At 40.6% G+C, this 64,083-nt stretch overlaps 1 long non-coding RNA gene and 1 pseudogene across 1 annotated transcript; both read right to left on the bottom strand.

Moving 5' to 3' along the window:
• Positions 1 to 24,364: 24,364 nt before the first annotated feature.
• On the bottom strand, positions 24,365 to 24,694 carry LOC143676240 (transcription initiation factor IIA subunit 2 pseudogene; annotated as a pseudogene).
• A 1,617-nt stretch (positions 24,695 to 26,311) lies between these two features.
• LOC143676239 (uncharacterized) lies at positions 26,312 to 49,783 on the bottom strand. The gene is made up of 3 exons (XR_013171945.1): positions 49,498 to 49,783; positions 49,278 to 49,400; positions 26,312 to 26,420 (listed from the first exon to the last, which is right to left on the bottom strand). It is a non-coding gene; the product is annotated as an uncharacterized LOC143676239 (long non-coding RNA).
• Between the last annotated feature and the right edge of the window lie 14,300 nt (positions 49,784 to 64,083).

Below are 64,083 nucleotides of genomic sequence, written 5' to 3'. Positions count from 1 at the left end.
ACAGAAAAGGTTAAAAGGAGAGCACTGAAAGTAAGGAAGTAAAGGCAGCTGGCCACCTAAAGGACAGTGAGAGATAACAGAAACTGCAGGGATTTCCAACACAGAAGGGAAATCCCCCAAGCAAGGGTCTTGCTCACTTTAGATGGTGCCACTTTCCCTGCCTTGTCAGCTCTGCTCTGAGAGTGTGCCAGAACCATTTGTGGGGACATCAGGGCTTGTTGTGAAACCTGGTGCCACCCTTCCTGGAGGAAGAATAAGTGGACAGAAATGTGGAGTCATTTCAGCTCTGGCTGTGGACCCAGCCGTTCTGGGTAAATATCCATAACTCTCATTAACTTACTGTGTGACCTTGGGTGATTGACATACCTTCTCTGAACTTCACTATCCTCCTCTGCAACATGGTGATTAAAATGCCTTCTTAGGAATGGGCTGGGCCTGCTTTGGGTTGTGCCTCAGAGTCACTCCCAGAAAAAAACTCTATTGTTGCTTGGATGTGGCCCCTCTCTCTGGACCAACTCGGCAGTAGAGCTTGCTGTCTCCCCCACTGCATGAGACATGACTCCAAGGGGAAAAGGGAATGGTAATGTGGGACAGAGCTCCCTGGTGTCATGGGATTGAGAGAGTCTTCTTGACCTGGGGGAGTGGAGAGAAGAGAAATGAGGCAAGGTGAAGTTTCAGTGGTTGGGAGATTTCGAGCAGAGAGAGGTAGTCCTGGGGGTTGTTTTTGGCAATTATATAGATGACCTTTGTGGTGTATTAGAGCGGCTGGAGGAAAGTGCCTGTGGCTATTGAGCTGTGTTTCGGTGGCCTGGATTCTTGGAGACAATTGTATAATGATATAACTTTTACAGTGTGACTGTGTGATTATGAGAACCTTGTGTCTGGTGCTCCTTTTATCCAGGATACGGACAGATGAGTAAAAAGGTATGGATGGGAAATAGATGAATGATAGGGAGGTGGTTGGGTGGATGGGGATTCTGGTGATCGATGGGAGAGAGGAGTAGGGGGTGTGGGATGTATGAGTTTTTTCTTTTTATTTCTTTTTCTGGAGTGATGCAAATATTTTAGAGATGGTCATGGTGATGAATGCACAGCTGTGTGGTGACGCTGTGGGCCCTTAATTGTGCATCATGTGTGGACTGTGTGTGTGTGAAGATTTGTCAATAAAAACATTTTTTTAAAAAAATTGCAAGTCTTGAAAGACAAATAGAAGTTGGGTTTGCAGCTTACAGCATTTTAGTCAGGACACCAAAAGTTTTGCTGCAGCAAGGAAACTTGATCATGTCTAGAAACTGAAGTAGCTTCAATCTTCTAGGGATGGTAAATGATTTTTTTTTTTTGTACGCTGTATGGTGGGGTCACATTTCATTACTTTTCCGTGTGAGTATCCCTTTATTGCAGCACCATTTGTTGAATTTTTGTTTGCTTGGTTTTTGTTTGTTTGCTTGTTTGTTTTTTGGGAAGTGCATGGGGCAAATGATTTTTATACCCATAAAAAAGGATGTCAGTTTCTTTGGATGGATTATATGGTGTGTGAATATATCTCAATAAAATTTGCAATTAGCAAAAAGGACATGAGTTTGACTTCTGTTGATTGGACAAGGGTTTGTCCACATTATAGGGGTGGATTTAGGGCAACAATGGGCTTGATTTTGTATTGGGTCAAATGAACTAGGGTCTTGCTGTCTGCCTGGGTGAGCTGCCTTGGTAGGAATTTGAAATTGCAAAAGATATCAAGAAGAAAAAGATATCAAAGAGAAAGTAGGGCAGGGGTTTTTTTTGTTTCTCAGGGGCCTCGAGGGCTCTTTCTATATAATCTCATCACAGGATTAAACCTGATCATGTGCAGGACAAAGTAAATGTTCAGTAAATGATATTGCATAGAAGCATTAACTGTCATCTCAAAGTTTACATATCTAACAACCTGTAACTTGCCTCAGATCCTGTGGGTAGAAAGAGATGGCATCAGAATTTGAATCCAGAACTCCCTGTCTCTACCGCCCACTTTAACCCAGGTTTCCTCCAGGGATTGGCATGAGAGGAGTTTTTTTTAAAAAAAAACGCACATACCTGGCCCTGAACCCCAGCCTGAGGCTCTGGTTTAAATGTAAAAGCACTTCCCTCCCACCCCCTGTGGTTCTGATGTGAAGCCAGCCTGAGCACACTGAGCAATAAATAAATGTGAATAAAAAATAAATAAAATGAACCTTTCACAAAAGCAGGGGGATTGAAGTGAGCCTTCATAACTCCTCTGTGCTGGTTTGAAAGGATGTATGTTCCCTAGAACAGCCATGTTTTAACCTAAATCCCATTTCATAAAGGCAGAGTAATCCCTATTCAATACTATATGTTTGAAACTGTAATCAGATCATCTCCCTGGAGATTTGATTTAATCAACAGTGGTTGTTAAGATGGGTTAGGTGACGACACGTCTCCACCCATTTGGGTAGGTCTTGATAAGTTTCTGAAGTCCTATAAAAGAGAAAACATTTTGGAGAATGAAAGGGATTCGGAGAGAGCAGAGAATGCTGCAGCACCACGAAGCAGAGAGTCCATCAGCCAGTGCTTTGGAGATGAAGAAGGAAAATGCCTCCTGGGGAATTCATGAAACAGGAAGCCAGGAGAAGAAGCTAGCAGATGACTCCGTGTTCACCATGTGCCCTTTCAGATGAGAAAGGAACCCTGACTGTGTTCACCATATGCCTTCTCACTTGAGAGAGAAACCCTGAACTTCATTGGCCTTCTTGAACCAAGGTATCTTTCCCTGGATGCCTTAGATTGGACATTTCTATAGACTTGTTTTAATTGGGACATTTTCTCAGCCTTAGAACTGTAAACGAGCAACTTATTAAATTCCCCTTTTTAAAAGCCATTCTGTTTCTGGTATATTGCATTCTGGCAGCTAACAAACCAGAACACCATCCTAGAAGGATCCATTAGGTTGAGCCACATGAAATTGCTACTATTCACCTCTTCCTGCTATACAAAGAAATGAATATTTCCTACGAGTCAAGTTAATACATCTGTCCTGCAGAGCTACCTTGGGACTGGGTTAGGATGAGGCAAGCAACGTACTCGCCTTGGTTGCAAAATATTCAATAATCAAGAAGAGTCATATTTCAATGCAGTATTAAAAAAAAATCAATAACAATGCAAAAATCCATCATGAACAAAATGTCAAAACTGCATGAAGACAGTACCCTACTCTACAGTTGCCTGGCTCTCCTCTCTCACTCACTCCAGGACTGGCCCTGCCCATTAGCTCCGGGTTTCAGTGCTCGTTTTTTGTGGAATGGGATGCCAAGAGTTACCCTGTTTGCCAGTAGGGTGGTGTGAGGATCAAATAAAATAATAAAAGTGTAATCACCTTCTCTAGGGCCTAGTCTCTCCAGAACTTCAGCTGGTTCCATCTCCCTAGCCCATAATGTTAATAGTTCCTTCCAACCTGAAAAAGTTAGAATAGCCATAGCCCAAACACCCCTAAAGAGAGGGATAGAAAGATCAAAGGATCTTTGAGTTATACAGAGAAGGTTGGGTTTAACAAACAAGTATGATTGCTGAATCATAAAATTGATATCTCTTTTAGTCATCAGTATCTTAGAGCAGCTAGAAGCAAAAACATAAAATTGTGGACTTGTAACCCATACCAAACTCTGAAATCTGTTCCACAACTAACTGTGCTGTGCTTTGAAATTTATTGCTGTTTTATATATGTTATTTTTCACAAAAAAAGAAAATAAAAAGTCAGTTGTGATGATTAAAAAATATTTATTCCTTCTAGCCTCCTTCTAGCAGCTAGAAGGAAAAATCTGAAAGGATGGTATGGTAGCCCATGACAAACTCTGGGATCTGTCCTGTAACTACTTGTTGAAGAGTGCTCTGAAAACTACTTCTTTCTTTGCTTTGTATACATGCTAAATTATACAATAAAATGGTTAAAAAAAAAAAAAAAGCGTGATCACCTTCTATAAACTAAAGGGCTGCTAAGTCAGCACATAATGTAAAACTCTTGCATTACTAATGTTATCTTTGAAAATTTCTTAAATCTCCTATAAAATATGAAACACACAATTTGAAGAATATTGTACCATCTTTTACTAAGTCCCACTCAGACCCTTTTCTCACTGAGAAGACAGATCTGGCTGTTTCTTTCTTTGAGCACTGGATGAAGTGGTCGCCTTGCATTCGGGGACTGTGTTGATCAAGAAATGCAGGCTTCAGCTTTATTTTTCTGGCAGAGCATATAATTGGCTTGGAATATTTAAGTGTGTTCAGAGTGGCTCTGATGTAGTCATACCAAACTCTGTTGTTTTCTAAAGTGACAACCAAGTGGCTCAAGAGGTTTTATTGGACAGAGATAATGGAGCTGGGGTCCCAGGCAAGTATGACCCCACTCTGATAGCTTCTGCAAGGGCTACATTTTCTACCAACTAGTGGATTCCAAATTAGTTGAGTCAGCAGACCACTAAGAAGAAATCTTGTTCAACCCCATTCCAGCTTAAAACTGGGCAACTTTAGTGATATGTGATGTGAAAATCACAAACCCAAATACTTAAACCAGGCAAGCAAAAACCCCAGCACACAAGCAAGCCAGACTTCATGGCCATCCCAGAGACTCCCTGCTGCATCTCACCAGCTCTCTGTTTATCTGCTCTGTTGTCTACCTGAGCTCAGAGCAGAGACCAAGGAAAGAAGAAGTTGTATTAAAGAAAAATGTTAAGAGAGATAAATGTTAAAAGATCCTGTCTATTGACTACATTTTTTTCCACCAGTTGTGAGTGACAGTGATGGTCACTTGGTATCTCCAGGCTGAGATCTGTGCCTGGCTTAGTGAAGCTCCATTAGAACTTTTTAATGGAAAAATCAACAACATAAATCATCACCAACAGATGAGTAGTAAATTGTGTAGTATCCAAGCAATGGATTACAATCAGCAGTAAAAATGGATACGTGACAACATAGATGAATCTCAAAGGCCATTATGTTGAGTAAAAGAATTCAGGCACCAACTGTACCCCATACTGCATGATTCCAATTGCATGAAATTCTAAAACAAGCAAAACTCATCTACAGTGTCAGATGGCAGAGTCGTGGTTCTCTAGGGTGGGGGCAGGGGCTCAAGGGAGTTTTCTGGGGTGACAGAAATGTTCAGTGTCTTGATTGGGGTGTTAGTTACAAGGATGTGTTCATTTGCCAAAACTCTGAACTTCACACTTGAAATGTATGCATGTCATATACCTCAATAAAGTGAATCAAAAAAAGTTATTGACATCATATGACCCAGTGATCCCACCAGGTCCCACCCAGGACAAAAGCTGGGAAGGCAGCTGACGACCTCATCTGATGACATGGACACAGGTTCTCCTAAGGGCAGATGCCCCTCCTTGCCTTCCTGAAACCTACAGAGCTTTCACAGGGGAGCAAGCTTCTGTGTCCCCACTGGGATGTAAGAATGCAGCTCCTCCTGGAGAGGAAGGAGTGGATTATTCACACTGTAGGGGAAGTGAGCATTATTATTCCTTTCTGAGGGCAGGTTTGGGGAATGTGGAAGAGATCCCCAAGCAGGAGATAGTGGGAACACAAAGGAGCAGTGGAGGTCCATGGGTCAGAAACTGGTGAAAAGAAAACAAAAGTCACTAGAAGAAATTTTGCAGATTTCACAGTTGTTTCAAGGTTCAACTGTGTTAATTTTCATCTGTCTAAAAACAATTGTTGCCCAATCAATCCTAGGTTGAGAAAGGAGGGGATGGAACAGAGAAACCAAGAAATCAGTCACTAATGGTGGCTTATGAGCTCCATACGCCTTGATGCAGAGCTGCTGCCCAGCTAGCTGTAAAATCCCATTCCTTTAACTGATATTTACTGAGTGCCTAAATGACCCAGGCTCTGTGCTCATAAAGAAAAGAAAGAAAGAAGAAACAGACCCTCACCCTCTCCAATGAGTTTGACATTCATCCTCCTTCAATTTCTCACCCCCAGGGTCATACCCCACCTTGTCATTTTAGTAACTATAAGCCCTTCATAATCTCAATTTTATCCATTGTCTTTCTCTGGCCATGCATCCTATTTTTCCAGCTCCTTCCCTTTAGTAAAGTAACTAAAACTATCTTTCGACGCAAAGATCTTGATCCATTATTCTGCCACCCTTCCTCTATCCATCACCCCATCATTATGATTAACCCCTCCCCTGTTTTTGCTTTGTTGTACTCACTTGACAAAACCATGGTCCTAGTTAGATCCAACCCTCCTCACTGCTGAATGTAGCTGAAAAAACTATGCCACCATACTGGTGGTCTTATTCTAATTTTATGACATGAAATGCACATGAGCCTTCATTCCAGCCTGGCAATCACACTAACCATCTTTTCTCAATTCACTCTTTCACTCTCCTAAAAAGCTCTTTCATATCTCTCCTATCTCCTCAAATCCCCAATACCTCCTCTACTATCCTCACTCTCAGCTAATGACCTTTTTTCCTCTTTACCAAGAAGATTAAAGCAAACAGGAGTGAAATTCCCCCAGAATCCCACCACCATATATAGCTACTTTTTACCAGCATCTACACTCATGACTCTGCCTGCCCTCCTGTGACACAGATAAGCTTCCCAACCTCCTATCAGAACCCAATTCCTTGGACCCCTACTACACACCATATACAAAAATTAACTGAAAATGTATTGTAATATGAGAACTAAAACCATAAAACTGTTAGAAGAAAACAGGAGAAAATCTTCAAGACCTTGTATGTGACAATGGATTCTTAGATATGGCACCAAATATACAAGTGATAAAAAAAATAGACAAATTGGACTTCAGCATTAAAAACTTTTGCGCCTCAAAAGATACTATCAAGAAAGTGAAATGACAACCCACTAAATGGGAGAAAATATTTGGGAAACATATATCCAACAAAGATTTAACATCCTGAGTGCATAAAGAATTCCTATAACACACCAACAAAAAGACAAACAACCCAATTAAAAATGGGCAAAAGTCTTGAATAGGCATTTCTCCAAAGAAAATATAAATTGAACAATAAAATCATGAACAGACACTCAACATCATTGGTCATCGGAGAAGTGCAAATCAAAACCACAGTCACATACAATTACTACACATTTAATAAGATGACCATTTTAAAAAAGTAAAATTAAAAAATTACAAGTATTGACAAGGATTGTGGAAAAATTGGAACCTTTGTGCATTGTTGGTGGGAACGTAAAATGATGCAGCCTTGGCGGAAAATATTTTGGCAGTTCCACAAAAAAGTTAAAATAAAATGACTACTAACAGATACAAAAAGACAGAAGAGAGAGGTGTGGATAAGAGTGTAGAAAGTAAGACTATCAGTAAAGGTAAAAAGAAGGAAAATTAGATATGACATATAAAATCCAGAAGGCAAAATAGCAGGAGAAAGTACTACCCATGTAGTAATAACACTAAATTTTAATGGATTAGACTCCCCAATCAAAAGGCATAGACTGGCAGAATGGATTAAAAAACAGGACCCATCTATATGCTGCATCTACTCAAAGGACATGAAGGCAAGGACACAAATGGACATTTGCACACCAATGTTTATAGCAGCATTATTTACAATTACCAAGAGATGGAAACAGCCAAAATATCCATCAACAGACGGGTAGCTAAACAAACTGTGGCATATACGTACAATGGAATATTATGCAGCTGTAAGACAGAATAAAGTTATGAAGTATGTAACAACATGGATAGACCTTAAGGACATTATGTCGAGTGAGATTAGCCAAAAACAAAAGGACAAATACTATGGTCTCACTGATATGAACTGACATTAGTGAATAAACTTGGAATATTTCGTGGTAACAGAGACCATCAGGAGATAGAAATAGGGTAAGATATTGGGTAATTGGAGCTGAAGGGATACAGATTGTGCAACAGGACTGAATATAAAAACTCAGAAATGGACAGCACAATACTACCTAACTGTAATACAATTATGTTAAAACACTGAATGAAGACGAATGTGAGAATGATAGAGGGAGGAGGGCTGGGGGCATAAATGAAATCACAAAGAAAGACAATAAAAACTGAGATGGTGTAATCTAGGAATGCCTAGAGTGTATAACGATAGTGACTAAATGTACAAATTTAAAAAATGTTTTTGCATGAGGAAGAACAAAGGAATGTCATTACTGCAGGGTGCTGAAAATAGGTGGTAATTAATATTTTAAAATTTCAACTTATGTGTGAGACTAAAGCAAAAAATGTTTATTTGGTACAAAATTTATATTTTGACTAGTGCATCTCCTAATATAACTTATGTAGATAGTTGGTTGAACAACATAAGTACATGGAACCTTGGGTAGGACATGAGATTTTGTTGGTTTGTCCAGAGTGATGCCCCAATGAATCCCAGACGGATTTGATCAGTGAGCGGAAAAGTATTTGCAAAGTCCCCTTCGGGGAACGGTGATAATGGGGGAAAATTCAACCTCCCCAAGTTGAATTCTTGATATTCTCACAAGCAGTGTGGACAACCAAAGCTATAGGCTGAGCCCCTAGTCTTGGGGTTTGTTTATATGAAACTTAACCCCACAAAGGATAAGTCAAACCTACTTAAAATTAGGCCTAAGAGTCACCCTCAAAAGAACCTCTTTTGTGCTCAGATGTGGCCTCTCTCTCCAGTCAACACAACAAGCAAACTCACCACCCTCCCCCTGTCTATGTGGGGCATGACTCCCAGGGATGTGGACCTTCCTGGCAATGTGGGACAGAAATTCTAGAAAGAGCTGAGACTCAGCATCAAGGGTTGAGAAAAACTCTAGAATGAGCTGAGACCCAGCATCAAGGGATTGAGAAAAACCTTCTCGACCAAAAGGGGGAAGAGTGAAATGAGACAAAATGTCAACGGCTGAGAGATTCCAAACAGAGTCGGGAGGTTATCCTGGAGGTTATTCTTATGCATTAAGTAGCTATCACCTTGTTATCCAAGATATAATGAAGAGTCTGGAGGGAACTGCCTGAAAATGTAGAGCTGTGGTCCAGTAGCCATGTTTCTTGAAGATGACTGTATAATGATATAGCTTTCACAATGTGACTGTGTGATTGTGAAAACCTGTGTCTGATGCTCCTTTTATCTACCTTGTCAACAGATGAGTAGAACATATGGGATAAAAATAAATAATAGGGGGAACAAATGTTAAAATAAATTTAGTTTGAAATACTAGTGATCAATGAAAGGGAGGGTTAAGGGGTATGGTATGTATAATTTTTTTCTTTCTTTTCTGTTTTCATTTTATTTTTCTGTTGTCTTTTTATTTCTTTTTCTGAATTGATGCAAATGTTCCAAGAAATGATCATGATGATGAATATGCAACTATGTGATGATATTGTGAACTACTGATTATATATGTAGAACAGAATGAGCAAATGTTAAGAATGTTTGTGTTTCTTTCTTGTAATTTTTTAAAAATTAATAAAAAATTAAAAATAATTTAAAAATAAAATAACCACATGACAAAGAAATTCTACTCTTTAGGTATATATCTTAAAGAATTGAAAGCAGAGACCTAAATACATACTTGTATACTTAATGGTCACAGAGGTATTTAAGTAGCCAAAAGATGGAAGCAAACCAAATGTCACTGACAGATGAATGGATAAATAAAATGTAGTGCGTTCATACAATGAAATATCATTCAGCCAAAGAAAAGAACAAAGTTCAGATACAAGCTACGGCATGAATGAAACTTTAAAGCATTACACTAAGTGAAATAAGCCAGATACAAAAGAATAAATATTTTATGATTCTGCTTATATGAAGTATCTAGGATAAGCACATTGATAGAAATAGAAAGGAGATTAGAGGTTACCAGGGGCTGGCAGGGAGAGGAGTAGGAAGTTACTACTTAATGAGTATGAGTTTCTATTTTGGATAGTGAAAATGCTTTGGTAATGGATGGTGCCGATGGTACTATAACATCATAAATGTAATTATTGCCACTGAACTGTACACTTAAGAAATATTGAAATGACAGATTTATGGTGTACATACATATATCCACAATTTTAAAATCCCACCCTCTCTCACCTTCTCAAAGGCATTGATCCAGCAGTTCTTCCTTCTCTCTCCTCCACATAAGTTTTACAGTCTACTGGTTTATTCTCGGTTGCCAGATAAACATACTGTGATTGTTAAGTCTGGTGTCAACTTGGCCAAATGAATATGCCCAGTTGCCTGGTCATTTTGGTTGATTAAATCATCAGCCAGTTGATTGCATCTGTGGCTGATTACATCTGTGATTAACTAAGGTGTGTTTCCCACAATGAGATAACCCAGTCAACTGAATATTTTTAAGGGAGAAAACTCTTTCACTACCTCTTCAGCCAGTGAGCCTCTCCTCTGGTGTTCATCCAGACCCTTCATTGGAGCCACCAACTTCACAGTCTGCCCTACTGAATTTGGACTCTTCCATTCCCATGTGCATGAGACATTATTACAAATCTCATATTTAAAGATACCTTCTATTGGTTCTGATTCTCTGGAGAACCCTGACTAACACAGTTTGGTGCCAGGAGTGGTTCTTAAGAAACAGAATCTTAAAAATGGGTTTTTACAATTGGTTTTCTACTCTGACTAGACTGAGAGGCACTAATAACTGTTTCCAATAATCAAGATGGCACTGACAGTCCACTGGGTGAGTTGGCAAAAGAAATAATCAAAATATTACCATTAGATTCTGCTAATTTTACACATATCCCAGGCAAGACTCTGGGTGATAATGTTTTTGACACCTTTACAGATTTTTGTGGAATTAAGAGATATAATGATGTTGGGTAATTGTTCTTAGATAGGTTGGATACAGTGTTGAGAGAAAGGGCTAAGCTGAAGGCTTCAAATCTGAAACTTCAGCACTGTATGAAAAATGTGAAAGTTTCCATGTGTGCCCTGAAATGAAATTTTTATTTCCTTTGGTTGCGGACTTGAGATCTCTGAAAACCAGACACAAAATCTCATTGTGCAAGTAGATTTACAATGTAAATGGAAATCTCAATCTTGCGGGATGTCTGCTATTAAAGTAAGGGCTTTGATTGGAAAATAATGGGATCCTGAAACGTGGGGTGGTGATATACACCTTGATAATGATGGGGATGGGGAGATGGGATCTCTGGAATCTGCTTAGCTTTTGCTAGATAGGCCTGTAATGGACTGCTCTGAGGAAAGAGCTTCTTGACCTCTAGCATGCTTTGAAGAAACGGCCTCTCAGCCTCCAGTCTCCTCAGAGGAGCCTGCCATCCAACCTCGATCTAACAAGATTTACCCTTCACTGCCTGCTAACCCTGTAACCCCCTCCCCTAGGGAAACAGTCCTCACTGCTCTATCTGGAGTAATTAATCCTGTTTCACCAGATGAAACGGCAAATGGAATGTCCTGAGGTAATTGGCTTGAAAGACACTTCTATTTCTTTTCATGACCCAACCCCACCATTCCTCTTTTCTTCAAGGCCTATAACTAGATTAATGTCCCAAAAGGCCCCAAAAGGTGTGGTAAAAAGTGTGACCCATGAGGATGTATACTATACTCCAAAAGAACTGCACGAGTTTTCCAAACTCCATAGATAGAAGTCAGGGGCAATATGTGTGGAATGGATATTAAGGGTGTGGGATAATGGCGGAAGGAATATAAAGTTGGATCAAGCTGAATTTATTGATATGGGCCCATTAAACAGAGACTGTGCATTCACTGTTGTAGCACGATGGTTTAGAAAGGGCATTAACAGATTGTTTGGATGGTTGGCTGAAACATGGATCAAAGGCGGGCGACATTAACTGAAGCAGAAATGCCAGAACTGCATCTGGCCTCTCCTATAACCAAAAGAGAGGCACAACAACCAGTTGGCTTCTTTGGGTTTTAGCGACAACATATTCCGCATTTGAGTGTGATACTCTGGCCCATTTACTGAGTGACCAGAAAAGCTGCTAGTTTTGAGTGGGGACCAGAGCAAGAGTAGGCTCTATGATAGGTCCAGGTTGCTGTGCAAGCTGCTCTGCCACTTAGGGCATTTGATCCAGCAGATTTAATGGTGTAGGAAGTGTCAGTGGCAAATAGAGATATTGTCTGAAGCCTTTTGCAGGAAGACCCTATAGGATAATCACAATACAGGCCCTTAGGACTTTAGAGCAAAGCCCTACCATCCATTGCAGATAATTACTTTCCTTTTGAGAAACAGCTTGCTACTGAGCCTTAGTAGAAATTGAACACTTAACTATAGGTCACCAAGTTACCATGAGACCTGAATTGCCTATCATGAGCTGAGTGTCGTGTGACCCACTGAGCCATAAAGTTGTTTGTGCACAGCAGCCCTCCATCATAAAATAGAAATGATACATTAGAAATAGGGCTTGAGCAGGTCCTGAAAGCATAAGTAAGTTACACAAGGAAGTGGCCCAAATACCCATACCCTCACTTCCGCCACATTGCCTTCTCTTTCACAGACCAGAACTATGGTCTCTTGGGGAGTTCTTTAAGTCAGTTGACTGAGGAAGAGAAAACTCGGGCCTGGTTTAAGGATTGTTGTCCACCATCAACAGGGACCACCCAGCAGTGGACAGCTGCAGCCTTACAACCCCATTCTGGGATGTCCTTAAAGGACAGTGGTGAGGGGAAATCCTCCTAGTGGGTAGAACCTCGAGCAGTGCCTCTGGTTCTTCATTTTGCTTGGAGAGAAACTGGCCAGAAGGTGCATTTGTATAGTGACTCATGGGCTGTGGCTAACGGTTTGGTTGGATGATCAGAGACTTGGAAGAAGCATGATTGGAAAATTGTTGACAAAGAGTTCTGGGGAAGAGGTATGTGGATAGACCTTCTGAGTGGGCAAATAGCTGAAGATACTTGAGTCCCATGTGAATGCTCACCAGAGAGTGACTTCAGAAAGGAAGGTTTTAATAATCAAATGGTTATGATGACTCATCCCATGGATACAAATCTATCTTCTTTTCTTGGCCACTCCTGCCATTGCCCAATGGACTCATGAACAAAGTGGTCATGGTAGCAGGGATGGAGTATGCATGGGCTCAGCAACAGGGACTTCCACTCACGGAGGCCGATTTGACTATGGCCAATGCTGAGTGCACAATCTGCCAGCAGCAGAGACCCACACTCAGTCCCCTATATAACACCATTCCCTAAGGTGATCAACTTGCTATCTGGCGGCAGATTGATTATATTGAGCCACTTTCATCATGGGAGGGGCAGCAATTTGTTCTAACTGGAATAGACATATACTCCGGATATGGGTTTACATTCCCTGCATGCAATGCTTCCGCAAAAACTACCATTCATGGACTTAAAGAATGCCTTATGGTATTCCACATAACATTGCTTCTGATTAAAGAACCTACTTCACAGCAAGTGAAGTGCATTAATGGGCACAAGCTCATGGAATTCTCTGGTTTTACCATGTTCCCCATCATCCAGAGACAGCTGGGTTGACAGAACAGTGGAATGGGTTTTTGAAGACCCATTTACAGTGCCACCTAGGTGTCAATACCTTGCAGGGCTGGGATGATGTTTTCCAGGAGGTTGCATATGCTCTGAAACAGCATCCAGTCTATGGTGCTCTTTCTCCCATAGCCAGAATTCACAGGTTCAGGAATCAAGGAGTAGAAATGGGAGAGGCACCACTCACTATCAGCCCTAGTGATCCACTAGGAAAATTTCTGTTTCCTGTTCCTGAAACCTTAAACTCTGCTGGTCTACAGGTCTTGGTTCTAAAAGAAGGAATACTCCTACCAGGAGATACAACAGTGATTCCATTGAATTGGAAGCTAAGACTGCCACTTGGCCACTTAGGGCTTCTCATGCCACTGAATCAACAGGCATGAAAGGGGATTACTGTTCTGTCTGGGGTGATAGACCCTGACTATCAAGGGGAAATACACAATGGAGGTAAAGAAGAGTTTTACTGGAATACACGAGATGCCCTAGAGCATCTCTTAGTACTACCAAGCCCTATGACTAAAGTCAGTGGAAAACTGCAACAGCCTAATGTAGGCAGGACTACCAATGGCCCATAAACTTCAGGAATGAAGGTCTGATTCACCACACCTGGCAAAGAACCACGACCAGCTGAAGTGCTTGCTGAGGGCAAAGGGAACATGGAATGGGTAGTAGAAGAAGGTAGTGATAAATATGAACTATGATCACATGACCATTTACAAAAATGAGGACTGTAATTGTATGAATATGTACTCCCTGCTTTGTTATGAATATGTTTACATTTGTACATAAGCAAATATTTTCCTCTTATCATATGAAATAAGTTGTATGTTCATGTTATGACATTTAAGTCATAGGAAATGAAGTTTAAGAGTAAATGTTACCTAAGGACTTGTACCCTATTCTGGAGAGATGTAGTGGATTTTCAGTTATATGCAGGACAGTTGAGTATTATTAGGTGAAACATATGTCTGTCATTGTGTTCTATTTGGAAATTAAGTGTGTTTCAATGTGATATATACAGCTGCCAAGTTGACAAGGAATGGGCTATGATGGTTAGGTTCTGATGTCAACTTGGCCAAATGATTATGTCCAGTTGTCTGGACAGACAAGCAATGGCCTCACTACTGCTGCAGGGATATTTCATGGCTGACTGATTAAATCATCAGCAAGTTGATTGCATCTGTGGCTGATTATATCTGCGATCAACTAAGGCATGTCTCCCACAATGAGATAATAAAATAGTTGAAAGCTTTTAAGGAAGAACACTCTTTCACTGTTTCTTCAGCCAGTGAACCTCTCCTGTGGAGTTTGTCCAGACCCTTCATTGGAGCTGCCAGTTTCACAGCCTGCCCTACAGAGTTTGGACTTTTCCATTCCCATGGTTGCATGAGACACTTTTATAATTTCATATTTATATATTTATAGTAATCTCACCTGTATTACTTCAGTAGCTTTTCTAACTTGTCTCTCTGCTTTTATCCCTACTATCCTACAGTCCATATGCAACAAAGTAGCCAGGGTGTTCCTCTTAAAATGTAAGTCAGATTGGTCACAATGGCCTTATATCATCATCCCTTGCTGGGTGACAGCAAACATGCAGAGTAGGTAACTATCTTCCCCTTTCCTCTACCACCAGCCCTCACCCCTGCTCACTTTTGCCAAGAAGTCTGGGTTCAGAGGGACAATGCCTTTGGGGAGAACCAGGGTTCATTCACTAGCTGTCGGGTGTCATATGACGCCTGTGGACTCAACCTGAATTCAAATAACAGGAGTGGGTGGTTGTGAAAGAAGACCCAGGGCTGGAATGATTGCTTAGGTTTCTTTTTCTCCTTTTGACTCACATTTCTGAGCCCCACTGGCTGTGGGCCTCTGGCACTAAGTGAGGCCAGAGGCTCAATGGTCAAGTGGACAGCAAATGCAGGGTGAAGAAGCATATATTTGCAATTGCATAGTTTCCAGAGAGCTCCTAGAGGGCTTTGGAAGGAAGGGGAGAAGTGGGTTGTAGTTGGAATGATTGATAGATGATCGCATTGATGAAAGATGGTTGATGCATCACGGTCAACAGTTGGCTTCCCAGATTCAAATAATTCTGGTGACACATGTCTCCAAGTTGGTTGAAGCAGGAGCAGCAGGAGACACGTCCTCAGCCAGATAAGCCTGGACGTTTAATGTTGTGGCAGTCTGTGAAGTTATCTTAGAATTCCGAATAGAATACTGGTATACCACAAAATGCCCCCCCAAACATCCATGGAGGATAGCGCAACCAGGAGGGGACACATCAGTGATTGTTTGCCTGACCTGAGCTAAGCTCAGATGCAGGAAAGAGGAGGTGGCTTCTCAGGCAGAACTGATGGAAGCTGTATCAAACTTGCTCAGGATGCTGGAGTGGACATAAAAGTTTGGAGTTGTCAATATCCATTTCCCCTTCTTAAAGTATCTTAACTTACTTTATCAGAACTGCCTTTCCTCTGCTGTCATTCAGACTATCACAATTATAATCAGGTGACCTGTAGTTGTCTAGCCAAGGGGGAGGCAAGAAAGCAAAGCTAGATCAACCACATGACTCTTTCCTGGTATTTAAATCTTGGACCGAGGAACAAATAGATGAAAAATAGTTGCAGTTGTATTCCTTCCTGGCAGCGTTGTCTTGACTAGCCATCCTGGCTAGCCAACTTTAGCTGGGCCTTGCTTCCTATTCTTCCCACCCTCAAGAACTGCTGCAAGAAACTTATTCTTGCAAAGGATAAATTAAGCCTACTTAAAATTAGGCCTAAGAATATCCTATAGAGAACCTCTTTTGTTGCTCAGATGTGGCCTCTCTCTAAGCCAACATGGCAAGGGAACCCCCTGCCCTCCCCTCCTACATGGGACATGACTCCTAAGAGTGTGACTCTCTCTCTCTGGCAATGTGGGACAGAAATTCCAGGATGAGCAGGAACTCAGCATCAGGGGATTGAGAAAACCTTTTTGACCAAAAGGGGGAAGAGAGAAATGAGAAAAAAGAGAGTTTCAGTAGCTGGGATATTTCAAACAAAGTAAGAGGTTATCCTGGAGGTTATTCTTACACATTATAAAGATATCCCTTTTCAGTTTATGGTGTATTTGAGTGGCTAAAGAGAAGTGCCTGAAAGTGTTGGACTGTGCTCCAGCAGCCTTGTTTCTTGAAGATAATTATATGAAGATATAACATTTACAATGTGACTGTGTGATTGTGAAAACCTTGTGTCTGATGTTCCCTTCATCTAAGGTATGGACAGATGAGTAAAAAATATGGATAAAAAATAAATAATAGGAGGAACAAAGGTTAAAGTATATTGGGTAGATGGAAAATATTAGTGGTCAATGAGAGGGAGGGGTAAGGGGTATGGTATGCATGAGGTTTTTTTTCTTTTTATTTCTTTTTCTGAAGTGATACAATGTTCAAAAAATGATCACGGAGATGAATATATGACTATGTGATGATATTGTGAGCCATTGATTGTATGCCATGTATGGAATGTTTGTTTAAGAATGTTTGTGCGTTGTTTTGTCAATTAAAAAAAAAAGAACTGCCTCAATTTTTCTTTTCTAAGTCCAGTGGTTTCTGTCAAATCTTGGAGTTCCTGATATTCTTCCTACAAATTTCCTTTTGCTAAGAGTATCCTGAGAAAGAAAAATGAAGTTGGAGGTCTCACGCTACCTGACTTTAAGGCGCATTATGAAGCTACAGTGGTCAAAACAGCATGGTACTGGCATAAAGATAGATATACTGACCAAAGGAATCAAATAGAGTGCTCAGATATAGACCCTCTCATCTATGGACAATTGATCTTTGATAAGGCAGTCAAGCCAACTCATCTGGGACAGAACAGTCTCTTCAATAAATGGTGCTTAGAGAACTGGATATCCACATGCAAAAGAATGAAAGAGGATCCATATCTCACACCCTGTACAAAAATTAACTCAAAATGGATCAAAGACCTAAACATTAGATCTAAGACCATAAAACTGTTAGAAGAAAATGTAGGGAAATATCTTATAAATCTTATAAAAGGAGGAGGTGTCCTAGACCTTACACCCAAAGCATGAGAATTGAAGAAATAAATGAATAAATGAGAACCCCTCAAAATTAAACACTTTCGTGCATCAGAGAACTTTGCCCAGAAAGTAAAAAGACAGCCTAACAATGGGAGACAATATTTGGAAACAATATGACAGATAAAGATCTAGTATCCAGAATATATAAAGAAATTGTTCAACTTAACAACAAAAAGACAGACAAACCAATTACAAAATGGACAAAAGACATGAACAAACACTTTTCAGAAGAAGAAATACAAATGGCCAAAAGGCACATGAAAAGATGCTCTACTTCCTTGGCTATTATGGAAATGCAAATCAAAAGCACAATGAGATATCACCTCACACCCACCAGACTGGCCATTATCAATAAAACAGAAAATGACAAGTGCTGGACAGGATGTGGAGAAAGAGGCACACTTATCCACTGCTGGTGGGAATAGCAAATGGTACAATCACTGTGGAAGGCAGTTTGGCAGCTCCTCAGGAAACCGAGTATAGAATTGCCATATGACTTGGCAATACCATTACCAGGTATCTACTCAGAGGACATGAGGGCAAGGACACAAACCGACATTTGCACACCAATATTTAAAGCAGCATTATTTACAAATGCCAAGAGATGGAAACAACCAAAATGTTCATCAACAGATGAGTGATTAAACAAGCTGTGGATTATACATATGATGGAATATTTTGCAGCTGTAAGACAGAATAAAGTTGTAAAGTATGTAACAACATGGATGGGCCTTAAGGAAATTATGCTGAGTGAGATTAGCCAGAAACAAAAGGACAAATACTGTATGGTCTCACTGATATGAACTGACATTAGTGAATGAACTTGGAAAACTTCAGTTGGTAACAGAGACCATCAGGAGATAGAAATAGGGTAGATATTGGGTAATTGGAACTAAAGGGATACAGATTGTGCAACAGGACTGATTATAAAAATTCAGAAATGGATAGCACAATACTACCTAACTGTAATACAATAATGTTAGAACACTGAATGAAGCTGAAGGTGAGGATGATAAAGGGAGGAGGGCTGGGGGCACAAATGAAATCAGACAGAAAGATAGACATAAAGACTGGGATGGTGCAATCTAGGAATGTTTAGAGTGTATAATGATAGTGACTAAATGTACAAATTTAAAAATGTTTTTGCATGAGGAAGAACATAGGAATGTCATTACTGCAGGGTGTTGAAAAGAGATGGTAATTAATATTTTAAAACTTTAACTGATGTGTGAGACTAAAGCAAAAAATATTTATTTGGTACAAAATTTATATTTTGACTAGTGCATTTCCTAATATAACCTATGTGGACAGCTCAATTGAACACCATAGTACATGGAACCTTGAGTAGGGCATGAGATTTTGTAGGTTTGTCCAGAGTGATGCCCTGATAAATCCCAGAGTGATTTGAATAGTGAATAAAAAGATATTTTCAAAGTCCCCTTGGGAGAACAGGGGAAAATTCAACTTCCCGAAGTGGAGAATTCTTGATATTCTCACAAGCAGTAGGAACAACCAAAGCAATAGGCTGAGCCCCCAATCTTGGGATTTGTTCATATGAAACTTAACCCCACAAAGGATAGGCTAAGCCTACTTAAAATTAGGCCTAAGAGTCACCTACAAGAGAACCTCTTTTGTTGCTCACATGTGGCCTCAGCCAACATGACAAGCAAATTCACTGCCCTCCCCCTCTCTACATGGGACACGACTTCCAAGGGTGTGGGCTTTTCTGGCAACGTGGGTCAGAAATCCTAGAATGAGCTGGGACTCAGCATCAAGGGATTGAGAAAGCCTTCTCGACCAAAAGGGTGAAGAGTTGAAATGAGACAAAATAAAGTGTCAATGGCTGAGAGATTTCAAACAGAGTTGAGAGGTAGTCCTGGAGGTTATTCTTACGCATAATATAGATATCACCTTTTTAGTTCAGGTATAATGGAGAGGCTGGAGGGAACTGCCTGAAAATGTAGAGCTGGGTTCCTGTAGCCATAAAAAAAAATTCCTTTTGCTAAGTTTGCTAGATTTTGTTTCTCTTCCTTATAGCTAAAGAACCCACACTTCCCTGGCTCTGTACAAAGAACCCAGTCTAAAGAACCCAGACTCCCTTGGTTCTTTCTGCTCCCTTCTTGGGTCTGTGTCCCCCTGATCCTGGACCTCCCCATTGCTTTTGGTGAGCTGCCCCTTCATTACCAGCCTTAGACTCAAGGAACTCAATCAGCCCCACCTCCACTCAAACCAGGAGAAGGGGAGGATCACACTTTTCAGAACCGATATGATTGATCACTCCCTCCCTGATATCCATTTCCGTACTCCTCAGTTCAAATACAATAATTATTGATTGTCTGTTGACAGTTCTCTATTTCATTTATTTCTGAAAAAGATAACACTTCAATAGCAAAAATGAAAATTTTTAAACAACAGATCTGGTAGTGACTAGAGGGTCTCTTCCCTCGAAGAGCCCCCAAGAAAGGGCTCACAGGCAGCCCCTTTCCCTCTTCTAGCTCGTGACTTGGAATTAAGTCAAGAATATTCCAAAGGCCCTGAATGAGACAGCTTTCTGCTTTAGTTAAAACTGACTTGCACTGAGCCTTCTTTCAATGTGAGGGGTCACCCCTACCTTCAGAGATTTAATGGGGAGCCATCAACTAAAAAGACTAAAGAGTCCAGTTGAGCCCCAGCAGCTAGGTGGGTGCATATAGTCAATCCCATTCTCCTTAGAAGCAGGGGTTACTGACCACCAGGGAAGTGGCAGCAGCTGTGGCAATGCCAAGGATCCCAACCCACCCCCTCCTGAGCAGCTCAGGCCACAGAGCAGGGGGGACACAGCAGAGGGGTCCTCACTGGGAAACTTCTGTGGTGTGATTTTGGATGCAATCTGGTATCCCCTCCCTGATCTTTGTCCAGGCCTTGTTTAGCAGTCTTACCAATAATTATGTAAGCTCCAAGAATCTTCCAATGATTTCCTTTTTAGCTTAAATGAGCCAGATTTCCATTTCTGTTGCTTGCAACCTATATTTCAGACTAATACAGAGAGCAAGAAAGGCAATCAGGAATCCAGACCCAGAAGAGGCCTGGATGTTTAGATATTTGGAGAAAAAAAAGTCCAAGTTTCTTAACTTGGCAATTAAAGCACTCTGTGATTAGGTTAGTGCTTCTCTCTTAGGCTCTTGCTGTACTTTGCTCCACTCTGCCAGAGTTTCTCTAATCACCCTGAATTCCTGAATTGCCAAGGCTGTTCCTTCTGCCTAAAGAGACTTTTTCCACTCCTAAATTTCATCTTGCAGATGTCTAGTATTCAGCCTAAGGGTATCCTTCTCCATGATGCCTGCTGCCGAAGAGAACTGAACCCCTTCACTCCCTACCTACCCTCTAGATGTTTATTCTGCATAAAGACCTGTACATTCTGCAATACTTGTACTGGTTTATCTCCTCCCTAAACTACAAACTCCCCAAGAGCAGGGACCACACATTACCATCTCTTTAATCCAAGCACAAGCCTGAGTAAGTACATGAAGGAATGGTTGGGAAACATGGAGATGTTAAAAAGCATCTCCTAAACAGCATTCCAGTGGCTCCAGGAATTGTGGAGTGAGAGGAGGGAAAGGGGCAAAGACCCTAGAGCATTTTTTAACCAAGTCTATCTCAGGTTTATGCTTCTGGGGGTCCCTGATATCAGCCTGTAGGTGTTAGCAGCTCTAATTGAACCCATGAAGTCATCGTCCCAAGAAATGGGACCTTGAGGACCCAGACCATTGGCTGGTGAGATTTCTACAGTGGGGACAGATTAGAGTTGGAGGAAATTAAGTGCACCACAGAAGTGGATTTCTCACTATCCGAGCCAATGTTTGCTCGGCAAGCATTCTTGCCTGCTGAGCCACCGTGGCCTGCCCAACAGCCCAGCTTTAATTCCTCCCATCATTTGTTCTAACTCTGTGTATTTTCTGGTAGATGCGACTGAATCCTGGGACTTATGATTCTAAGAACTGTACTGAATATGATGAAACCATCTTAAACATAAATGCAAGAAATTATATTATTAGTTACAAAAAGTTCCCAGGCTATTACTCTCTCTCCTGTTTTTATTTCTGATCAACTAACAGTGATTTTGCAAACTGCGCAATAAGGGAGAAAAGATGGGTGGAGGGGAGCAAAAGTGATTGCATTTCCGTAGACTCACTTCCAAAATGATAGATTTTGTAGAACCACTTCCCTTTTCTCAGTGAACATTTCAGTAAACTGTTGAGGACAGTTAGGCACTGGTGCTGGTTATTTATCACATTTACTTTCTGTAAATGTAAATTGCCGGGATTTCCCTGGAGAACAGGGGAGAAGAAGGGGCGCCACTCAGGATTAAGAAACGACAGACGCAAGAAGTTAGTTAAGTGGGGGGTCAGGGGACTCAAGCTCCTCAAGAGCAAGAGTCCCGAATAAACTTAGGTCCACATATTTATTGTGCTTTTACACAGAATCTGCTTTAGGGAGTATAATCAAGGCAAGATTATTTTTGAATATCTATCATGCCTGCAAACTACAAAGTTTGGTTCGCAGTTCCTGTCCCAGGGACTGTTTATAGCTTAAGATGCTTTCTATATAGGTCTCTTTGGGCTCTTGAGTCAGCATCCTTGAGAGCAGAGTGAACATTAACTAACCTGCCTGAAACTGTACAGGCAGAACGTTCCTACAGTAAGGCCAGATTAGAGAAGGTGCAGCCCAGGCCACACCTCATTCTGTAGATACCAGGGGGCCTTGCCTCTGTGGGTACTCTGACGTGGCCTTGCCTGCTTCATGTAAAGCCTGACCCAGGCCCCAACAGTAAATGCTATTGTTCCCTTTTTTACAGATGGAGAAACTGAGGCTCAGAGCCTCAGAAGGCCATTGATACAAGGCCACACAGCCAGGTGCATCTGACCGCACAGCCCAGATGTGTCCACTACATCCACTGAGGGCTGGAACACTGCAAAGGAGGCAGAGGTTTTAAGTGATGCATTTGCAAGAAGATTTTTGTCTGAAGCAATTGAGCGGTTGCCATCAGCTGTTAGAGAAAGAACTGGAAGCTGGCAAGGCCATTGGAAAATTGTGAAATACGCAGCATATGTCTTTGACACATTATCTCCTCCCTCTTAATACCCTTTCCCCTGCTAGAGGTCCTTGCTCTCCCTCTGAAAGTCTATGTACATAGCAGTTCCACAGTCAGAATTTACTGTAAGGAGATACTCACAAAAGCGTACTGTGATCCTAACACATCGCAGCATTGCCTGTCACAGCGAAAAACTGGAAATAGACTGATGGGTGTTTAGTAGGAGACCCAATTAATAAAATACGGACTATTACACAGCCATTACCAAGAATAAGGTAGATCTGATTATGTCCATCTGGACAGAACAGAAAGAGTTATTTTAAGGAAAAAAAAAATGAGAGCCACAACAAACGAATAGCACAATCCAGTGATGTAAAATTTAAATACGTATGCATATGCACATCTATATGATAGTTTATTTATCAAAATGTTTTAAAGTGGAAAAGTACACAAAGACCTTTCAAGAGTAACTGCCTTTGAGGTAAGAGACTGGGAGTGGGGAAGAGAGACACCTTTTTAAAATAAGTGTTTATTATCACTTCATTACAATAATTGCTAATCCTTATATCATATGTATATCAGCCTTGCACTGCCCTAAGTCTTTTATGTATTTTCATGCTTTTAATCCTTATGATAACCCTGTGAAAATGGTATCATTGTATTTCCATTTTGCAGATGAGAAAATTCGGGTATAGGGAGGTTAAATAAGTTGCCCAAGGCCTCACAGCTATTAACTGACCAAGTAGGGATTTGAGTTCAGGTGCTCAGATTCCAGAGTTTGGGCTCATAACCACTGCCCTGCCCTGCCTAGAATTGCATAATACACACACATAGATTAAAAAGGAAAACTTAGTAAAAGACTGATGTCTGAAAAAGAAACATTCCACATGTTCTTCCTTCCTCCCCAGAGTCAACCAATTCCAAATATTTTTAGCTGTTTCTTCTGCTTATTACCTTCATATTTTTAGTAAAAATACATTCATGCTTAGCTATTTCTTGATTTGCCAATTCTAAAACATAAAGTACTGACTTCTTGTTCTGGAAGATGGAGATTCGGCTAGCCTTCTGCCACTCTTTCTTCAGCCAATACTACTCACCCAACATTTAACCAAATATTTGCTAAATCTATAGTCAATGCTTAATCTCTCTGACTGTGCACATATGTTCACTGCTGAGGCAAGTTATCTACCATGATTGCTTTTTATTGCTTGTATATTTTTTGTTTTTCTTGACTCAATACTTGGCTTACTTTTTCCATTGGCTCAGTTTTCTATTGAATCCGTTGAAAATTTTTCCAAATGTTCCATCAAATCAGTTCAAAAACAGTAAACATTAGTTTTCAAATGATTAGTTTTTAATTATATACTTTACTAATTCCATCTTTTCCTAGGGAACCCTCCCCTGAAGTTTTTCTTATCAAATAGTTTTCTATAATTGTTGAATATTTTTTAAGTTTTTAAATGAGTTCTTTTAAAGGATGTTCTTGGGAAGGCAACAACTTTTGATTTGTCATTTAAAAAAAAGTTGTGTTTCTTCATGCTGTATAATACAGGTAATTAAAAGGCTACAGAGTTATAAGCTTCTTCCTAATGGAATTCTCTGATAGCAGAGCACAGTGTAGTCATTTCTTTGTTGCTAGAATAAATAAAAAAAAGTCTCTTCTATGCTTCTCTTCAAAAAGTGATGAATAATAACAGAAGATGGCATTTTTTAAAAAGCCATTTTTTCCCTATTCATTCTGTGGTATTGGAGCCAGTATTTTTACTACCATGGGTTGCAATTTTCACTTTATCCACTTTAATAAGCTCTGTCACCTCTCAGAATTCAACATCATTCAATACAAAAGTCCACACATTATCACAGAATCTTCATGTATTTAGAGAGCCCCTGAAATTGACTCTGTTCCTGACCTTTTGAGGCAATGCTGAATGTATAGCCTTATCAAACTGAAGTAGAATTTGAAGGCCAAGTTGAGAGTTGCTCTATTGAGACTGTATTAGCTCATCCAGGCTTTCCTGAAGACTGTTTCCCAAAGTGGTATTTCCATATAACTCATATACCATGGATTTGGAGGAAGAAGTTGTTTTTCTTATTCAGGTTTGCATTGATGTCTGTCAAATAACTGAGCCAGAGGATCTTCAGCTCACATTTGCATACCTTCCTTTTCATTTTCCTGCTCCCTTAAAATTCGGTGTTTACAGAGTATCTGTGGAGAAGGTGCTTCCAGCCGCGGAGCAGACAGAAGCTGGGCGGAAGGAACCTACTTAACTGACCATCTCTTCAGCAGCCCCAGAAACTACAGAACTGAATTTTTTTTATCATATGCTTTGTTACCTTAAAATATCAAGTGATGGTTTAAAGCAACTTTACTGAGGTCTAATTGACATATAATAATATAAAGTGTACAATGTGAGAAGTTTTGACATCCATATACACCTGTGAACCCATCACTACAATCAAAATAGTGAACATAACCAACACCCCAAAAAATTTCCCTGGGCACCTTTGTAATTCCTTTATCCTATTGCTCTCTTCCCCAACCCCAACCCCAAGGAACCACTTAGATGTTTTCTACCACTATTAGTTACTTTGAATTTACTAGAGTTTATATAAATAGACTCATACAGTTTGTAATCTTTTTTCTGGCTTCCTTCACTCAGCTTAATTATTTTGAAACTCATCCATTTTGTTGCATATATCAATAGTTCATTCTTTTCATAACTTAGTAGTATTCCATCATTTGATATTGTCTTAATCTGCCAGAGCTGCTGTCACAAATAGCATACAATGGGTTGGCTTAAACAATAGGTGTTTATTGGTATATGGCTTTGAGGCTTAATGTCCAAATCCAAGATATCACACAGCAATGCTTTCTTCCCAAAGACGCGTTGTTCTGGTGCTGGCTGGGAGCAGTCCTTGGGGGTCCTTGGCTTTCCCATCACTTGGCAATGCTCTCTCCTTTCTCTCTCAGGTCCTGCTGACTTCCTGCTTTCCTCTGTGGCTTTCTCTGATTCTGACTTCAGTCTCTTTCCCTTTATAAGTCCTCCACCAACTGGATTAAGTTGGGTCACACCTTAACTAGAATTAATATCTTCAAGAAGTCTTATTTATAGGTTCACTGGAGGATGCGGGGTAAGATTCAGAATGTGCCTGAATTAGGGTATGTAATTCAATCTACCACAGCTATGCCACAATTTGTTCATCCGTTCATCATTAATAGACATTGGGGTTGTTTCCAGGTAAAGCTGGAAACATATGCATATATATAAAACTGATATGAACATTTGTGTGCAAGACTTGTGTGAACATATATTTCCATTTCTCTTGGGTACATACCAAGGAGTGGAATGGCTGCATATTATGGTAGATATGTATTTAAACTTTTTTTAAGAAACTGCTAAACTGTTTTCCAAAGTAGTTGTCCCACTCTACAATTCCACCAGCACTATATGACAATTACAGTTTTTCTACATTCTTGTCAACACTTGGTCTGGTCAAGCTTTGATTTTAGCCATTTTGTTAAGTGTGCAGTAGTATTTCAGTGTGGTCAAAATTTACGATTCCCTAATAACTAATACTATTGAGCATCTCTTCATGTGCTTATTTGCCATATTGATGTCTTCTTTGGTAACATGTCTGTTCAAATTTTTGCCCGTTTTTAAAACTAGGTTGTTTCCTCATTAAGTTTTGAAGCTCTCTTTATTTTAGAAATACAAGTCCTTTATCAGATATATGCTTCATAAAGATTTTCTCTCACACTTGACTTGTTTTTTCATTCTCTTAAGAGTGCTAAAAAAAGAAACCAAAAAAGATGAATGGAAAAACTATATGATGATCTCAGATACAGAAAAATACATTTAACACAGTCTGAAATCCATTTCTGATTTTAAAAGCTCTCAGGAAATTTGGAATATAAGAGAAATTCTTTAACCTGATAAAAAGCATCTGTGAAAATTCTACATTAAAATCATGTTTAATGATAAAAGACTGGATTTTTTCTTCCTAAGATCAAGAACAAGGCAAGTATGTCTGCTCTCACCACTTCCATGCACCACTGAACAGGAGGGTCCAACCATTCAATTAGGTAAGAAAAGGAAACTTAAAAAATACAGAATGAAAAGGAAAAAGTGATGCTATTTTTATTCACAAATAACACAATCATCTATGTAGAAAACCCTATGAGATCTACAAAGATACTATTGGAACTTAAAAGTGAGTTTAGCAAGATTGCAGAATAGAGGATTAATATAGAAAAGTCTATTAAATATCTGTATGCTAGTAGTAAACCATCACTAGTTAAAATTGTTTAACTATACAATGTAAAACATCATAAATATGAAAAATTTAGGAATAATTCTGAAAAGAAATGTATAAGACTTGTAGCCTTAAATCTACAAAATATTGTTGAGAGAAATTTAAAAAGGTCTAAGCAACTAGAGAGTTATAACATGGTCATAGCTCAGAGAAGTCAATATAGTTAATATGGTATTTCTCTTCAAATTGTTCTATACCATATCCATAAAAGCCCTTACCAGAGAAGAAAACAAGAGTTGGATTTCCAGGAAGATGGCTGACTACAGGGGCTTGAGATTAGTCCTGCTCCATGGAAAAGTTAGAGAAGGGGCAGGAGGGCAACTGAGGTGACGATTCGGGGGTGCAGCTGACCTGGGGGAGACTTCTGCACCACACGGGGCAGCCCTGGTTGCAAAGACCGAGTAACTGAGAGGCAGAAAGCTGGAGCCTGGCAAGGAGGTGCGGAGCCCACGGTAGTGCATGATGGGAGCGTGGGACTAGGAAGTAAGCCAGGCCGCGTTCCTTGGGCGTGCTACCCTCACCAGCGCAGCCCCATGACCAGCAACTCACCCCACACCCCATGCACCTGAATCTCATCGCCTGCTCCCATTCTCCGTGCTTCAGGCAACCCCACCCCACCAGCCCCCAGGGCACGTACCTGTCCCACACACCACCCCAAGTACAGCCCAACACACCTCTCTTGTACCCCTCCCGAGCACTACCTCCCCCCGTTCCCTGCATGCTGTTCCCAGCACATAAAATTTGCAGTCACTAACCTCCATACCTAGGCTACCCCCGCCCCATGCCCATTGTGTCGCACAGCCTCACCCTGCCCTCCCTGAGCTCAGCGCATCCGTTTGTGGCACTCCCAGGCCCACACATGTGCACAGGCCCCCAATCACATCATTCAGCTCTGGGAACTGCACTTTACAGCAGTCCTAGAACCATGCATGTGCACAGCCCTCAGCCTCACTTCCAACTCTGAGAAAGTGCCAACCTGCACAGCCAGGTCACATCTGCCCCCGATCCACAAAGGCATAATAAAGACCTGCTACCACGGCTCAATGCATGCACACAAAGGGCCCCATGCCTTAGACCAGTGCACACCAGGGTTATGCCCCCCAGACCAGTGCACCCGCACAGCTACATCCTCTCTGGCCACTGGGCGCCCATGTTCACAAGCGTCAGCATAACATTCCCAACCTGCGCCCATACCTGCCCTGAAACAAATCACTGTAGTGAGTGCTCCACCCCATGCCCTGCTCCCTGCTATACAGCCATCCTGCAAGGGTTTTGATTGCAGAAAGAAATTAACTCCCAAAGCAAATCAATTAAAAATGTTTACATGTGACGAAGACAGCAGAAGATCGCTAAGCATATCATAATGCAGACAGATATAGCTCTGTCTAATGACCAAATTAAAACACTAGAGGAGAAACAGATATTGGAACAATTAATCAAAGATGTTTGTACAACTCTACTTAATAAAATAAGTGGGATAGCAAATGACATAAAGAAGACAGCAAAAGAACACAAAGAGGAATTTGAAAGAATAAACAGAAAAATAGCACAAATAACAAAGATTAAAGACTGTTGACCAAATAAAAAGCATAGTAGAAGCACACAACACCAGATTTGAAGAGACAGAAGAAAAAATAAGTGATATAGAGGACAGGATAATTGACTTTGAAGACTCAAAACAACAAATGGCAAAAAATGTAGAAAAAATTGAACGGGAACTCAGGGAAATGATACACAAAACAAAGCACACAAATATAAGAGTCACTGGTGTCCCCGAAGAAGAGAGGAGTAAAGAGTTAAGAAGAATAATTGAGGATATAATGGGGGAAAACTTCCCAACCCTCATAAAGGGCATAAATATACAAGTCAAAGAAGTCCAAAGAACTCCAAACAGAATAAATCCAAATAGGCCTTTCCCAAGGCATATACTAACCAGTCTGTCAAATGTTGAAGAGAAGCAGAAAATCCTGAAAGCAGCAAGAGGAAAACAATCCACTACATACAAGGGAAATCAAATAAGACTGAGTTCAGACTACTCAACTAGTACCCTGGAGGCAAAAAGGCAGTGGTATAATATATTCAAGATCCTGAAAGAGAAAGACTTCCAGTCAAGAACTCTGTACCCAACCAAATTGTCCTTCGAAATTGAGGGAATGATTAAAGTTTTTACAGACAAAGAAGTCCTGAAAGAATTTGTCAACAAGAGACCAGCCCTATAAGAAATACTAAAAGGAGTTCTGCTGGCTGAAAAAAAAAGACAGGAAAGGGAGGTCTGGAGGAGAGCCCAGAATTGAAGAGAACCACTAAGGGTAATTTAAATAATACATAGAGAAAGAGGGAAAGATCTGACAATAAAATAAAATAGATAAGATGGTGGAATCAAGAAATGCTTTTTCAGTAATAACTTAGAACATCAATGGACTAAATTTACCAATTGAAAGAGACAGATTGGCAGAATGGATTAAGAAACATAATCCAGCTATATGCTGCTTACAAGAGACTCATCTTAGACACAAAGATACAAATAGATTGAAAGTGAAAGGATGAAAAAAGATTTTCCATGTGGGTTGTAACAGAAACAAAGCAGGGTACTGGTATCAGACAGGGTAGACTTTAAATGTCAAGACATCATAAGAGACAGAAAAGGACACTATATACTAATTAAGGGGTCAATTCAGCAGGAAGATAGAGCAATCATGGGTATTTATGCTCCCAATCAAGGAGCTCCAAAGTAGATGACAGAGACATATGCAAAACTGAAGGAAGTAATAGGTGTTTCAACAATAAAAGTAAGAGAATATTATGCAGTAGTAGGACAGGGTGACATCCTGAGGCACATGACAAGATGGATGAGCCTTGAGGACATAATGCTGAGCAAAATAGCCAGATACAAAAAGATAGATACCATACGATTCCACTTTTATGACCAGCATAAAGGTATAATCAGAGGCTTATAATACAGAATATAGGGGACTTAGAGACACATACAAGCTAGATATGGCTGAACTGTTAGCTAATGAGGTTGAACTCCAACGTAAGGAAATAGATAGGAGCAAAGGTGATTCTCTAGTGGGTCTGGAAGTAATATTACCATATTGAAGGTGAATAAGATTGAAAAGGGTTGTATAGACCTACATGTCCCACTGACTCACACTAGAAATATGAATGAATTCTCCTAAGAATTACTTCAAAGATATGATTCTTGTACAAAGAGTGTTTAAGTCCTGGGCAAAGGGGGAAACTGCTATTGCATGCTGTGAGCTATATTCAAAAGGAAACCATTAGCACTACCACAGCAACAGCAGAGGTAAATAATGGGAGGAGGGACAAGAGTTAAGAGGAGGTTTAGATTTCCTATTTCGTGAGGTGTGTTTATTGGTTTTCTATCTCTTGGGAACAAAGAAATAATCTAAAATTGAGAATGTTGAAGGACTGTGGACTTTGGGCCCTCTACATGATGCCCGATGAATGCAGTGGGCTGAAGGATGCACTAATGGAGAAGTAGATTGGTGAACGATGGTGTATACTTATGAACAAAAGTTGTGATGCTACAGAAAGAAAGAATGTCATGAGGCATGCAATGATGTGATTGAACAACTGGGATATTTGGTGAAGCAAAGTAAGGCAGAAACAAAAAACAACAATGGTATGGTCACCTTTAGAAAATGCTTATAAGAAAACAGGGACCTGGATTGTAAGCTTTTAGAGCAGATACATTAAGTCCTGAATGGTGATTATTATTTCTGGATTTTAAGAGGCTGTTTTATATATATAACCTGATATTTAGAGATAAGAACAAAGTTGAACAGGTTGGGGTTAAAGTAATTCAGAACATAAGGTTAAGGAAGACAGTGTCTATATTTTAGAACCACACATACTCTTTGAGACCAATAGAAGAAAGGTTTATTTGATCGGAAACTGAAATTTTCTGTAGAGTATAATCTAATTCTATCTGTATAGCTCATTTGAACTGAAACACAGGGACGCACTGAATGAGAAAGAGGTCCTTTAATACTGTATAGATTACTGTAATGCCTGGAAACATCTTAGAGTATATTAAGCAGATGATCAAAATGTATTGGCAAAGTCACCCAAAGAAGAGGAGAAAGACTATGGAACTATTAAACCTTACCATCAGGGAATCCCCTGATACTTTGTCAAACTTTAGGAATACCCAAATCAATAGGCCATGCCCTCGATCATGAGGTTTACTCTTTTGAAGCTTAGGCAGATAACAGAGAAGCTTAGACTACCTATAGGCATGACTAAGATTTACTTCTGGAGGACCTCTGTTGCTCAGATGTGGCCTCAGTCTCTCTAAGCCCAACTCTGCAAGTGAAATCATTGCTCTCCCCGCTACGTAGTACATGACATCCAGGGGTGAAATCTCTCTGGCGATGTGGGAGATGACTCCCAGTGATGAATCCAGCCCTGGCACCATGGGATCAACAATTCCATCCTGACCAAAAAGGGGGAAAGAATTGTAATTAATAAAGTATCAGTGGCAGAGAGAGTTCAAATAGAGTCAAGAGGCTACTCTGGAGGTGGCTCTTATGCAAGCTTCAGTTAGACCTTACCACCTAACATAACCTGCCAACTCCCAATCAGGACCATTCCAGCCAATCCTAAAGAACACCTAGGGCAATATATAAGGTTCCATAAGGATTCATGCACTAGAGTAACTTTCCAGAAACCTACAACCTCAAGATGGGTCCCTAGCTCAGAGAAGTCCTGAAACCTAGTATAGCCTCTCCAAAACATCAGATAGTTCCATCTCCCTACCCCATATTAGTGACAGACCCTTCCAATATCTAAAATTTAGAATTGCCATAGCCCAGACAACCCTAAAGAGAAGGATGGAAAGATCAAAGGTGATGGTTGAGTTATACAGAGAAGATAGGATTTAACAAATGAAAATGAATGCTGAATCATTAAATTGATATCTCTTTTAGACTCCAGTATTTTAGAGCAGCTAGAAGTAAAAACTTAAAATTGTGCAATTGTAACCCATGTCAAAGTCTGAAATATGTTCTACAGCTAATTGGGGTGCTGTGCTTTGAAATTTATAGCCATTCTTGCATACCTGGATGAATCCTACTTGGTCATGGTGTATAATTCTTTTAATGTGCTGCTTGTAAAGTTCCTTTCCTTTTCCCTCTGGGAAGCAGCCTGCTGGGGAGGGGTGCTGGCTGCCGCAGCTTGGGAAACTCACGGTTCTGGGTGGACTCACAGCCGGTCCAGGTGGTCCAGACTGGGGTACGCTGTGTGTCTGGTCACTGACATGGCCCCAGGAGCTTTTCTGTACTGTTCCTAGTTATTTAGTAGCTGTTCTGGAGCATGAACTAAATCCCACACCTTGTGAAGCCACCATCTTGGCACCTCCCCCTGAAAAGTCTGGGCAGCAGGGGCGGAGTGCAACCAAGCTTCAAGTGTGGAATTAATTCACAAATTCTGACTACTAAAAATAGGCCCTCAGCTCAGGTGAACCTGGTTAAAGTGGAGGTAGGTTGCTGATTTTTGCCCTGGGGTCATGGGGGCAGGCTGCAGAAAAAGAAAAAAAAAGAAACAGAGGTTTTTGTGGCTGCGTTTCTACAAAGGTTTGACTGCCTTTGGATACTGCAGCAGGGCTTCTCAGGCTGCAACTGCCGCAGGCATAGGGAGAAACAAGACTGATTGAGAGCTTGTCTGGAGCCTGTGACTTCCCAGGGGGAGAAGTGAGGTCCAACACAGGTAGAATCCCTCCCTCAAGGAATTCAGACCCCAAGGCTTGGTAATTTGAAGTCATTAAAACCAGCCTACCACCTCTCCTCTGTCTCCACCACACCCCCAGCAGGGAGAGTCTGCCAAAGTTAAGGATACTGCATCATCATATGCTGGTGGGACCTACAGGCAGAGAAGCTCCACATACTGGGCAGGATAAGAAAAACAGAGTCCAGAGACTTCACAGAGAAGTCTTTCAACCTGCTGGGTCTGACCCTTAGGGAAAACTGACGCAGGTGACTCTTTCCTCTAGATAGGAGGCCAGTTTGGTCTGGGAAAATCCGGCTGGGGTCTATAATACCTAAGCAGACCCTCCTAAGGGTGGGGGGGGGTGGGAAGGCATGTTACTGGCAAGGCAAGAAACAAGAAAACAAGAACTGAAAAATTCTCCTCTGTTAAACAAAACCTAAGCTAGTGATCCAGAAAAAGCTGAACTGAATGTCAAAAAACAGACAGACAACAAATTCATCCAGCAAGAAAAGCCTAGGCAAAAAGAGTGAAACCAATCTCCAGAATAAACTAATTAAAGTAATTAAATGCCTAGATGCCAGCAAAAAAATAACAAATCACAGGAGAAAAATTGAAGATATGGTCCAGTCAAAGGAACAAACCAATAATTCAAATGAGATAGGGGAGTTGAAACAACTAATTCAGAATGTACTAACAGCAATGGAAAACCTCATCAAAAATCAAATCAATGAATTGAGGGAGAATATAAAGAAGGAAAGGAATGAATAAAAAGAAGAAATCAAATGTCTGAAAAAACAAATCACAGAACTTATGGGAATGAAAGGCACAGTAGAAGAGATGAAAAAAAGCAATGGAAACCTGTAGTGTTAGGTGTCAAAAGGAAGAAGATAGGATTAGTGCTGGAGGATGGAACATCTGAAATCCAACAAGCAAAAGAAAATATAGGGAAAAAATAGAAAAATATGAGCAGGGAATGGGGGAATTTAATGACAATATGAAGCACACAAATATACATGTTGTGGGTGTCCCAGAAGGAGAACAGAAGGGAAAAGGAGGAGAAAAACTAATGGGGGAAATTATCACTGAAAATTTCCCAACTCTTATGAAAGACTTAAAATTATGAACCAAGAAGTGCAGCATACCCCAAAAAGAATAGATCCAAATAGACCTACTCCAAGACGCTTACTAATCAGAAGGTCAGAGGTCAAAGAGAAAGAGAGAATCTTGAAAGCAACAAGAGAAAAGCAATCCATCACATACAAGGGAAGTCCAATAAGACTATGTGTCAATTTCTCAGCAGAAATCATGGAGGTGAGAAGACAGTGGGATGATATATTTAAGTTACTAAAAGAGAGAAACTGTCAACCAAGAATTCTATATCCAGAAAAATTGTCCTTCAAAAATGAGGAAGAAATTGAAACATTTTCAGACAAAAAATCACTGAGAGAATTTGTGACCAAGAGACCAGCTCTGCAAGAAATACTAAAAGGAGCACTAGAGACAGATACGAAAAGATAAAAGAGAGAGGTGTGGAGAAAAGTGTAGAAAGGAAGACTATGAGTAAAGGTGAAAAGAAGGAAAATTAGATATGACATATAAAATCCAAAAGGCAAAATAGTAGAAGAAAGTACTATCCATACAGTAATAACACCAAATGTTAATGGATTAAACTTCCCAATCAAAAGACATAGACTGGCAGAATGGATTAAAAAACAGGACCCATCTATATTCTGTCTACAGGAAACACATCTTAGACCCAAAGACAAACATAGGTTGAAAGTGAAACGTTTGGAAAAGGTATTTGATGCAAATAACAATCAGAAAAGAGCAGGAGTAGCTATACTAATATCCAACAAATTGGACTTCAAACGTAAAACAGTTAAAAGAGACAAGGAAGGATGCTATGTACTAATAAAAGGAACAATTCAGCATGAAGAAATAACTATCATAAATACTTATGCACTGAACCAGAATGCTCCAAAATACGTGGCAAACGTATTTTGCAAAAAGAGAAATAGACACATCTACCATAATAGCTGGAGACTTCAATTCCCCACTCTCATCAATGGACAGAACATCCAGACAGAGGGTCAGTAAAGAAACAGAGAATTTGAATAATACAATAAATAAGCTAGACTTAACAGACATTTATAGGACATTACACCTCACAACAGCAGGATACACCTTTTTCTCAAATGCTTATGGATCATTCTCAAGGATAAAATATATGCTGGGTCATAAAGCAAGTTTCAATTAATTTAAAAATATTGAATTCATACAAAACACTTTCTCAGATGATAAAGGAATGAAGTTGAAAATAAATAATATGCAGAGGGACAGAAAATTCACAAATATGTGGAGGCTCAACAGCACACTCTTAAAAAACCAGTCAGTCAAGGAAGAAATTACAAGAGAAATATGTTAAAACTTTAACTTATGTGTGAGACTAAAGCAAAAAATGTTTATTTGGTACGAAACATATTTTGAGCAGTGCATTTCCTAATATAACTTATGTGGACAGCTCAATTGAACATCATACTACATGGAACCTTGAGTAGGGTATGAGATTGTGTAGGTTTGTCCAGAGTGACACCCCAATAAATTTGAACAGTGAATTAAAAAGTATTTGTAAAGTCCCCTTGGTGGAATGGCGAGAAAGGGGGAAAACTCAACTTCCCCAAGTGGAGAATTTTTGATATTCTCACAATCAGTGGGGACAACCAAAGCAATAGCAAAGCTGAGCCCTGAATCTAGGGGTTTGTTCATATGAAACTTAACCCCACAAAGAATAGGCTAAGCCTACTTAAAATTAGGTCTCAGAATCACCCCTGGAGAACCTCTTTTGTTGCTGATATGTGGCCTCTCTCTCTCAGCCACCATGACAAGCAAACTCACTGCCCTCCCCCTCTCTATGTGGGACATGAATCCCAGGGGTATGGACCTTTCTGGCAATGTGGGACAGAAATCCTAGAATGAGCTGAGACTCGGCATCAAGAGATTGAGTAAACCTTTTTGACCAAAAGATGGAAGAGTGAAATGAGACAAAATAAAGTATCAATGGCTGAGAGATTCCAAACAGAGTCAAAAGGTTATCCTGGAGGTTATTCTTATGCATTATACAGATATCACCTTTTTAGTTAAGGTGTAATGGAGAGGCTGGAGGGAACTGCCTGAAAATGTAGAGCTGTGTTCCATTAGCCATGTTTCTTGAAGCTGATATTATAATGATATAGCTTTTGCAATGTGAGTGGGTGATTGTGAAAACCTTGTGTCTGATGCTCCTTTTCTCTACCTTATTGACGGATGAGTAAAGCATATGGATTAAAAATAAATAAATAATAGTGGGAACAAATGTTAAAATAAATTTAGTAGATTGAAATGCTAGTGATCAATGAAAGGGAGGGGTAAGAGGTATGGTATGTATGAATTTTTTCTGTTTTCTTTTTATTTCTTTTTCTGAATGGATGCAAATGTTCTAAGAAATGATTATGATGAAGAATATATAACTATGTGATGATATTGGGAGTTATTGATTATATAGCAAGAATGGAGTGATCAGGTCCGGAGAAGATGGTGGCTTAGTAAGACGCGCGGGTCTTAGTTCCTCCTCCAGAAAAGCAACTAAAGAAACAGAAACAATAGGAAACAGCTCCTGGAGTCACGACAGAGACCAAAAAGACAGCGTACCCCATTCTGGAACAGCTGAACGGGCAGGAAGAATCTGCTGCGGTGAGATACCCGAGGGGCGCACGTTTTCCTGGCCGGGGCGGCTGGAGACTGGGGTCCCCTCCACGCACGTGGCTCCCCGGCCTGACTGGGAACGTTGGATAGCGGGGCCCTCCCGTCACGCTTGGCGTTTCGGGCCAGCTGGGCAATTACGACCGGCACTCTCCCAAGCCGCGGTGGCCAGCGACCCCCGCCTCCACGCGTGGTTTCCCGGGCCGACTGCCCCGCAGACAGACGAGCGCCACCTACTGGGCAGGAAAAGAAAAACAGAGCCCAGAGATTTCACAGAAAAACCTTTCAACCAGCTGGGTCTCACACCCAGGGAAATCTGATCAAATGCCCAGACACCAGCAGAAAATAATGGATGACGCTCGGAAAAGTGAAGATATGGCCCAGTCAAAGGAACAAACCAATAGTTCAAATGAGATACAGGAGCTGAGACAACTAATTCTGAATATACGAACAGAAATGGAAAAACTCTTCAAAAACCAAATCAATAAATTGAGGGAGGACATGAAGAAGACATGGGCTGAACAAAAAGAAGAAATAGAAAACCTGAAAAAACAAATCACAGAACTTATGGGAGTGAAGGACAAAGAAGAAAAAATGGAAAAAACAATGGATACCTACAATGGTAGATCTAAAGAGACAGAAGCTACAATTAGTGAACTGGAGGATGGAACATCTGAATTCCAAAAAGAAACAGAAACTATAGGGAAAAGAATGGAAAAACTTGAGCAGGGGATCAGGGAACTGAATGACAATATGAAGCGCACAAATATACGTGTTGTGGGTGTCCCAGAAGGAGAAGAGAAGGGAAAAGGAGGAGAAAAACTAATGGAAGAAATTATCACTGAAAATTTCCCAACTCTTATGAAAGACCTAAATTTGCAGATCCAAGAAGTGCAGCGCACCCCAAAGAAAATAGACCCAAATAGGCGTTCTCCAAGACACTTACTAGTTAGAATGTCAGAGGTCAAAGAGAAAGAGAGGATCTTGAAAGCAGCAAGAGAAAAACAATCTGTCACATACAAGGGAAACCCAATAAGACTATGTGTAGATTTCTCAGCAGAAACCATGGAAGCTAGAAGACAGTGGGATGATATATTTAAATTACTAAAAGAGAAAAACTGCCAACCAAGACTCCTATATCCAGCAACATTGTCCTTCAAAAATGAGGGAGAAATTAAAACATTCTCAGACAAAAAGTCACTGAGAGAATTTGTGACCAAGAGACCAGCTCTGCAAGAAATACTAAAGGGAGCACTAGAGTCAGATACGAAAAGACAGAAGAGAGAGGTATGGAGTAAAGTGTAGAAAGAAGGAAAATCAGATATGATATATATAATACAAAAGCCAAAATGGTAGAGGAAAATATTATCCAAACAGTAATAATACTAAAAGTTAATGGACTGAATTTCCCAATCAAAAGACATAGAATGGCAGAATGGATTACGACCCAGCAATACCACTGCTAGGTATCTACTCAAGGGACTTAAGGGCAAAGACACAGACGGACATTTGCACACCAGTGTTTATAGCAGCATTATCTACAATTGCAAAGAGATGGAAACAGCCAAAATGTTCATCAACAGACGAGTGGCTAAACAAACTGTGGCATATACCTACGATGGAATATTGTGCAGCTTTAAGACAGACTAAACTTATGAAGCATGTAATAACATGGATGGACCTAGAGAACATTATGCTGAGTGAGTCTAGCCCAAAACTAAAGGACAAATAGTGTAAGGTCCCACTGATGTGAACCGACATTCGAGAATCAGCTTGGAATATATCATTGGTAGCGGAGACCAGCAGGAGTTAGAAACAGGGTGAGATAATGGGTAGTTGGAGCTGGAGGGATGCGGACTGTGCAACAGGACTGGATACAAAAACTCAAAAATGGACAGCACAATAATACCTAAGTGTAATGTAACTAGGTTGGAACAATGAATGAAGCTGCACCTGAAATATGGTTTTTTGTTTGTTTGTGTGTTTGTATCTTTTGTTTTTGTTTTTTTTCTTTTTCCTTTTTATATATATATATATTATTAGTATTATTATTTTAATTCTCTTCTCTATATTAACATTCTATATCTTTTTCTGCTGTTTTGCTAGTTCTTTTCCTAAATCGATGCAAATGTACTAAGAAATGATGATCATACATCTATGTGATGATACTAAGAATTACTGAGTGCATTTGTAGAATGGAATGATTTCTAAATGTTGTGTTAATTTCTTTTCTTTTTTTTGATTAATAAAAAAATTTAAAAAAAAAAAAAAAGAATGGAGTGATCATATGGTAAGAATGCTTGCGTTTGTATGTTGAAGAAAAAATTAAGTAATTAGATAAATAAATAAAAAACTTCAGAGCCATGAGAGCCACCAGAACCTACAGAGCCAACAGAGAGGACAAAGCCCCAGAGAAGCCATTGAAGATTCCTGGAGAGAAAGCTAGCAGATGTTGCCATATGCCTTTCCAGCTAAAAGAGAAACCCCAAACATCTTCGGCCTTCTTGAACCAAGGTATCTTTCCCTGGATGCCTTAATTTGGACATTTTCCCAGCCTTAGAACTATAAAATTGCAGCTTAACAAATTTCCCCTTTTAAAATCCAAATAAATAAATAAATAAAACATTATCAGTGAAGTTACTGGTAGCAAAATTAATAGCTCTGCTCACATAAACAGCCATCAAGCAGAAAACATAATGAGTATAACCTTAGAAAATATCCCATTAGTTCAGCAAACACAGAGATAAAATACCTACGAATGAGTGTAACGAAAATTATAAAGACTCCATGTGAAAAAAAACTTTAAAATTCTACTGCAGTACATTAAAAGATTTAAATAAATGCCTTGGATAAGAAGATTCAGTGTCATAAAAATGGCAATCATCCCTAAATGAATATATGAATCTAAAGCAAGGTCAATGAAAATGCTAACAGCATTTTCATGGTGGGAATGGGGACTAGACAAGACCTTTTAGAGTCTGTGGAAAATAAACATGCAAGAATAGCCAGTCAGATACGGAAATTAAGGGTTATGGGAGGGATCTGGCATAAGAAGATGATCACAATGGAAGAGAAGAGTGTTCACAAATAATGAATATATACCTTGAAGCTCAGGGTATAAACAGGGCATATTTCATATAAAAAACAGATGAACCATTTGAAAAATTATACTGAGATAACTGGTTAACAACTTCTAAAAAAAGCTTACATGTTGAAGAATCAGAAATAAAGGTGTAGAAAAAAAAGAAAAACCAAAAGTACCAGAAAAATTCATGTAAGTATATTTTTAATATTCTTTGAGTGGGAAGAACTTTCTAAGAAAAACCAAATATAGGGGTTTTAGGTTTGACTACACCAAGATTACAATTAGTTATATGGGGATTACAATTTCACAATTTTAGGTTATTATTTCTAGCTGCTCTAAGGTATTGGAGGCTAAAAGAAATATCAGTGTAATGATTTAGCACTCATACTCATTTGTTAAGCCCGACCTTTCCTGTTTAACTCCACTTTTTCCTTTGATCTCTTTCCATTCTTTAGGGGTATTTAGACTATGCCCATTCTAACTTCTTTGTGTTGGAAAAGACTGTCAATAATATGGGATGGGGGATGGAACTAGATGATGTTCTGGAAGGACTGGCCCCTCTGCATTTCAGGAGTTATCTGGTCCAGGGACCCATCTGGAGGTTGTAGGTTTTAGAGAGTTACCCTAGTGCGTGGAACCTTTGTAGAAGGTGTTCTTCTATAAAGCCCTAGGTGTTCTTTAGGATTGGCTGGAATGGCTTGGCAAGGTAGCAATGTCTAACTGAAACATGCATAAGAGTGACCTCCAGTGTAGCCTCTTGACTCTATTTGGACTCTCTCAGTCACTGACGATACCTCATTTGTTACACTTCTTTTCCCCCTTTTGGTCAGGATGGCATTGTTAATCCCATGGTGCCAGGGTCAGGCTTATTCCTGGGGGTCATCTCCCATGCTGCCAGGGAGACTTTCATCCCTGGATGTCATGTCCCACGTTGGGGGGGTGAGGGCAGAGGAGGGCAGTGCTTTCACTTGCAGAGTTGGGCTTGGAGAGAGAAAGCCCACATCTGAGCAACAAAAGAGGTCCTCCAGAGATGACTCTTAGGCATACCTACAGGTAGGCTAAGCTTCTCTGCTACATATATAAGCTTCACAAGAGCAAACCTCAAGATCAAGGACTTGGTCTATAGATTTGGGTGGCCCTAATATTTGGCACAGTATCTGGGGTTTCCCCAGTGGTAAAGTTTTACTAGTTCTGTCATTTTTCTCTCATCCCTGAAGGGATTTTGCCAATATGTTTTGATTATCTGCTTAATATATTCAGGGATGTATCCAGGCATTACATTAAGTTATACAGGCTTAAAGGCTCTCATTTTTATTCTGAGTTCCCTGTGTTTGGATTGTTTAAATGAGCTATCCAGATAGGTTGAGTTAAATTATGTGCTACAGAAAACCTAGGTTTTGGAGGCTGAGAAAAAATTTTAAAAATACATTTACAAAGGGCTAATTTCCCTAACATGTGAAATGTCTTTACAAATAAAATTTTAAACTTCTATTCGAAGATAGACAAATCACATGACCAGGCAGTTTGTGGGGGTTGAGGGAAGAAATGGGTCCTAACAGTTGATGATGCAAGTCATAACTCTATATTTTAGCTGTCAGATTTGCAAATATTAAAAAGTCTGATAAAACATTATTGGTAAAGTATAATAAGAATGGACATTCTAGTGCAAAATGTATGAAGTGTACATCGTCGCACCTTCCTTGACAGAGCAATTTGGCAACTTTCATTAAAATAACTATCCTTCAACTCAGCAGTTCCACTTCTAAGATTTATTTTACAGATGTTTTTGTACATGTGTACAAGGTATCCACGGATGTCCATTGCAGCACTGACTGTAAAGGAAAAAGACTGGGAACAACCTAAATATTCCTCAATATGAATCATGATCTGTTGATACAATGGAGCTCTATTGGAGCACAATAATGTTTTGAAATACCACCCAATTCTCTTCTTGTTCATTTTCTTTTTTTCCTTCTCCCCCCACCCCCACCTCCGGACCATGAAGGCTAGGCCTAGAGGCTGGTGTGAGTTGTTTATATTGCTTGGGAAAGTTGATGCAGCCAAGAGCAGAAACGTCATTATTCAGCTTTGATTTCAAGTCATTCCTAAAGGTCCAGTATGAAACCATAGTCTGGAAAGTTCACTATTCCCAGAAATAGAAAATGGGGCCAGCCTCTCCAGAACATCACCTAGTTCCATCACCTTGACCCATATTATCAACAGCCCCTTCCAACATGAAAAAGCTAGAATGGGCATAGCTTAAATACCCCTAAAGAGTGGGAGAAAGATCAAAGAAGAAAGTGAAGTTATATAGAGAAGGTAGGGTCTAACAAATTAGTAGGATCGTGGGGTTTAACAAATTAGTAGGATTGCTGACTCATTATACTGATATTTCTTTTAGTCTCCAGTATCTTAGAGCAGCTAGAAGTAAAAACTTAAAACTGTGGAATTGTAACACACATCAAACTCTGAAATCTGTTCTACAACTAATTGTTACAATGTGCTTTGAAATTTATTGCTTTTCTTGAATATATGTTTTCACAAAAAGAAAAAAAGTTGATTTTGATGATAAACGCACACACAGCTCTATGATGATACTGTGAACCATTGATTGTGTACTTTGGATGATTGTGTGGTATGTGAATATGTAATAGATATCAGTGTATAAGCATATTTTTAAAAGTGCCCCAGTTTGGATGATAAATCATATGATTACTATTTCTAGATCATCAGGAAACAGCTGTCTCCCTGAGCTCTAAAAAGGAGAGCCAAGGCCCTTTCCTTTGGTCTCCCAATTGGCTCAACAACAAACACGAATTCATCCTCTCCAGTAAGAGATGTGGAGATGCATCAGACATGATCCCTGGCCTTGGGAGGCTTCTAGCTCAGTGGGAAAGGCGGAGAGGAGGTAGCAAACACCACAGGTGGAGTTTGCTAAGTGCTTGATAAACCTAAGGAGTTTTCCTATACAGCTTCTGTTTAAGTCTGCTAAAGCTGCAGAAAAGCAATATTCAAGAAATGGGAATTTATTAAGTTACAAAGTTTACAGTTCTAAGGCTGTGAAAATGTCCAAATTAAATCTTCAATGAGATGATACCTTCTCCCTGAAGACCAGCTACCAGAGAACTTGGGCTCCTCTGTCAGATAGCAAGGCACTTGGTGATGTCTGCTGGTCCTTCTCTCCTGGGTTTCATTGCTTTCAGTTTCTTCCTTCAGTAGGTTCCTCTCTCAGCTTCCCTGGGGCCTTTTTCTTTCTTTCCTCCTCATATAAAGGACTCTAGTGAGAGGATTAAGATCACCTTGATGGTTTGGTAGACCTTATACCCAAAGCGTGAGCAATGAAAGAAGAAACAAAAAAATGGGATCTCCTCAAAGTTAAAGACTTTTATGCATCAAATGACATTGTCAGAAAAGTAAAAAGGTAGCCTACACAATGGGAGACAATATTTGGAAACCACATACCAGATAAAGGTTTAATATCCAGAATATATAAGGAGATCCTACAACTTAAGAACAAAAAGACAAACCAACTAAAAAATGGGCAAAAGACATGGACAGAGATTTTTCAGAAGAGGAAATACAAATGGCTCAAAATCATACGAAAAGATGCTCAACCTCACTGGCTGTAAAGGAAATTCAAATCAAAGCCACAAAGAGATATCACCTCATGTCTACTAGAATGGCCATCATATATATATATATATATATGTATATATAAAGAACAAAACAGAAAATGGCAAGTGCTGGAGAGGATGTGGAGAAAGAGGCAGGCACACTTATTCACTGTTGGTGGGAATGTAGAATGGCGCAGGTGCTCTGGAAAGCAGTTTGGCGGTTCCTTAGGAAGCTAAGTATAGAATTGCCATAAGATCCAACAATCCCATTTCTAGGTTTATATTCAGAGGAACTGAAGGCAAGGACACAAAAGAATATTTGCACACTGATGTTTGTAACAACATTATTCACGATTGCCAAGAGATGGAAACAGTCCAAATATCCATCAACGGACAACTTGCTAAACAAGCTGTGGTATATACATACAATGGAGTATTAGGTAGATGTAAGACAAATAAAGTCATGAAGCATGTAACAAAATGGATGAAACTTGAGTACATTAGGCTGAGTGAAATTGGCCAGAAACAAAAGGACAATACTGTATAGTCTCACTCACATGAACTAACATTAATGAGTGAACTTGGAGAATTTCAGTTAAGACCCCAGGTTATCAGGAGATAGAAATAGGGTAGAGATTGGGTAACTGGTGCTGAAGGGATACAGATCGTACAACAGGACTGATTGTAAAAATTCAGGAATGGATAGCACAATACTGCCTGATTGTGACATAATAATATAAGCACACTGAATGAAGCTGAGGTTGAGTATGGCTGAGGGAGGAGACCTGAGGGCATGCATGACCCCAGAGGGAAAGATAGAGGATAAGGACCAGGATGGTATAATTTAGCGATGTCTAGACATGGACAATGACGGTGATCAAAAATACAAATATGAGAATGTTTTTTGCATAAGGAAGCACAAATGAATGTCAACATTGAAAGATGTTGAAAACGGGACAGTATATGGGGAAAAATACAATTAATGCAAATTAAGATCTACAGCTAAGAGCAACATTGCAATATGATTCCACTGAATGTAGCAAAGGCAATATACCAAAGGTAAATGTCAATAAGTGGGGGATATGGGGGCAGGTATGGGATTCTTTGTGGGAGAAATGGAATGTCCTCATATAGATTGCAGTAGTGAAAGCCTGGCTATGTGATTATACCGGGAACCATGGAATTTTAACTTAGGTTGGGTTGTGTGATATGTGAATAAAACTGTTTAAAAATGAACAGAGAGATACAAGTGCTAGAGAAAATGTGGAAGAGAAATACCTATTCTCTGCTGGTAGGAAGTTGAAGGTGCAGCCTCTTTTGAAGACAGTGTGGTGGGTTGCCATATGATCCTGCAACCCCATATTTAGGCATATTCTTGGAGGAACTGAGAGCGGGGTCACAAATGTACATGTGTACACTGAGGTTCACAGTGGCAGTGTTCGCAATTTGCAATGGACCGAGGTGACATGAGGGTAGATTGACTGAGGAATGGAAGGGGGACATACATTGGACTATTGAATGGTTGCAAGAAGGAATGAAGCTGTTTAGCATCACAACTAGGTGAATGAATCTTAAGGACAGAATGTTGAATGAAATAAACCAGAAATGAAAAGAAAAATATCACTCTGCCTCACTAATATGAACTGACTACAATGTGCAAACCCTGAGAATTGAATTCGAGAGCATAGGTTATCAGGTGAAGGCCTATTATAAATGCTCTTAGATTGTAAGCTCTTACAGCAGTCACATCTATTCCAGAGTCATAACTGTTATTTCTAAAATCTGAGATGCTGAACTCTTTGTATAACTTGCTTGTTCCCTGGAACTTCAGGTATTTGTGTGAAACCTGAGATTCAGAGCTAGAGTTCTGCAACTATGAAAGTCAGCATTACCCCATACGACAGCTGTTAAAAACATTAAAAAGTGATTAGATTTCAAGTAGAAATATGAATGAAGCTGATCTAGGTAGGACTAACTTAGACTAAAGGGTAAAGGATGATATTGAATGTATTTTGAAACTTCAACTTCTCATGTTTTAATCCTGATTCTATCTTGTGGGGATAGCCTTTTCTTTTAATCTTGATTCAATATTGTAGGGCAGAAACTTCTGTTTAGATTATCTCTGCAGAAAATGTGGCATGCCCAAATTGCAGGTGTGACTTTTGATTAGATGGAGATGTGACTCCACCTATTCCAGGGAGATTAGTTTGCCAGAGTCCTTTAAAAGAGAATATGCTTGGGAGAGAGTTCAGAACAGAGACATAGATGTTTAGAGATGCTTGGAGTGTAGTAGACATCATCATGTGCCTTCCTACAAGATGTTAAGCAAGCCAGAACCTGGAGAAAGTCATGGGAAGCCAGGAGATGAAAGCCAGCCCCAGAGAAGCAAAGTGAGGAACCCCCACAGAACAGAGGCTGAAGACAATGGAGCCCAGGAGCAAGGGGCCAGCAGGTGCCAGCCACTTGACCACCCAGCTGATAAAGCGGTTCCTGACAGCATCAGCCTTTCTTGAGTGAAGGTAACCTCTTACTGGTGCCTTAATTTGGACATTTTCTTGGCACTAGTACTGTAAACTTGTAACTTATAGAATTCTCTTTTGAAAAGCCATTCCTTTTTTGGTATATTGCATTCTGGCAGCTTAACAAACTAATATAATGTTTATATTCATGTCTCTCATTAAATTTGGGAATTTAATGAAAAAATTAACAGCAAAACATTTTGACTTCTTTGTGAGACCAAAAGAAGAGATGTTTCTTGGTGCAAAATTTATATTTTCTGCAGCACACTAACTAATCTAACATGTATGGTTAGCTTATTTGAAAACCATTATTACATAGAACCTTGAATAGGTGTGAGATCTTGTTGGTCTGTACAAGTTGATGTGAGGTCCTAATATATTCCAGAGTTATCCTGGAAGAAGATTAAAAGTATTTGCAAAATACCTTTGGGAGACTGGAGAAAGAGATGGAAATACTAAACATTCCCCCACCACCCTGGGAGATCTGATACTCTCGCAAGCATTGGGGACTGCCAGTTTGATAGGCCAGGCCCTTGATCTTGGGGCTTGACCTTATGAAACTTATTCCGGCAAAGGAGAAGCGAAGCCTACTTATGATTATGCCTTAGAAACACCCCAGAGAACCTCTTTTGTTGCTCAGAGGTGGCCTCTCTTTTTAAGCCAACTTTGCAGGTGAGTTCACTGCCCTCCCTCCTACATGGGCCATGACTCCCCGGGGTGTAAATCTCCCTGGCAATGTGGGACATGACTCCTGGGGATGAGCCTAGCCCTGGTATCATGGGGTTGAGGAAGACTTCTTGACCAAAAGGGGGGAGAGAAATGCAATAAAATAAAGTTTTAGTGCATAAGAGATTTCAAATAGTATCGAGAGATCATTCTAGAGATTATTCTTATGCAGCATATAGATATCCATCCTTAGTTTTTTGTGTATTAGAATAGCTATAAGGGAATACCTGAAACTGTTGAACTGTAATCCAATAGCCATGATTCTTGAAGATGATTAAGTTGAATAACTGTAGAACTTTTAGGTTGGGACTAAAAAGCTCTATAGCTTTTAGATTGTGAAAATTTGTGACTGAAACTTCCTTTATCCAATATACAGAAAGATGAGTAAGAAAAAAAAAGACAAAAAATAAATAAATAACAAGGGAAAGGGAGTATGGGGTGTTTTGGGTGTCCTTGTTTTTATCTTTTTGGAGTAATGAAAATGTTCAAAAATCAACTGTGATGATGAATGCACAACTATATGATGATATTTTGAACCTCTGATTGTAGAAACTGTATGAGTGTATGGCATGTGAATAAAATTAAAAATTAATTATAATAAATAAACAAAAATTTGAAAGACCCATCTGAATGGAGTGGGTCACATCTCAATTGAAATAACCTAGTCAAAAAGTCTCACCCACAATGGGTCTATATTCACAGGAAAGGATGAAAGAACATGATCTTTTCTGGGGTACGTATAGCTTCAAACTATCACAGCTTCCTTCTGACCTTCCTTTCTCTCAGGTCGAAATGGGATCGTTGTAGCAGTGATAAAATAAAAAATAACAATAGCTCCCCATTACGTAGGGTCCTGAAAAGGTAGGCACCTACCCTGGGGAGCTGCCAGACCTATGTGGAAAACTGACTTTGACTCTCGCCCTGGAAGACCCCAGTCCTGTGGGGAATGCATGGGTGTGATCTTTTGCATCCTAGGGTGGAGAGGAAAATTACTGCCCAACATCAGGTGACTGATAGAAATTCTTTATACAATCCTGCAAAATACTGTCATCATCCCCATTTCATAGGTTAGAAAAGTAAGGTTCAGAGAGGTGATGCAAGTTACCAAGGTCATGCAACAATTTATTGGCATAGCTGTTGTCCAAACTCCAAAGCCCGTCACAATGTGATGTCCCAGGGAACCTGGGGACAGAGCTTAGTGGAACAACTGTACCCCTTACATGTAGTTCCATCCACAAAGACCCAGACTCTTTGTGCCTTGCGTATGGATTTGGTTTCTCTGCAGGCAGAATAATGCCCCCCCCCCAACAATGTCCATGTCCTAATCCCTAGAACCTATGAAGATGGTCATTTGCATGGCAAAAAGGGCTTTGCAGATATAAGTTACTGATCTCAGGAATGGGGAGATGATCCTGGATTATCTGAATGGGCCAGCGTAATGACCTAGGCAGAAACGTCAGGACACGGGAACATCAAGAACCCTGCTCTGGCCTCCCAGACTGTCTGTCCACACTGATCTAATAAGTCAAGACTCATCAAGCCTCCTTTCTTGGAACTATATAGACATGGCCCCAGGCTTGGAAGCCTGTGGAAACTCCCAGATGTTGGACATTCACTGGACAGAGCATCTATTTGTCTGGCTGAATTTTCTCTTATTCCATCAGATGTCCTGGAGTCAGAAAGAGGGAACAGGACTTGCAGTGCTCAATGGGCCCTTAGTCTTTAAAGACACTGGGTTCTTAGCAGGGTAGGATACACTTATCTCTGATTCTTCCTTCCTTCCTACTCCCATGGGGGGATTTACTTCTCAGTAAATCTTGATTTAGTTGGAGCTGTATGACTAGTTCTGGCCAATGGTCAATGAGTATTAGTTATATGGAGTTCAATACAGGTGTGAGTGCCCTATGCTCTCCCTAGTTCTGCTATAGTGACTCAGGGAGCACAAGTAAAGAAAGGAGAGCTATAGCGTGGAAGCAGCATGAGAAGTTCAGTCATCACATGGAGGATAGCTGCCTTCGGAGGTTAGCCAACCCACAGTAGATTCTATAAGCAAGAAAGGAACTTTGGATTCAGCCATGAGATTTCAGGTTCTGTTTGTTATTGCAGCATGGCCTTGCCTAGCCTTACTCTTTTTTATTTTTTTTCATTATTTTAGAGAAAACTTCATGCGTTGTTATAATCAAGCTCAGGTAGAAAAGATCTTACATACTTAATACAGTATATTATCACTGTACAAATGGAAAAAAATTAAGTCTAACATTTCTAGACCAATATGGTTGTTAATTTCGGTACAATGCTAACTCAACACATGCCACTGGGATACTTTTTCCAAAGTTAATAGCATAGTTAAAGTTTCCAAAAATTCAAATTTTATATATATATGAAATTTATAATTTTTTTACAACTATACTATAGTAATATAAATGTATATTATATATAATACATATAATAAACTATAATCTAGTAATATATAATATACCATTTATAATTTTTATACAACTATATATAGCTGTATAAAAATGCCAATAGCAGTATATTATTCATCAGTGTACCAACAGCAGCAATGGCTTTTCCAGATTCTGCAGTGATCTGAACAAAATTATAGAGACATCCAGCACACTCCATTAAAAATGAAAAGAGGTTAAAAAAAGTAAAAAATAAAAATACCATAAAACAGCAAGTTCTATTATTGTTATAGTACCTGGCACTATCTTTTATTAGCTTCTCAAGTATCATCTGGAAATAAGAAAAAAATCTAGAATAATTTCATTAAAAACAGGTCTGATAGAGCATGGTCACGACTGTGTATCACAAGCAGGTACAAGCTATTTTATATTCACAGAGGTATGATACAGTGTTGTCCTATACCTATAATACCAGAGGATACAATGAAATGGCATCATCTGAGACTTGATTCTACCTCTCCAACCGAAGGCTCAAAGGTTGGTGTGACACAGCTCTGGTGAAGAAATGCACCTTCTTAGAAAGGATTTTCTTTAATTAGCGGCACAGTTCTGAGGACATGGCTCTTCATGAACATAAGCTAAAAAAGAAAGCATTTTAAAACAAATAAACAACAACAAAAAACATTTGATCCAAACAAACATGACAGAGTGAAGGCAAGCAGAGCTCAGCCTAACCAGCATTTTAGCCTGACTCTTTGCAAGATCCCAGAGGAATGATGGGACAGAAGCTGGGAGAACAGAGGTGCTTAGATGGAAAATCCTTTTCTGTGTCTTTGCTTTCAGTGCTCTGGAGAACCTTCTTCTCTCCCTCTCCTCCCTCCGTTGTCGAAAGATCTATTACGGTTCGTCCTCATTGGTCTGCCGCTGTAGATAAGGAGGCTTGCTGGCAGCCTTTCATCATTTATTGTGATTCAGAAAATGTCAGGGCCAAAGGGGGCCCAGAGCCTGCCGGTTCAGCATCCTCATTATACAGAGAATTTGTGGCCTGGGAGGTATTGTGACTTGTCCAAGGTCACACAAAACCGAGGTAATAGGACTGGTGGGCTGGTCTCCTGGCTTCCTGACCCAAACTTTCTTCTCCCTTCCTTCTTGTTGGCCTCGATCCTCATCTCATCTGGGGGGCTGACAATCATGCTATTCTACATTTCCTGCGCTAAGGAAAATTCGGAAATCAAAAGAAAGAACAGCATGCCCTTCCTATATTTATTTCAGGATGTTGTTTTAACAAGCCCACTAAAAGGCTACTAATTCTCTAGGAGACTATTCTTGGTCTTGACATTATCATATGGTATTTGTGACGTTGCGTATTTACCTGTAGATTTCTGTCTGAAAAGAAAGATAACTCCAAAGATTATGTGTTACCCAGTTTTGATCTAGTCTAGTAATCCTATTTTTTTCTTTCTTTTTTTTAAACATTTTTTCTATTGGACTATATATATTTGAGTTTCACAGATGCTCTTGGAACCAGTTTTACCAATGCGCTGGTTCTCTTGTTCATTAATTTATGCATTGAATAATACTGTTGACCAATGTTCAGACTATTTAAAATGAAAGTCATGTTGGTAACTCTTTATTTGTCTCTGCTATTTTATTGTAATTCTTAAGGGCAGACACATTGCTTATTTATCAAAATGTGCTTCAAGTATCCAGGGGAGTGTTTATAACTTTCTGAAAGTTATATTTTGGCACTTGGGAGGAGTGACCACTGTTTTCCAACTTCAGACCCCCCAGCACTTAGCCTAGTGTCTGACCTGGAATCAGAGGTCATAAACGTCTACTGAATGAATGAATCAGTGCCTATCCATTCAAATTATAGATCTGCATTTTACTAGGACCTTTAAAGAGAAGTTCTGAAGATGGGAATCTAGGGAAAGAGTTTGGGCTCTTACCAGCCTCACAGGAATTATATCCATCTTCACACAGGAACATGGTATTTCAGCCTTGATGCTCAAACGCCAAGTCTGATCCTATCTCCTGGTCTCTCTTCTCCCTAGAGACACACCTTTCAGCTCAGTGGGAAAAGCTGGGATGGCTATCTTCTCTTTGGATATACTGAACTATGACCTAGATGTCCCCCTCAGCAGCTCTAAGGGAAAGGGTTTGCAAATCCACTGCCCCTTCTCCCCGCCCTGAAATCCATCAGCTTAGCTGGTCACCTGAGAAATTCTGGAAGAACTCACCAGCCAGCCAGGAGCCAGAATAACTTACCTTGCACTTCTCTTTCCTGCTCTAAGTAGAGCCCTCCACACAAGACCCCAGTCCTTCAAGAGGACGCCGATAATGGTGTCATTCCCCAAAAATATCTATGGGAGCTCCTTGGTTGGTTTATTCTTCTACCTAGAGGCATTGCCAGGTCCTCCAAATGAAAGACAAGTAAGCCTTCCACCCCCAGTGAGCAGTCACTTATATGCAGAAGTAGTTCTTCTGAATGTGGCAGAGCAGAGTTTCTTCAAAAAGAGCAGTGCCCTTCCCTTGTTCAAGAACTTCATTTGTGCTGAAGGAAACAGTGCATTTTGTCTGTCATGATTTATCCTCACGGGCAGTAGCTCAATGTTTATCATTCAGCGCAGGGCTTGGGATGGGGCTGAGTGGATTGGAACTAAAGCAGCTGATTTATATTCAGAGTGGAGTTTAAATTGACTGCGCAGAAGTCAAATCTAGCATTTTTCATGTTTACTTTTTCTGAGCAGTGCTGAGGACTTATGCTTTGGTCCATCCAAATTCCTAATGGGCCAAGTGCCCCAATTACAGATGATTTTGTGGATACCCGTGGCTTCCAAGAGCTGATGCAAGGATGATTCAGGAGACTCTGGGTGTCCTTTAGCTGGTCATACACAAGGGACATTTCTGGAAGCTGATGTTCCCTCTCCCCCAAAGTTGAATGCAGCAGATCTTCGAAGGAATTTGAGTGGAGTTGATGATGATGATGATGATGATGTGTGTGTTTGGGGTGTAATTCATGAAACAGGATCAGCTTATTTGTTTCAACGGGTCAATAATGTCAAAGCTGGGAGGTAGGTACATGGTGTCATGATACCTTCTCGAAACTTTTGAAAATGTCCATAAATAAAAGTTTTGGTTTTTTTTTTTTCTCTTTTAATGGAAGAGACATTTTGTGGACCAAAGACCTAAGAGGGAAGCAGAAGGAAAGGGGAAGCTCACTCTCAGAGAAGCCCCTAAAGCTGAGAGAGTCTGCCTTCCTGCTCCCCCTGAATCAGCTCTGTGGGTTTATAATCTGTTGGAGGAACCAGAAGTCTGGACTCTGCCCCCGAGTTCAAGGAGCAAACTGCAGGAATGGGAAGTTTCTGTGGCTGATATTCTTGATTGTCTACCCAACAGCCACTCACCACTTTGCCCTTGCTGGCAGCACTCCACTGGGCTCAGCAACAGGCCTAGGAAAGGTGGGCCCAGACCTGGAAAATGATTGATTTAAGAGTGGTCATGCAACCCAGTTCTGGTCAGTGAAATGCAAGGATAATTCTTCCTGGTGGGGCAGGATTGCTGGGAAATACTTTCCTCTCTGATAAACAAAAAAGTTAGTTGCTCTAGGAGAAGCCTTTCTCTCCTTTTTTTCTTTTTCTTTTTTGGCTTTTCAGTGTTATCATGACCTTTCATTGGCCTGTGGCATCCTTATCTCTCTAATTTCATTTTCTATGACTTTCTTTCTCCATGCGTCTCCAGCCACCGTGGTCTCCTCGCTTTTCTTGAACATGCTAAGCACACACTCTCACCTTGAGAATGTTGCACTTGCTGATCCCTCTGCCTAGAACACGCTTCCTGCAGATGTTCGCCAGCTCCTTCTATTCCTTCCTTCAGGTCTTTCCTCAGCCAGCTTCTCAGTGAGATCTGCCCTTGCCACCTTTAAAAAAATATCCTTATCCTTCTATTTCTTTTTCTTTTTCTCTCCCTTTTTCTCCTTAGCACATACCTTTCTCCATCATACTATGGATTTTTCTTATTCATTTTGCTTCTTGTCCCCTCCTTACCTAATATAGATTGGAAGCTCAATGAGGGCAGGGATTTTTTGTCTCTAGAAAATCTAGAAAAGTGCCCAACACTTAGTAACATTTATTAACTATGTGTTGAATGGACAAGTGAGAGGATGCTATACTTGGAGCTTCAGCAGCCATCTTGTGACCATAAGGACACGTGAAAAGAATCACAGAGAAACAGACCCACAACCTCATCATCACTGAGCTGCTGAGTTAACAACTCTGCCTGCTGCCAGCCATTCTGTTATTGAGGCAGTGGTGTCCTAACAGCTTAAGCTATTGTTAGCTGGGATATTTGTTATTTGTGACATCATTTTAAATGATACACCTTTCAAAGCTGCTGGGGTGAGAGACAGAAGAGGCTTTGTCATTCTATAGCCAAAGGATGTAGTCATGGGCACTCTGAATGGGACAGGGAATCTGAGGTCTGGAGTGCCTAGAGCATCACCAGCTGGGATGTTGTGTAGCTGCTTCCACACTGCTCCCCAGTGCACTCAGTTCTCAGTGTTTCCATCGATGCAAAGGCCATTGTAATACCTGCTTTCATTATAAATCCCAGACCTACAAGCTTCAAAGGGTCTTCAGGCCTTGCTGTTCAAGGAAGCAAGCTGTCTGTTGGCCCATCCACTTTGTAAATATGAAGCAGAGCCCTTAGGTGGCTTTGGGGTGCATCTTTAACCACACAGCTCTGGCGGCAGGACTGGGACAATGTTTGTACTCTTGCCTTTTATGTTGATCTTCTTTCTTCTTCTTTCCAGAATCCACCATCATTTCTGGAAAGTCCGAGGTTCTCCTAAGACCTCTTCTTCACACAGGGGAAGCGGTGAATCGACAATTTCCTGGGCATCTGACTCTGCCCAGCACTGGCCGGGACTCTGTGACAACCACAAGCAAGACTGGGGCGAATGTGGCTCAATCTGGTCCTCACAGACTAGCCAAGGGAAATCCTATCATATCGCTCCCTGCTCGATTTCCATTACTCTTAAAGATAAAATCCCGGCTTCCTCTCAGACTCGTGTCACACCCTCTGTTCCTGCCCATCTTACCCAGCTCAAGGCACAAATCTCCCTCCAGTTCCCACCTGTGGGCCTTTGCAACCACTGCTCTGTCTCCCTGGCATCCTCTCCCCCAGGTCTTTCCATTGACTGATTTATTCTCAGCTTTGAGGTCTCCTCTTTTCCTCTTTGTAGAGAGTTTCTCTGCTTTCCCTCCCTGAAGCAGCAGCCCCCCTGTATCATCACCAGGTTTATTGCATTCACTACACTCATTACAGTCCATCTTGGTTCCTTACTTATTTATTGAATCCTCCCCAGCTAGGACGCCCAGGAGGGCAGGGATTGGCCTTAACCCTTGGCTGCATCCGCAGTCCCTTGCTCAATGCACAGCACCCAGAAGTGCTCAGTAATTGTCCTCCGTAAATACATGGAAGAAATGAATGAACGAATGCTTCTGTTCGCCTCCATCACAGAGCCGGATGGCCAGGCCCCGGTGGACCCTGGCCTGAAGACCCTGTGATAGTCCTGGACCAACCAGAAGTGCCATGCCCTCCACGGATGGCCCAACTGAGCCTAGATGGGAGCTGGGCAAGCTGCCTGCCCTATGGGAGTGGAACCATTTCAAGCCACAACCCTGGGGCCTGCCCCAAGGGATCCTCAACATTCCAACCACAGAGGTGAGCCGCCTCCTGAATTCTCCCCTCTCGGGAGGAAGTTTCCCCCTTAACCAGCGGGCAGGGCCCTTTCCTGTGCTTGCCTGATTCACAGGAACGAAGTCAGGGGAGCAGTCCACAAATCAAGGGCGTCTGGGGAATTCCAAGGATGAGGTAGGCAGAAACGCTCACCTTATCAAAGGTGGAGTTTATAGTACTAGAGAGAGGGCAAGGAAGGTCACACACAGCCTCTGTCTTCATCCCCAGCAAGAAAACGGACTTGCACACATACAAACACACACTCAATGCGCACACACATACTTGCACAAGCAGGCATACCTCCCTACTTTCAGAAATATTTCGTGTTTCAGGGAAAGTTATTCAGTGATCAGAAACTCCCTGGCCCTGTGCCCTGGTGATCAAGGAGGTCAGAAGGACCACACTGGGTCAGCTTCCTGGCTTACCCAGGCCAAAATTCTGTGTCTGCTGGAGATGCCGGAGAAAGTGTTCTTGGAAAGATGGGGGATGTTTTCCCTGACAACAAATTCTGTGTGTTCCTGTTGTCCCCAAACATCCAGTTTCACTTATTATGTTCCAATCTGGGTCTGTCATCTTTGTCTTAAATCTAGTTTAGGATTTCAGCTGTCAGTTAATTTCCCAAAAGCAGAAGTCAAAAACAGGATTTTAATGAATAAATCAGCAAGTCCTGTTGTGCAAACAGGAATTGCAGAATGGATACTGTACCAGGAAGCAAACGTTATGGGCCACGGGCCTCTTGCATCACTGCCAGCCTGAGATACCCAGGCAGTCCCGGCCTCAGGAGGTCTGGCGTCCCTGGCCAGCACACAGGAATGAATATTAAGATTACACCTCCCGGAAAGTAGGGGCTGCACCAGGTGGACCTGATGTTCTCTCTGATGCTGAACATTCGGCCCAGCACCGCCAGATGCCCTGAGGCCCACAGAGATCCAGCTCCTCCCCTCGGGGAATTTGCAGGTGGATCAGAGACAGTGACGCGTCTTTTGGTGTTTATTCATCAAGTGTCAGGGTTGTGCATGTGTCCTCCTTCTCTCCTACTTCTTGGAGAGCAAAACTGTCATATGGGACTCTGGTTCTTGCTTGTTGTTTGGCAAACACTATCTGGTGACTTCCGAACCATGCCCCACCCCTCTCTCTCACAGAAAGAATTCAGGGCCTTGGGTTTCAAGGGAGGAGGGGCCCCTTGTCAGCCACAGGGGAAGGAGCTTGATTAATATAGCAAATTGGGGTAGTTGCCACTCCCCTGGGCAGTTTGACCGGCGTGTGATACAGTGTTGGCCAAGGAGGCTAGATGGAAACTCCACTGGGGGGGGCACTTCTGGAAAGTTTATGCTCATTCTTAAAAAAGGACACAAAAAAAGGGAAATTCTGTCCTAGGACATTAGGCTATTACTGTGTGAGGATGGGGGGCCTGGAGTTTCTGGTGCCATTTTGACCCCCTTTGCCAAGAGGAATTAAAGTGTTGAGGGCAGGGCAGGCCATGGTGGCTCAGCAGGCAAGAATGCTTGCCTGCCATGCCAGAGGACCTGGGTTCGATTCCAGGTGCCTGCCCATGTTAAAAAAAAAAACAAAGTGTTGAGGGCGGCAGGTGGGAAAATCCTGGGTCCTTGAGGTTGTCATTGAGCCTCTGAATTGGCCAAATTACTCTATTTTCAGACTGTTCATTAAAGGGGATAATAAATGTCCTTATTGCTAAGCCATTTTTTAGGTGGATTTTCTTTTACTTGCAGCTGAAAGCATCTTAATTGTATCAGTCAGGGTAAGTCTGGTTATGCTTGATAACAAATAACTCTCAAACTCAGTAGCTTAATTGAAGTCAGTTTCTCACTCAGGCCATATGCCTCTTGGGGTTCTGCTCATTATAGTCCCTCAGGGATCCAGCTCTTGGAGTCTGGATAGAGCATCTTGGAAATTGCCTGCTAACCCTAAAGGATATTCCTGCATATGTCACCCTTCACTTCCACTCACATTCCATTAGTTAAAGCAAGTCATATGATCGCACTTTGGTTCAGAAGAAGATGAGAAGTACAATTGCGCCATCTGCCCTGACAGAGTGAAAAGCTGGACCTGTTTGGTGAACACCACTGCCATTAACTGATACCACCCCAGTTAACACTAGTTGAGTGGCATTGCACCAACTTCACTTCTTTGAACCTCACTCTCTTCACTTGTAAAATGTAATTTATTTGAATGCTTCCTCTTTTTCCTATTGTGAGGATATAATGAGTAATAAATATGAGAGCATTTTTAGGAGTATAACGAAGCCTGCTTAAATGGGTAGTGAGAGGAGATCAAGCCTTCGCAACTGGCTACCTCCTGCCAATCTTTGCTTTAGATCTACAAGCTTCTCCGTCCCTGCTGGGGGAGCTGCAACCAGGTCACTCGGTGGTGGAGACTCTGGCTGTTTCCTATTTTTGGAATAAAACAAAGAAAGAATGTTTGTTTGGGAGGAGGGAAAGTGGGAGAGAAGGGATGGGGTTGGGCATTATTTCCCTCATGGTACTTCTTAGGAGGCCATTCTTTTCCTCCAGTGCAAAAGATGTTCATGGGAAAAATGAATACCAATTTCCACTGTAAAGAAGAAAAAAAGGAGAAGGTTAAGGAGAGGGAAGCAGAGAATAAGGAGGAGAAAGAAGAAACAGAGGGGGAAAAAGAAGGAATGAAGAGGAGCAGAGGGATTTTGAACACTGAGCAAGGACCCTGGGCTGAGTGGGGTGGAGGGACAGATGGGGTACAGAGTCCCTGGTGAGTGGATATCCCCGGCCCTGAGTATCTACCCCCTGTCCAGCAGGACCAAATCTGCAAACGACAACAGACACAAGGAACAAAGACAGTCAAGTCAAGCCTCTTCTGGCCAGTGAACTGTTGCCAAGTCCCTGTGTGCAGAAGGATTGATGGTCTAAATGAAACCCAGCACTGTGGAGTTTACTTACAGCTATAGTTGTATAAGATATCCATAATTAATTGTGTAGGTTTAAATGCTTTATTAAAGTTTATAATCTTAACCGTAGCATTAAGTTCATCTTAAACAGGATCCTTATTTGGGGAACTCAACAACAGGCGAGTCATAGCTAATATATTTAAATCTGGGTGAGTTCTACTGTTCATCTGGGATCTTATGGCCCTGACCCCTTGGGTAAAGAAAATGGGGTGCAGAGAAAGAATCGTACACGTAGCAAATATTATGATAATGATTTACGTCAGCTGAATGAATTAATAGGCGGCTAGCATTTGCCTTTTAATCCCCAGGTTCTAAGACATGTAAACTGCCAGAATTTGATATACCAGAAATGGCATTGCTTTTTAAAAGGGGGAATTTAGTAAGTTATAAGTTTACAGTTCCAAGCTTACAAAAATGCCCAAAGTAAGGCATCCCAAGAAAGATACCTTAATTCAAGGAAGTTCAATGAGTCAGAAACACCTCTGTCAGCTGGGAAGTCACCTGGCTGACATCTGCTGGTCCCTTGCTCCTGGGAACCATTGCTTTTGGCCTCTGTTCCTGTGGGGGTTCCTCACTTTTCTTCTCTAGGCTGGCCTTCGTCCCTTGGCTTCCCTTGGCTCTCTCCAGGTTCTGGCTTGCCTAATATCTCATGGTGACGTCTGCTGGGCTCCAAGCTTCTTCAAACATCCATGGTTCCGTCGGCATCTATGTCAGCTCTGCTCTGTCATTTCTGGCTCTCTCCAAAATGCTTCCTCTCTTAAAGAATTCCAGTAAACCAATCAAGACCCACGTGCAATGGGTGGAGTCACATCTACACCTAATCAAAAGGTCACATCCTTGTGGCGATGACCTACCCAAAAGTTTCTGATTCAAAAATACTGAATCGGAATTAAAAAGATTGAATCAGGATTAAAAACATGGCTTTTCTGGGGCACATGATGCTTTCACACTGGCACAGGGGACAATGGGCAGCCGAAGAAATACACTCAGAGCAATGCAAGGGGAATATTCATCACCTGTGCCACCTTCGGGCAGGGCTGGGTGACTCGCTTGGCAGATGGAGCACATGCTGGGGGATAAAGCAAAGCAGATCAAAAAGTGAAAACTCTTGATTTTTAATCTCCCCTCTCCCCAGAAGCATTCTAGTAGTCATCAAGGGGCAAAGAGACTCTCTTGGACTTCCTTGCAGTTTAATGTTGGGGATGAGGGTACTCTGAATATCATCAGGGTTTCCAGAGGGCTTCCTGCGTAAACAAGGTGGGGGGGTCTTTACTACAGAGCTTGAGAGGCAGAGAACTGGAGGATGTGATTTCAGTCAAATCATTCCCTGAACATGCAACTGTCAAACACCTAGAAATGGATGTGCAGGTATTTCCTCTCCTGCCCCAGAATTTCACACCCATTGAGTCCCAAAGGTCAGCTTCAGCCTGGCGTTGCTTCACCGAGCACTTTGCTCAATTATAGATGCAAAGTGACAATGGAGCGGTTTTTATTGTTATTGTCATCATTAATCCTTTAATTAAGGTCTCCTTTATTCAAGTCAATGTGCTGCCCCTTTCTCCCCTTCCTCTCTTTTAGATCTTATTTGTTGGGCTGGTTTCTCCCGAGCTCTCTTGGCTCAAATTTTAATCAAAGTGAGTCACAAGCCTTGAATCTCTAATGAGTCCCTCTTCCAGATTCCATTAGAAATCCGAGTTGCTGCACTCTCTGTGGTGTCACTGATGAGCATGGCATTATTTTTGAATATACATGGCCCCTGTTCTGTGGTTTTTGTTTTAAGTTGATATTCATATGTGAAACTGCTCTTTCCTCATATTTTGCAGATCTGTAAGTAAGTGGTAAAATATAGATAAAAAAATGAAACAAGGGAAAGATATATGAGCAGAAGCCATCTCCTCCTAGGAATGAAAAATTCCCCATCTATCCTGCATCATCAAAAACATGGAGGCTCCATATGAGTTTTTTTTTTTTTTCAGATGACTGAGACCTCTTTTTCTGGACATCAACAGTTTCTTTTGTCTTAGACAGTTAAGAATGAATGCTTTCTGGAACCAGGAATAAAAATGAAGGCCTTTAATCCTGTATAGCTTAATGTAATGCCTGGATACATCTAAGAATATATTAAGCAGATAATCAAAAAGTATTGTCAAAGTCCCTTGAGGAATGAAAGAAAAAATATGGAACTATTAAACTTTACCACCAGGGAATCCCCTGATTCTGTGTCAAATATTAGGGACACCCAAATCAATAGGTCGTATCCTTGATCTTAAGGCTTGCTCTTGTGAAACTTATGTATGTAGCAGAGAAGCTTAGCCTACTTACAGGCATGCCTAAGAGTTAATTCTGGAGGACCTATTTTGCTGCTCAATTGTGGCCTCAGTCTCTCTCAGCCCAACTCTGCAAGTGAAATCATTGCTCTCCCCGCTGCATGGGAAATATCATCCAGGGGTGAAAGTCTTCCTGGTGGTGTGGGAGGTGACTCCCAGGGATGAGTCTGGCCCTGGCAACATGGGATCAACAATGCCAACATGACCAAAAGGGGGAAAAATATAACAAATATGGTATCATTGGCTGAGAGAGTTCAAATAGAGTTGAGAGGCTACTCTGGAGGTCATTCTTACGTAAGCTTCAGCGAGACATTGCTACTTATCATAGCTTGCCAAACCCTAACCAAAACCATTCCAGCCAATCCTAAATAACACCTAGGGCAATATTTAAGATTCAACAAAGGTTTCACGCACTAGGGTAACTTTCCAGAAACCTACAACCTCCAGATGGGTTCCTGGACAAGATAAGTCCAGAAAACTAGAAGGGCCAGCCTCTCCAGAACATCAACTAGTTCTATCTCCCTACCCCATATTACTGACAGCCTCTTCCAATGTGACAAAGTTAGAATGGCCACAGTGCAAATACCTCTAAAGAGCTGGAGGAAGATGAAAGATGATGGTGGAGTTATAAAGAGAAAGTAGGGTTTAACAAATGAGCATGATTGCTGAACCATTATATTGATATTTCTTTCAGTCTCCAGTATCTTAGAGCAGTTAGAAATAAAAACCTAAAATTGTGGAATTGTAGCCCACACCAAACTCTGAACTCTATTCTACAACTGTGATGTGCTTTGAAATTCCTTGCTTTTTTTGTATATATGTTATTTTTTCACAAAAAAAGAAAAAAAGTTTATTGTGATGATAAAAAATATTTATTCCTTTTAGCCTCCAATGTCCTGGAGCAGCTAGAAGGAAAAATCTGAGAGGATGGTAGGATAGCCCATGACAAACTCTGGGATCTGTCCTGTAACTACTTGTTAAAGAGTGCTTTGAAAACTACTGATTTTTTTCTTTCTTTGCTTCGTATATATGTTATATTATACAATTAAAAAAAAAAAAGAGAGTGACGCTTCCTAAATTGTAGTCTCTTCTTAAACAGAAGGTCTGAAGCCTAGTGCAGCACCATCTTTGCGCTTTCGATCCCTCATTATGAAGAGTGTGCAGCCCGGGTTTCCTATGGGACATCTGCAAAACAGCCCTGCTCTGGGAAATTGAGGCATCCACAAACTTAGACTTCCAAAGCGTGTTGGGAGTTTGTAGGAGTGGGGTGCTAGTGAGGAGAGAGTGGGTCTCTGTGTTGACTCTATCCTACTGTACAATGTAAGACCTGGAGAGAAACTTACCCATCATTGTTTTAGTCTCCTGGCTGGCTTAACAGGAATTTATTGATTCATGGTTTCAGAGGCTAGAAGGCTTACTTCTCCCCAGAATCATTATCTTCTGGCTGGCTGGCAATCTGGGGCTCGTGGCTTTTCTGTCACATGGGAATGCACATCATGGCGTTTTCTCCTTCCTCCTCCAGGTTCCATTGGCTTTCAGCTTCTGGCTGCTCCCGGAGGCTGCTCTGTCCACGTCCAATTCCCTTCGCTTGTAAGGATTTGAACCACGTGGGGTGAAAGCCCATCCTCATTCAGTGTGGGCACACCTTAACTCACAGCACCTTCAAAGGCCCCCTTGACAGATGGGTTCCCACCCACAGGTTCAGGAGCTGGGACCCGAACATGACTTTTGTGGTGACATGATTCGATGCCCAACAATCACCTAGCCCAATGCCCTAGTTTTATAGACTAGGAAAGGCAGATTTGCTCAAGGTGACAATGATTCCATGGCCGATTCGCCCAAGGGGACAGCAGCTGAGGTGGACACTGACCCAGAACCAGTGACTTTCCCGACACAGAGCAGGTGGGTCGCCACTCAGGCGTGTTCACCACACACAGCCCTTTTGTCAGAGATAGTGAGTGACCGACCAGCACAGAGGCAGGAACCGGACCGCATGACCTTGCCCAGATGGACACTGTTACTGGGGGAGACTCACATTCTTCTTGTTCTGGATTTCCCAATTCACCCAGCGACTCAACCCCATGACTTTTCACTCATTTTTTATATGCCCATTATTCATAGACGTCTTTAAACGAAGGATTTTCTTGCTTTTTATGTATGGTGAACCCCCATGTACTACCACCAGCTTCAGCAATTATTTAATCCAATCTTCTTTCATCTATTCGCCCACCCACTTCCCACACAGATCAGATATCATATCACTTCATCTGGAAATATTTCAGCCAGTATCTCAAAAATTCTACTGTTTTACCACTGTTTTGTTTTCTAGCATTAACTTAATTTTTCCTTAAAGATAAATATAGCAACCCCTTTTCTGCTTTCTTTGGTTTACCATTTTTCTTTTTCTACCTTTTTGTGTCAACCTTTCATTTACTTTCATGTTTTAATTTTCATTGATTGAGATATATAATGCTGCAGACTTCCTTCTACTGAAACTGCTTTACCTAATTCCATGGATTCGCATACATTGCATTTTCATTCTCATTGTTTTTAAGAAATTCTGTAATTTTGTTTTACATTTCTTCTTTGACTCAAAAGTTGTTTAATAGCAAGAGTTTTTTATTTTCCCAGTGTAAGGACCTTTTTATTCTTTGGTTTGTTATTAATTTCTAGTTTGATTGCATTATGATCAAAGAATGTTGGTTTTAGTATTTGTTTCTTGGAATGTAATGAGGTTTACTTTGAAACCCAAAATATGTTCAACTGTTGTGTAAGTTCTATTTGTGTCTTCCATATCAGATTTCAAAGCTTGCTTTATATCTTTAGATTTGTCTTATTGATTATATTATATAGCTCTTCTGTTTCTTTACCAAATTTTTTGCATTTGATCTTTATTATACTTAGATAATACTTAGATTTAATACAAGGGTATATTAAAATCCCTCTTGTGTTATGTGTATATTTGCTTTTCTTTCATCGCCCGTAACTTCTGCTTTGTAAAACCCGTTGATGTATAATTGATGCATAGCTATTAATAACTATTTGCAGCATTGTGAATAGTAGACTTTAGCATAATAAAGAGTTCTGTGTTCTTTTTTTTTTTTTTTAACATGGGCAGGCACCAGAAATCGAACCCAGGTCCTCGGGCATGGCAGGCAAGCATTCTTACCTGCTGAGCTACCGTGGCCCAGTTCTGTGTTCTTTTAATGCTTTTTGGTATGACTTCTAATTAATTAGGCATCAAAAATTGAAATCCTTAATTTATTTTTATTTGTATTTGCCTAGTTTATTTTGTCCATGTTTTATTTTTAACCCCCCTGACTCTCTTTCACGGTATCCGTTTTGTAAAGCATGCTGTTGGGTTTTGCTTTATTAGTCAATCTGAAATATTTTTCCTTTAGGAAGTGTTTTAAAGGAATGAAGTTCTGGGATGCGTTGCAACATGGATGAAACTTGAAAATATGCTGAGTGAAATAAGCAAGACACAAAAGGACAAATATCATACGATTCCGATATGAAACATCTAGAATAATCAAATTCACAGGGACAGAGGGTAGGTTAGAGGTCACTAAGGGGTAGGAAGAGTGGGAGTGAGGAATCGCTGCTTAATGGAAACAGAAGCTCTGTTTGGGGTGATGAAAAGTTTTGGTGTAATAGTAGCCCAATATTGTAAATGCAATTAACGTCACTGAATTGTACACTAAAAACAGTTAAAATCACAAATTTTATGTTATAATTGACAACAAAATGGGCATCAAAACAGATTTTTTAAGTGTCTTAAATCAACTTATAATTATTGATATGATCAAATATATTTGGCTTCAGCTCAATGGCATAGTATATGTGTGTGCATTCTTAAAGAATCCTTCACGATGTCATCTATTTTATTTGCTCAGTTTTGTTAGTGCATCTCTTTGTATTTAGGAAGGTTTTCATTTTTGTTTGAAGGCTATTATTATTTTTTTACTACTATCTTTAGGTAATGCCATTAGACCCCTTACTTTTGATTACTTCTTGCCTATTGATTCCCTCCTAGAAACAATATTTAAATTATCTACTTAAGTTCTTTTTTCCCTTTTTTTTTTTTTTTTTTTGTTCTCCAGCATTGAGTTGAACTATTTCCTTGTACTCTCAGTTAACAACTCCAGATAAGTGGCAAGTTCACTCTATTTTGCACTCTCCTCATTCTCCTCATTTGTAGTAATTGTTTTGTATTTACATTGTCAGAGCCAATGGTCTTTACATACTATAAGCATCCCTTTAAGCATCGTTTATCTTAGATCCACAGAGAACATAGATTTAACATTCACCACC

Source organism: Tamandua tetradactyla, chromosome 3 (genome assembly GCF_023851605.1).
Source record: "Tamandua tetradactyla isolate mTamTet1 chromosome 3, mTamTet1.pri, whole genome shotgun sequence".
NCBI lineage: Eukaryota > Metazoa > Chordata > Mammalia > Pilosa > Myrmecophagidae > Tamandua > Tamandua tetradactyla.
The sequence above is the reverse complement of the archived record's forward strand: the minus strand, read 5'-3'. Positions and strand labels throughout refer to the sequence as shown.